Source organism: Phaseolus vulgaris, chromosome 9 (genome assembly GCF_000499845.2).
Source record: "Phaseolus vulgaris cultivar G19833 chromosome 9, P. vulgaris v2.0, whole genome shotgun sequence".
Classification (NCBI taxonomy): Eukaryota; Viridiplantae; Streptophyta; class Magnoliopsida; order Fabales; family Fabaceae; genus Phaseolus; species Phaseolus vulgaris.
The window spans coordinates 26886339-26958427 of record NC_023751.2 but is presented as its reverse complement, the minus strand read 5'-3'; the positions used below and the strand labels follow the sequence as shown (position 1 = coordinate 26958427).

The 72089-nt window shown below is 30.0% G+C and overlaps 4 protein-coding genes and 1 pseudogene across 5 annotated transcripts; 3 read left to right on the top strand and 2 right to left on the bottom strand.

Annotated features, from left to right (window-relative positions):
• Positions 1-3888: 3888 nt before the first annotated feature.
• LOC137822843 (transcription factor bHLH168-like) lies at positions 3889-5290 on the bottom strand. Its single transcript, XM_068627846.1, has 3 exons — positions 4996-5290; positions 4336-4668; positions 3889-4159 (listed from the first exon to the last, which is right to left on the bottom strand). The coding sequence occupies exons 1-3, from the start codon at positions 5140-5142 to the stop codon at positions 4064-4066; spliced, it is 576 nt and encodes a 191-aa protein (XP_068483947.1). The 5' UTR covers positions 5143-5290; the 3' UTR covers positions 3889-4063.
• Positions 5291-35282: 29992 nt separating this feature from the next.
• LOC137821628 (polygalacturonase non-catalytic subunit AroGP2-like) lies at positions 35283-37841 on the bottom strand. The gene is made up of 2 exons (XM_068626309.1): positions 37509-37841; positions 35283-37351 (listed from the first exon to the last, which is right to left on the bottom strand). Exons 1-2 carry the CDS (start codon positions 37557-37559, stop codon positions 35519-35521), a joined length of 1884 nt encoding a protein of 627 aa, XP_068482410.1. The 5' UTR covers positions 37560-37841; the 3' UTR covers positions 35283-35518.
• Positions 37591-48807, top strand: LOC137821629 (E3 ubiquitin-protein ligase SIS3-like; annotated as a pseudogene).
• A 7018-nt stretch (positions 48808-55825) lies between these two features.
• On the top strand, positions 55826-64495 carry LOC137822722 (protein EXECUTER 2, chloroplastic). The gene is made up of 11 exons (XM_068627674.1): positions 55826-56302; positions 56970-57086; positions 57193-57258; positions 58042-58148; positions 58226-58307; positions 58669-59376; positions 61725-61851; positions 61945-62114; positions 62209-62283; positions 63760-63852; positions 63963-64495. Exons 1-11 carry the CDS (start codon positions 56012-56014, stop codon positions 64062-64064), a joined length of 1938 nt encoding a protein of 645 aa, XP_068483775.1. The 5' UTR covers positions 55826-56011; the 3' UTR covers positions 64065-64495.
• A 1927-nt stretch (positions 64496-66422) lies between these two features.
• Positions 66423-68468, top strand: LOC137822723 (CASP-like protein 4A3). Of its 2 annotated transcripts, none has more exons than XM_068627676.1 (3): positions 66423-67187; positions 67403-67538; positions 67998-68468. In XM_068627676.1, the coding sequence occupies exons 1-3, from the start codon at positions 66694-66696 to the stop codon at positions 68103-68105; spliced, it is 738 nt and encodes a 245-aa protein (XP_068483777.1). In that variant the 5' UTR covers positions 66423-66693; the 3' UTR covers positions 68106-68468. The 2 variants fall into 2 exon arrangements, with proteins under 2 accessions (XP_068483777.1, XP_068483776.1); XM_068627675.1 differs by having other exon boundaries at positions 67958-68468.
• Positions 68469-72089: the final 3621 nt, after the last annotated feature.

Below are 72089 nucleotides of genomic sequence, written 5' to 3'. Positions count from 1 at the left end.
TAGAAGAGGAAGACGAAGTTCACAAGGATGCAGTTATGATGAAATATGAATTTAAAATTGGTCAACCAATAATGTTTAGAAGTGCCTAACTAATATTTCAACCTATAAGGTTGAAGACAAAAGGGCCAAGTTTATGGGTTATCAAAGAAATTATAACTAATGGAACTATTGAACTTGAGAGCCCATATTCTAGAAGAAGTAAAATTGTAACTATGAAATTGTTGCAACAAAGGGGTCATCCACCTTGAAAGAAGAAAACATCAAACTATATGACGTTAAATAAGCACTCTAGGGGAGGCAACCCAAGATAAATTTTTATTTCTTTATTATTATTGTTTAATTTTATTTTTTCGCTTTGATACTAATTGATAAAGTTCATGTTTTTTTCAAAAATTGGAATTTTTGTGCGGAGAAGCTCGCCTCAACGAGTTGAGCATTTCAAAATTGTGTTCTCACGAAATCCAATCCCCGTATGGGGGGGAGGGGGGGCAGGTTCAGCCGATGAAGCAGGACCATCTACAATTGTAGATGAGGAATTTAATATAGAGCTTAATGAATTGCTAAGAAGAGAAGATTGAGCATAAAAGCAGAACAAAACACATGGTTTTATCTTTTTGGTTATTTCTTTTTAGTTGTTTAAATTGCTTTTATTTTTTAGTTGTTTAGTTTGCTTCTTTTTTTATTCCTTTCAGTTGTTTAATTTGCTTAAATTTTTATTATTGAATTATTTTTAGTTTTAATTTAATTGTTGAATTGTTTTTCTAGTTTTATTTTTTCTTAAATAACATTATAAGAATTGCAATATTAATTTGAATTGTGAAAATGTATTAATCAAACTTTTTGTGTTTAAAGATTACAACAGAAAAATGAATTAGACACAGGTTGGAAAAGAAAATGTGTTGAATCCATATTCAAATGTTATCCATCTTCCTTTCTTCGTACAAACAGTTTAAGAGATGCTTCTTTAAGGTACGCTCTTCCCCTACTTTATCATCTCTTCTAGAGGGATTTCCTTTATATTGGAAGCAAAATCCCATTGTTAAGTCATTGAGACAACTAAATGATCTGGATGAGAATGAGGTTCATCATTCCTGAACACTAGAAGAAATGTCACATATTTTTTACGTGAACTACCCTTTAAAACTTGAGTATCGAAGAGTATATTTAAAAGTATAAATAGGTAAGAATTAAAATTGTTTTCTTAAAACAAGTATTTTAAGTAATAAATCTGAGAATTTCTAAATACTCATACTCATTTTAAACAATCAAAATTTATTTATTTTATCAGAAAAAATAAATTAAATAAAATTAAGTTGCTCCGACCGTTATATAAAAAAAAATACAACCAGACTAACAATCTGACTATCATGCATTCATGTAAAAAAAACATCTACCAAAGTTGGCTTACTTTTAACCAAATAGTTTTAAAAGTTTTAAAAGATAAACAATAACTCTTTCCAACATCAACATGGTATCTGACAGTCCTCCTCCCATTTGTATAAAAAAGCCTTCGACCAGTTACGTATACCATCAAAATTTAAATGAAGTCAAATATTTGATAAAAGTCGTGTTGTTATATAAATAAGAAATTTTGTGTCTATAACAAATTCTAAATATTACACGTGTTAAGGAGCATGTTGTTTTACATATATGTGTTCCCTATTATTTATACAACTTATATTGATTCAAAATACACATTTCTAATGTTTATAAAGAATTATTTGCAAAACTATCCGATGGATTTTATTGATCGACTTATGGCAAACCACAAATATTATCAAATCCAAAAAAATAATCAGACATAAAAAACAAAATTCCAAAATCAACCTGGAGACATAAAAAATTGGACAACCACAAAGATGATGTTCCATACATAGGAGTCTAAGTTATTATAAGAAGAATTACTGTCTAAGAAGTTTAAACCAAACAAATCTAACTAAAAGTCAACAAATAAAGTATGACTTTATGATTGTTACAAATTTTTATTATTTTAATATATTTCAATTCGGTTATTGAGTTGATTAATACAATTGCAACTTAAAATTATTTTTATTTTTCTAAATATTTTATTTCTAACATAATTTTAATTAATTAATTTTATACTATTAATTTTAAGCTACTATTATTAAAAATGAATAATAATGATTATTAATAAATATTTATAAATTTTTTTTCTAATAAATAAATAAAGTATTATGATTTAGAAAATAACTTTTTGAATCAAATAATTAAAAACACTAAAATATCTCTACTTACTAAATAAAGTTAAATAATTCAAATAGTTAAAAATATTAAACCTATTTATAAAAAGTAATCATATAAAGTATCTATACTTAAAATTTAAATTAAAACTAAAACAATTTTATAACAAAATTAAATAATCATTATTTTAAAAGTCTTGTTGGAAAAAGTTAAATAAAATAATATTATTTAAGATAAAATAATTAAAATATCTATACTTATTAAATAGAATTAAAGAATTGAATTAATTAGAAGTATTAAAATACTTTATTTATTAACGAAAACATAAAAAAATAAATTAATATAAAATATTAATTTAACTATGTTTCAAATTTTTAATTCAAAATACAATATTTTAAAATATTAAAAAAATGTCGAAAGTAATTCTAGAAAAATAATTGAGAAATCCGACCAATTTCATATTCTTCAACTCTTCAAAGATGAGGTTGGAGAAAGTGAGAAATCCGTTTGATAGGAACATAGTATTTAAAAAAACAAAAAAGTGGTGACAAAAAAACCTTCAACAGTTTATCAGAAAATTAAAAATAGATTTTGAGTAAAAAATTGTTTCATGAAAAAGTAAGTATTCTCCGTTGGATGCAGTTTTTTAGTAGGTTTAGGGTTTAGGTGCTGTTCTGTGTTTAGCAGTAGGTTTGTAGGTGCAATTTTATTCTGCTGTAGGTAATTAGTTGCTGTCTTAGCACTGAAGTGTTCTCACTTTAATTAACAGCAAAAATAAAAAAAGTAAGAGACATTTTAAGCTAACAAACATCCTATTGGACAAGATATCCTTCAATTTGATAAAATACAGTGTTTAGAGTTTGTGTCTTGGTGCTTCCCATCCATTCAAAAACTGTCAAGTCTTCTCAAAACAATGATGCTGACCTTGTTCACACATGCATGGAATTAGGTCCAAATTTAGGTTCAGTTCATACACCTGTGCCGCAAAATCTCCGGCGGCGGAACAAATTCAAAGTGATCGTACGCAATTGATTGATGAGAATTCAGAAACAGATCCTAATAATGGTTTATTTCTGTTTCCAACATCTGGTTACACATTCACTTCTTCAAAAAATCATTACTTTCGTTAATTATTGTATCACTTCTTTTCAACTCTGTCACTTTCTTTAAATATCATGGTTATTTATTTTCGTCTTCGAGAACTGTCGGTTTTTGTTGCTGTACTGCTACAAAATTTTGACGAAATTATGAGGGATTTATTAAAAATTACGAATCTGGGTTATTCATTTTCAAGTGATACAATCTTTTTAAGAAAATCGTGTTAAGGTCATTTTAACATAATTTCTCTTATTTTAATGTGTTAAAAATCGTCACACGATTTCTTGAAAAAAAGTTATATCACATTAATATGATTTCTTAAAAAAAGTCATGTCATGACTAATTTTAAATTTGTAATTTAAAAGAAAAAAAACTTTAATGAAATAATTTTCATAAAAAATTTGCATCTTTTTACAGTAAAAGAAATCTTTTTCCTTGTGTCTTTACAGTTTCTAGTTTTTACAATGAATGTGCCAAAAAATCAATATTAGTTTTAATGGATTAAACAGATAATTTTACTGTATATTTCTGTCAAATTTTCTATTTAGTTTACATACAAATACTGAATTGAGAATTCATTACACGGGGTTAAATTATATGATAATTTCTTAAATTTTAATTTACTTAAAAGAAACAAGTAGATACATTTCTCTTTCTTTCTTTTTTTTTATGAAAAGGTAATTCATAGCTTTGAAACTATTAATTTGTGGGCAGGCCACAGAGTACATATTTAGCTAGCTAGGTGGTGAGGAGCTCTCAAGTTTCACATGTCTTCCGGCCACATTTCTAATGGGGCAATAAATTCTTGAAGTCTATCCCTTACCCTTGTGGTCTCCACTCCAACCCTTGATATTTTAACCTGACACCACACAAAACAGATCAAATTTAGAAGTTTGAAAAACAAAGAAGAAAAATTGACCAGGTAATTGAAACAAAACGTTTCTGATGGAAATGGTGTAAAGTGATTAAGAAAGAGAGAGCAATGACAGAGGAAATACATAGTTGATGATGCAATAAAATGATGTAAAATTTTACCTGAGCGTGAACAACGTAAAATATCTTGTCACCGACAGTTGAGAAGCTTGCTGTGACAACTTCAGCACCTTCTTCCTCAAGAACATTGATTACTTCGTACAACATGAATGTCTTGTTCAACCCACTCACCAGCATCACTTCGATGCCGGAACCCAAGTCTCTGAGCTCCAGTACCGGCAACTTGGTGTCAACGTTTTTATCCAACATTTTTCTATCGCTGCTTTGGTTTGACATGGCTTTCTCCTTCTGCCTCTTCAATTTCTCTATTCTCTCTCTCATGTGTTTGATATACCGTGCTGCAAGATCCAGCTGGTCCTGCTGCCCTAGCATCAGCTGAAAACATTCAATACTTCGTTAAACTTCATCTGTTAAGGAAACAGTTAGGAATGTGATTTTGGAAATTTGAGTTCATGTTGATGAACTCAAACGTGTGGTGCGTCATTCATGTCCTAATTTTCACATTTGAATCCTGAATTCCAGACTTCAAACGTGGAATCAAACATGAATGCTCATTTTCACATTCTTAAAGAAAAAATAGTTTTTTTGAAAAAGAAAGTGCTTTTAACTATCCCAATTGACATGAAAAACCACTCAGGGGTGAAGAGTTGAAAGAACAGGGGTGGCAAAAAAGTGAGTGTTTTTTGTTAGTTTTGTGGGTACCTTGGATTTGGGTGGTTTGAGGTTGGGAGGAATAAGAGAACCAAGCTGATGGCAGAGGGATTTCATGTGGATTCTGCGGTTTCTTTCGATGGTTTTGCGATCAAGTTTAGTGGAATCATCGCTGGCGCTTGCTAATCTCCTCTTCATCTTGATCGATTGCGAGGTTATTTTATAAATTGTATGAAACAAATAGGAACCAAAGTAGTGAGTGTAGCTCTGCTACATAAACCGTGGGCTGATTTGTGATTGAGCTAGCTGGTAATGATGAGAGATGAAAGAAGAAAAAATATCAATTGGAGTGTTGAAGAATTTGAGGTGTTTATATAGATGAAAAGGGTGGTCTGTGGTAATCCTAATATTCCATATTAACTAAGTTCTAGAGGGCTGCGGGTTATACACATGTGGAAGTGAAGGGTGGGGACCCTACAGGGTTGTTCATTCTCATTGAATGCAACATGAGGAATAAGGCTAGATCTCTTCTATAATTATTTTTATTATTTACTTATACAGAATTATTTATCCAACTAGAATATGTGTTTTTTTTTATGGTTTCTACACTTTATTTGAATGTAATAAAGCTTTTATGTACACTAGGTAATGAAAACGAAAAGGAATAACAAAGGGATAGAGTGAGTCTAAATTTTTTTTATTAAGAAAAATAATATTTGAACAATTAATAATTATTGATGAAAATAAAAAATGTCAGTGACTTTAAAAAAAGAAATTTCTACAAAAAATTTTATTTTTAATAAAAAAAATCTTCAAAATATTGTTAACTTTTTTTTTCTAACAATATAATTAATCTTTTGACATATTCATCTTAAAAATATAAAAATATTTGTTAGAATACAATATACATGCTAGAACAAAGTTCAACAACTCTTAGTTTTGATTAAGTGTTTGTCACAACAAATTGTAAAAGAATAATGATGTTTCGTCTATAAGACAATGTCTTATGAAAAATAACAGATTATGAAAGTTTTTCGTCTAACAAATAATACATTACCTTGTAGTCTTTCCTTTGTTTTGATAAGTGAAGTCTTCATTAGATGATAAACACACGATCTTTAAAGCTTATGTTGTACCTTAACGAAAATATTTTAGAAGTTTATGTTGTGTTGTTATGGAAGGTTTTTGTCTTTGTTTACCAAGATGATCCATGCAAGCACATGTCAATGTAAGATTATTTTGTTTTAACAATTATCTTGACACAAGCTTATATCAAATCTTGGAATACCGTCATTGTTTTTATTTTGTTTTGAGTGAAAAACTCTTCGACCTAATGGTGATAAGTACTACCAGCTATAAGGATGTTGCTTAAAGAAAACATTAATATTTAATGTATCTCTATCATCATGCTCGCCACACGTTAGAAGATTATTTACTTGAGTTCAAACCTCTTAATGGTCAAAAAAGGATTTGTAAGAGGGGGTGAATTGTACTAGTAAAACACTTTTGAAAAACTTTTTTAAACTTTTTTAAGTTTGTTAGAAATTATGTACTAAATCAACATATTAAACAATTATAGTATGTCATTTTAACAAATTGATTTTCTAAACAATTAATAATATTGAAAATAAAAAATATAACACTGAATAACAATATCCACATAGGAAGAAAGACACGACAAATTTATACTGGTTCACTCTTATTATAGAGTTGTATCTAGTTGTTTAACCATACCAGCTAAGTCTCACACTAGAAACATCAAAATTCATAATATAAGTGATCAAGAACTATCTTATTTCGCCTTGCAAGAAAAGATTCTAAGAAGACCCTATAAAACCCAATTATAATTCTTCAAAACTGAACGCCTCATTCAACAAAACACCTTGTAATCAACCCATAAATAATATAATGAAACAAATTCGTTTGATTCCTATGATTCCATGCAAACCAAAAAGAAATCATGTTTATAACCCCTTTGAGAAATCAAGATGATCTCCAAGACTTGAAAAGAACTCTCAAGAGCACAATTTTGATCTCACAAAATATAACTGTCAGAAGAAAACAAAATTCGCTCTTCTTTTTATTCAAACTTTGTCTTGTAAATGTTTCAAAAATGAGAGTTAAAACACATTTGTCAGTTTTAACATATTAAAACTTCAAAATAATATGTTAATTTCACTTGCTAATGAGATAAACAAATCATATCATTGTTTCAACTTGTTAAGAACAAACTGACAAAACATTATGAGAGCAAAAGTGATTTCAATCTATTAAAACATCGTTTAATAGATTAAAAACACTAAGACAAATTTACTTAAGGTTTTAAGTAATTTCAACATATTAACTCGACTATTCAATGGATTAAGTTATTCAAGACTAATTAGGAACATTTTAACTGATTTAATTATCCTTCTAATCAATTAAAATTATCTCTAAACCGAAAACAAATACTAAAACACTATAACAAAATAAATTTTTACAAAGCCAATCAATTTAATCTCAAAGAAGCAAAAGCATACAACTAAAACACACACACACATCTTACTAAAAAATAGTGTCTTCAATCATCATAAGGATTGAATTCATTAAATATAAGCTTTATCTTCAGCTCAACACTTAATGTATCATCTCTTAAGTAAATCTATTGTCTCACTGCACATAATCAAACAATATTTAACGAAAATTTCAAAAACTCTTAAAACAAAAATTCGACCCTCCCTCCTTATGGCTTTTATTTGTTTTCCCAATATGTAAGGTAAATCTAATGTGTAAAATTAATTTTTCTTACTCATTTATTATTTATTGTTTTTAAGGTGCTTTTTGTACAAAAATCTCAGAGTGGTGTGATCAAGTAATGATATAATCAACATTTTTCGAGTGACGCTTGCATTGAAAATTTTATGGTAAGATAAAAATGAACTTACTCGTGAATATATTGAGTAAAATATATTTGTTTCCCATTTCACTAAGTTGTTTGAGATGTACGTATGCGTTTCAATTTTCTCATTACCTATTAGGTGAATGAGTTGAGGGTCCATAAATCCATACATGTCATGTTTTTCTTTATTTACATATAAAAACACATACCTAAATTACTTAAACCATAATAAATTATATATATAATGAAGATTTTAAATAATTTACATTAATTACACAATAGATATAATTAGCTCTTGGTTATAAAAATTGTAATTTCAAGACATTAGACATTTGTATATATAATGAGATATCATTATTATTGAAAAGAAAATGTCCCCCACATGACACTTTTGTTAGGTTTGTACTTGTGGAAATATATATCAATCTCTATCAATATATAATTGCTTATTCTTTTATACATGAAGTTTTCTTTGATGTTTCTATTGCACATAAAACAATTTGAAATTGATGTAATTATTATACAATTTTGATGTAATATTATAATAGAAATATACTAAAACGTCTAATATTTGTACATAAGACAATATAAGAATCATAATAATATCACTATGATGGACATTTTCCACCATAATATTTTTACCATATGAGAAAAGAGAAATACATATAACATTGTGATTCACCATTCCAATAATTATCAATAGAGAAAGGTATTGTCTTAAATAAAACTCACATGAACTTATCGAATCAATGTAATTCAATAATAATTAAGTTACTTGTTGTTGTGTTACTTAACTAATGTATATCCATTCATCTAAATTAAAAATAAAATGTTGAACATTAACAAGAAAAAATCCATATTTTTATTTATTTTAAAGTTAGAATAAGTTTACAAATTTATTATCACTTAAACCAAATATGCACTGCAATCCATGCTTTTCTTTCTTTATTTTTTCATTCAATCAAATAGATTTGATCTCCCCTCATTTCTTTTATATATTTATCTTTCACTCTCTTCTCTTTATTAATTAGATCATAAGAGTATTAATTGAAAGATGCTATAAAACTATTTAGCTTGAGAATATTATTATTATTATTATTATTATTATATTTTTCCACAAACCTCTCACAGGTATATTAGAGGTTTGACAATTATTGGAAACACCGCGTTGGCTTTGGTGTGGTCCCTTCCTATGTGACATTATGCAGATTTGACAAAAAATAAACAACATTTACTATAATGACTCATTTCAATATCACTGAATACTATGAACATTTACTACTGTGCATCTTTTGACTTGACCCACAACAACACCTACGAAAACCACGCTTTCACCGACCAATCTTAACTTTCATATTTATCTTTTTACCAACAAATTATCAACAATATTAGAACTTGTCCTTTCATTTTTAAATTATATATTATGTTATTCACTTTTATTTCTTCTAAAAAATTAATATACATTGTTCTTGTTTTTAATTTTGATGATATTCTCGTGACCAGGTTCTATATACTACCATGATTATTCTATTTCTTTCACTAGAATTAATGAAAAAATTCATCATATTGAATAAGATGCTGTAGGAGAAACTGCATCTATATTTGAGACTCTTACGTTTAAGATAAGAAAGTTTTTTAGGAGACGTGAAAGTGTGACTTTGGTTGAGTACTAGAAAAACATTTATTATCTACACTTTTTTCTGAAATAAATTATAGCTAGAAAATACTTACACTTTTTTTACTAACGTATATCTTACTTTTTTAAGAAAATACCGACCAAATTTCTTGTGCAAAATTATTTGTTAGAAAGCATTGTTAATATTTGCAGATTTTCCTGCATCAATGATAATTATATGTTAGTTTTTAGGAATAAAAGATATGCAGTAAAAATAATAGAAATTACGAATAATTTGTTACAAATTTGTTGTATATAAATTTCCAGACAATATTACTTTATAATAAGTAGTAAAAAAAAATATTCTTTTCTGTAAATTTTAAGCTTACACATTTTTGTTTTTTTATCAGCAATGAAAAATATTAATAGCACTTATGTTATTTATTTTTATGAATAAAAATTCACAGAAAAAAATATTAGAAATTAGAAATTATATTTTACAAATCTTTTTATAAATATAAATTTGTAGATAATAACATTGTAATAACTGAAAAAATATAACGTTTTCCTTCTTCCTCAATTTGAACTTTAGGTTTCTAGCTCACGTTTTTGGTCTTCCATATCCTCTCTCGCTTTGCGAATCACATTATCGTTGACGACGATTTTCAGAGGGTTAATCTTCAGTTCTCAGTTGCCTAGGTTTTTATCGTTTTGTATTTTACTTTATTTGGTTTTCGTTTTCGTTTTTACTTGCATAAATACATTATCTATATGTATATTTGGCCGTTGGGGGAGACAAGGATGAGCTAGGGACCTCCATTTCTGACTTCTTTCAAATGATTACTTATATGCATACAGCATTTACCATCACGCTCGTTCACGGTCAATGGTGGATTTCTTGAGTTGACAAAAGCAAAGGTAAGATGGTTTTTTTTCTTAGTTTCATATTTCATTTATAAGATGAACTTTTAAGTTTAATTTAACTTTAAAAATTAGTTTATAAAATAGAGTTTTACTCATTTATATATTTTTAATTGATATTATTTTAAGTCGATGTGAAATTTCTAACCCAACCTTTATGGTGAGATAGACAATTTTCTGCGTAAGACTAAAAATTTATGAGTAATCTTATAGCGGCTCACACTACAAGAAAATAATTAGATAATAATCAAATATAGAAACAAAAAATAATTAGTCACTATATTGACTAAATTAGAACTATTATAGAGACTAAAAAATTATTGAAATCTAATATATTAGAAGCTAAAACATAGGTAGCTAATTTAGATACCAATTTAAAAAAATCATTTTATAAATTTTAATTAATGATAGAAACCATTTTAGATGCTAATAAATTTTGTACTTTATAAAATGATCTCCAATTTAGTCAATATAATAACTAATTATTTTGGTCTCTAAAATTAGTTTCTATTTAATGATTTTCTTGTAGTGTCAATAGCAAGTGACACGATAAACCCAACAAACTCTCATTAGGGTAGACTCTAAATGACTCTGATATCATCTTAAGAAGTGAACTTTAAACCTAACACAACCTTACAAAATCATCTCATAAGACGAGGTTCGCACAAACTTATATACTTTGAATTGGCCTTATCTTTAATCATGTGAGATCTCCAACACTATATGCCTATTTTGTTCGCATTCTTTCTAAAATCTTCAGCATACTTCCATTCTATCGTTTACCCATTGTTTCTTTAATACAACCTAAAATTTATGGTGTCGAGTAGTGCTAATGATTTTAAATGGATCATGGACTCTAGTTGTTCGTTTCACTTTACACCTAACTGTCTACAGTTCCAACAATTTGCAAAACTGGAAAGAGAGTTTATTCTCCTTAGTGATAAAAAGTCATGTAAGATAACTAGCATTGAAATAATTAAGTTTCATCTGCATGATGGAATTGAGAGGATGCTTAAAGAAGTTATGTATGTACCTAGCTTGAAACAAAACTTAATATCCCTTTATGACCGTGAAAAGAAGGGGTATGTGTTCAAATGGGAAAGGGGGATGTTGAAGGTGTTTAGGGGGTTCATGGTAGTTATGAAGGGTGTGAGGAAGAATAAGTTGTATGCCTTGGAAGGTGTTATAATCTGTGGGTTAGCCTTTATTGCTGAAAAGATCATCTACTCTAAGAAAAAGTTATGGCACAAACAGGTAGGCCACGTAAGCAAGAAAATGGCTTAGTAGAGTGGGACAAACAAGGCTTGTTTAGGAGTGTCAAAATGGACCAGTTGACAAGAAAATTGGTAAGCTTTTAAGTGGATCATATGTTAATGGGCTTAGAGGTAGTGAATGTTTTATCAATCATAAGATTTATGTTGAACCAAGGTGAAGATTTATGAAGTTTTGGTTCAGTAAAAATCTTGTTCAAAGGTTCCTAGATCGTCTAGAGGTAGTTGACCATTTGGGGCTAAAACGTGTTGTGGTATAAGGCTATTTATCTTGACTAGAGCTTCTAAGTATATCGTCTATTGCATCAACTTAAATTCTAGTGTTAGTTGGCGTTTCCAGCTCCTAACTAAATCACTACACACATGGCTTTTGCAACTATTTGACATGTCATGTTTGGAAGTTAGTTAGACAATTTCATTTCATAATTAAGACCTTGTAATTAACAATCATCTTCAATTTAGTTGAGAGTTCGCTAATGAGGTAGACTTTATGTTGTAATCACATATTCCTTCATAGTGAACTTTTGACCGTGGATGTAGACTAGGTTTCAGTTGAACCCGTAAATTCCTTTGTATGATTCTTCATTTATTTTTCTTATTTACCTTCTATCCATTCTTGTGGTTTCTTTCGCTATCATCTATTGTTTGTGTATGGCAGATTCTTCAGTAAATTTGTGACTTTTTTTACAAATATGTCATATCCATTGGTAGTAGGATTTGTAGGGCGTGACATAAGATTATCCATATGAGTGTGTTGGAAAATATGTTTCATATGCTAATCTTATTGGTGTATGTGTTCACTGTGTTCCTCATGATTTTTCATCAATTGCTCCATCTTTTCACTACAAAAAAAATCAGTATTATCTACGGATTTTTACCCACGGATCTGAGTCCGTAGGTAAATTCAGCATTACCTACGGATATTACCTACGAACAACATTACCTACGAACATTATCCACAGATTCTGAATCCGTAGGTAAATTCAGCATTACTTACCAACTATTACCCACGGATCTTATTACCTACCAACTTTTACCTACGGATCTCTATTACCTACTAACTATTACCCACGAATCTCTATTACCTATAACCTATTATCATAATAATTATATACATATGGAAGTCCATTTCTTGTCAATTGAACTGATTAAAAGGCATAAAAACTCAAATGAACCGTTTAAAATGCCTAACAAATGAATTGCACCGAACAAAAGCAAGAAGAAAGAAGATGAACCGATTAAATTCAGCAAAGAAGAAGATGAACCGAACAAAACAAGAAATAAAGCTAAAGCACCGAATAGAAATGCAAGAAAGGACCTAAGACATGTTTTAAGAGTTCATAAGGACATGGAGATGGAAGAAAAAAGATGGAAAAGAGAGAAGACTTATGTGGTTGAAGATCTTGGTTGATGAACACGCCACTTGAAGTGTGATTGCTCCAAGATAAGTGTGAATTGTCGCCACTTGAGGAACCAAGGCACTCAAGATGAGACTAGGAAGAGGATAAGACAATTCTCACTCACTCAATCACCAATTTGGGAGAGTTTCATTACTTCAAAAATCAATTCTATTATTTGAAGGACCTAAGCCCTCCTTTTATAGGTGGAGAATCGGTCATGAAACTTACAAAGCAAGCTAACCAAAAGTCCCTTGCATGCTACTCACTTCTAGCGCCTAAAGTGAGACATGAAGAGTCACCTTCTAGAAAATTCTAAACTAATGCCTAAAGATGCTTTACAAAAGAGGTATCTAAGGTTTCCCTCTAAGCACCTTCCTAAAAACTGTATATTTAAACATTCTACTTTTTATACAAAAGATACTATAAAAAGAGAAAACATTCTACCACTACTTCCTAATTCTTTAAACTTGCTCCTTGTAAGCTTTTGAGGTAAGCTAATATCTTCTTGAGCATCTTCAACTTCGGCCTCTACCTCTTCTTGATCTTGATTTTCGGCCTCTATCTCTTCTTGATCTTGATCTCCATCAAGAAAGCTCTCTAACACTCAAGTTCCAAACGCTGAAAGTCATGAACACGTTAGAGGATCATGCGTTGGACAATCATTTTACAGGAAAATTTCCAAACTTAATATTTCCAATTTATGTATGTTCAAATGATCATTAATTTTTTTCAAAACTCAGTTTTGATTTCGTCAAATCATATAAATCAAAACGTGGTGTTTTGAACCAAGTATAAAATGATTTACAATGTGAAACGTAAAACAAAGCACAACATCAAATGAATATATCATGTGTTTTAAATGCCTAATAAATGAAAACATTTTCTAAAATGTTTATACAATATTTTTCAATACAGTTGTGCGTTATTAATTAAGATTAAATTTGTATTAGAAAGATTTCAAAAACATAACAAACATATTATATACATTTAAAGGTTTTTCAAAATATGTTTTATAGAATTTATTCTAAAAGAAAATATGTTTATAGCAAAATATTTAATCAATGTATAAACCTACAATATATTGATAATATGGTTTGAATTAATATCTGAGATTGGAAAGTCTCGATAATTCAAAAAATATTAAGAGATTTTGTTTTAGTGATACTCATGCTTTATTATATTGATTGTAATTAATCACTAATATTCACAAAATGTTTCTAAATGTGTTTTAAGAATAGAAAGACACAAAGGAGAACAAATACAAAGTTTTCTTTTAGAGCATCTAACATAAAACGAAGTTGTTGCATAGCGAGATTTGTGCGAAGGATTTAAAGCCTCACGAAGCTATTGCAGACAACTAAGAATATATATAAAGAAATATATTCAAGAGAATTATCAAGTGAGAGAGACACATACAATACATATATCAAAACATTTCTTACATAGCATCTAACGGTAAAGTAATAAAGTGAAGAATGTGGTAGAGAACTTATTCCAAAAATATATAGCAATGTTCACATGAGTCGGATGAAAGGAAACAATTGGAAGATTTTAAAAGAAATATCAAATGAAGATGATGCAAAAATTATCAAAGTAAACATTTCCTAACTCAGCGTCTACTACATTCAAGGAGAAACAACATGACAAAGATAATTGAAGATTCAGTCATGAAGCATTAAAGGGTTAACGTTCACATTAAAGGATTAAAAGGAAACAATTAAAATTGTTTCTACATGCTTGCGCGCGTATTATACAATCAAAGCGAAAGTTTCTATATATAGCATCTGAGGGAAGAAAATGATGAACAGTGCATTACAACGAAGGATATTGTTGGAGATACTAAAAATTACAACATTGAAGTATCAACTTTCACATTTGGACAAATAAAGAAACAATTCAAAATAAATTAAAAGTCCAAGACGCAAAAGAATCAATCAAATTAAAGAGTTCCCATATTGAGCGACTAACGACTATATGAACAAGAGAATAAATCAAAACTTGAATAGTCATAATCAGAAAGCTATATAAAATCCTTGAAGATGAAGAAGACAATACATGATACCAAGCTTACACAACGCGATCATATTCTTAGTGTGAATAGTCTTACTGTGATTGTATTTCATACTTGTTGTTTAGAGCACTTATTATTTGGGAGTGAGCTATATATTGTAAATCCTTCACTATGTGAAGATAACCCTATGGGATTTCATTATTTCTCTTGGTTTAAGAGTGTTTCTCACTTGTTGATAGGTCTTGATCTCAGGGGGATTAAGACTGGTTACCTGGAGAGGTGGAGAATACTTGTATACCGGGAGAGGTGGAGAATACTTCTAATAGTAAAGCTCTTAAGCAAGTTTCTTGAGAGGACTAGACATAACTCAAGTCTTGGGTGAATCAGTATAAATTTTTTAGTATATTTATTTCTCTATCTTTTATCTTTTAGATACTGTATTTGCTTCAATAATTTTTCAAGTACTCAAATTGAGTTTAGGCTCTATTCAAACCCTCCTTCTAGAGCCAATTATACCTTCAGCTTTCATTAAGCTCTCATTCTTCAATTAGTTAACATTAATAATTTGCAGTTTAAAAAGATAAGAGTTGAGAGAGATTTATACAAGGTATTTTTATATTGGTTCATCTAAAAACTCAAACTATTTCTAGTTCTTGATCAAGACAGTCAAGTTTCACTAACATACTAACAATACAAGATACAAGACAAGTATTATTTGGACTTAATCATCTATGGATAAATGATGAGTATTATTTATACTACAATCACTCTTGGCTAAACACAGTATTGTTTGAACACACAACTACTCCTAGTTAAACACAGGTATTATTTGAACATGCATCCACTCCTAGCTATACTTGAGTATTCTTTGGGCTCAACCACTCCATGCTAAACAATTGAGTAAACAAAGGGGTGTTATCTAAAAGATCACAAGGTTCACTCACTAAAAGAGTGTTAAGATCCTAATGGATACAATTTAAGTACACTCTTCTATATTGTTATGGACCCAACCAATGCTCCATCGCACAAAATGAAGGCTTAAGGATTGCTTGGAAAGATAAGGATCTTAAGAGCTTTATGTAATCGTCATCAACCTTTCTTATTCACGACATATTCTATATATATAGATGTTGATGGAAAAAAGATTCATTTGCAAATCCCTTTAAAGTCGTTGTGAGGTCTTGCATCATCTGTCTTATTCATTTTTTGTCTACCCACGCCCAAGCTTGAAGATGCACTAAATGCTCTTCCTGCAACATTAAATACATATATCTCCTTTTACACAACTCTCTGATACATGATATGACTTATCATGCCTAGGTCGGGTAGGTTCTTTCCAAACTCAAATAAAGAATAGGTCTTGGCACACTTAATTGTCTTTTATTATTTTAGTTTAGAAGAATCAAAAGTTATATATTTTTTCACAATAAACCTATTTTAAAAAGTTGTAAATACACTTGTGTTAACTTATTTATTATATAGATCGATTTATAGTTTATGTTGAGAATTTAATTTTTATAAGCAGTGTTGTAAAATTGAGTTGAAAATGGCATATTAACTAAAGATAAAGATATTTCATAGTATATAAGTGGATGCAAATTTCACTTTATAGACCAATTTAGTAGGATTAAATTAAACTAAAAATCTACTTATGCAAGTCATATATCTTAACAAAAGTTTATTGAACTTATCAATCATCTAATTGAGTATAAAATCTTAAAATTCGATTCGTTAAAACTAAATTGAGTATGGGAATTCTATTGGAATTCGATAAACCGAATTTCAAATGAGTGATTACTCACATATAACAGCACTAATCAAAGTTGAGAATTCTATTATTTGAGAATTGAATTCTAATCAATTTTCAACACTCAACACGCATAATTGGATAATGAAAAAGACTATTTTTCTTCTATTATTCAGAGAAAAGGGCCAAAAGCTATGAACTAGTCACCTTTTACATTTAATAAAAGGGATATTCACAAGACAAATAATAATGCATTTGAACAAGATAAACTATTTTTAATTTGAAGTGTCCTAAAATGTTTCTCTTTCCTCGACAAGATAAAACAGATTAGATGTTTAGATACCCTTTACAGCTAAAAAAAACACCTACAATCGAACACCATCGACAATTAGGAAGCAACATTTCTAATATTTAGTTGTCAAAGAAAGTAAAGTTAGTCCAAGATAATAAGCACGTGTGAGTTACTAATATCTTCAATTCTTCAAACTACTTCATGTTCCGGAACATCATGAAAGAGTTAAAAGAAAATGGTGAGGCCACTTTTTCTAGGAATAATAATAATAATAATGAAAATTAAATATATATATATATAAATACACCTCTCCTTATCTATAGTATATTTTTTGCTTTTTTGTCTTCTTTTACATTAGATCATATATCTTATAAATTTATATAATTTTTCTGTATCAAGATGCAAATAAGTTTGTATATATGATTTTAGGAGCATGAAGCATTTTGCTATCAAGAAAGACAAGCCTACTTGAAGTGTCCATTTTCTAAATCATGAGAAATAGAAAGATAAAAGTTTCTCCAATGGCAAACTTTCAATATTTTATGGGTAAAAGAGAATTTCAGAGGTAGAATTGTCTGAAAAGGCCCCATACGTGTAAATTCAACCGTGTGAACCCTAAAAAGTAATGCACCCTAGGTTTAGGGTTCATCATTTCAAATAGGATTATGATGGCCCCAATAGTAATAAAATTCAATGAAGATATATTATTGGATCCAGGGTTGACAAAAATTATTAATAAAATAATATTTTTTCCAAAAGATATTTAAATTGTATTATTTTAAAATTTAATCATCTAAAATGGCTTTTCAAGTTCAGGTATACTATATTTTAACTTGTTTAGTACTTCATCGACAACTTAAACATTTAAATTTAAAATAATTTGTTTAGTTATTAACTACGAGTTATAATACTGCCTTTTTAGAGTGGGGACTCTCTACGTTTCCTAAAATTTTAAAAGGAAAACATCATTGTGCAATGTTTCATTTCAAACTTCTGATTTATATTTTTTTTTGTCTAATTTATAAATTTTAGAAACTAAAACTTATTTTAGGCTGTTTCTATTAATATTTTTAATATAATCTCCTTTAGAAAACTATGATCCAAAACATTAACAAATTAATAAACAAATTAAACTGTTTTGAATATAGTTTTTAGGAAATATTAAGATATTTTTTTTATTGACTGAAATTTAAAGATAATTAAAATCTTAAGAGATAAGATCTCTCAAAATTTTATTATTTTTTATATTTTTTAACTAAGAACTCAAATATGAATAAATATATCTAATTTACATTAATTTCATGATTGTTCCAAGCTACTGAATTATTAGCAGTATAGCAATATTCCTATTCATCGTCGTTTTTTTTTATCAACAAAGAATATAATATAATAAAAAAATACTTCAAGAGTATCTCAACCCGTATATAGAACCACGATACTCAAACCAACAAAGTTACATGTTTCTAAAACAGACAAAAGACAAAAGCACTCATTCAGAGTCAATGAGCCAAAAGCCTACATAAGTGGTCTAATGAAACTATTGCTTAAGGTCCCCCACAATACCACAATTCAGCACTCATTATGACACTTTTACGGTAAAACCAAGTATAATAATAATAAAAAAGATTGTGACAGCATCTAAGGAATTAAATCCAAAGCTCATCTATCTACTACCTACGAATGCCCTTCCACTAACACTTCTGCCCTCCCTTCCTCACCATCATGATGCTCCCAATTTGTTCCAAGCTTCTTTGGCCATATTAACATCTCAATTCTAGCTTAGTGTCTCCCTTCCACATACTAGTTTACTAATATGCAATGTCTTGGCATTGTTCTTCTTCCATGAACCAGCAACGGTCTTAAGCGTTCAATACCTTACTTGGCCACCTGCAGAAATCATTTGAAAGTGTTCTATTCCTTACTTCAAGTTTTATCTCATTAAATATTAATTAACTAATCATATAATCATATCATATTGTAAAATCGATAAGTTTGCACCCACTTGTATATTATAAAATTTTATTATCTTTAGTCGATGTAAGGGCTTTTAACACATTTGCTAACACTGAAACTTATCAACTCGTAGGTGTGACTATATAATGGATGATCCAATAGCGGTCCAATAACATATGACTTGATAAAGCCTAACAAACTTATTAAGAAGTCAACTTTAATAAGCTTGACAAACGCTCACTAAGATAGGTTCTAAATGTCTTTGATGTCATAGACTTTAAGTCTAACTCAACTTTATAAAACCGGTTCATAAGGTGAAGTTTACACCCACTTGTATATTATGAAATATTCTTATCTCTAAATGAGATCTCCCACAAATCATATAATTATATGATGTTATTTAGAATATGATATTGTAGAGAGTGAGGTGATCCCCTTAATTAGGATCTTGGCTTTTAATTTTAGCGAATCATTCTCTTCTAATTTCATTTAGGCTTTTTTGGATTTATGATGTTTACTCTTCTTTAATTGACAAAGAAATGTACATGTAAAAACATTTACATGTGTAACTCAACAAAAATAAGTGGGTTTGATAATAAAAGTGCAATCAATAAATATTTAAAAATGTAAATATATATTAATAGCATTTTAAGGGTTTTTTTCTTTACAACGGTGTAGATGAATTTCATCCTTGGTCTTTATTAGTCTTTCATTTTGTAATTATACATTGTTTATATTACTAATCTGAAACGTAAATCACATTATTTCATTACCAAACACTAGAATTAGAAGTAAAAAGTTTGGAAATATTATTGGTAAGGATTTTGAAAATAACCTTCGAGTAAAAATAGTATATTTTAAATGACACCTGAATATTTTATTATTATCAAAAGAGTATATAAATAGAAAATTCAGTTATTCAAGTTTCATTTTAAAAGAACCATCTCTTTATAAGTATCTTTTTTCTTTTCTCTGTCTTCTCTCTAAGATTTTAACCTCCTCACTCATCATATCAACGATTGGAGTCCGTCATTGGACTCCTGGCAAAGAACTCTACAAGACTGCCCGATCAAAATCTCAAATTGAGTATGTTTATTTTTTACTCCTTTTCCTTTGAGTTAGTTTTGATCTAGTTAGGTTTGTCATTAGTTTAGGCTTGCATGTGATGCTTTTATCTTCAGAATTATTCTCTGTTAACTCAAAGTCCTAGTGATACAGTTAGATCTTTTATCAGGACTTTGTGATGTATGGTAAGCTACCCTTGAACAATTTTAGGATTTGGAGCTCTTAGTGAGCATTTGCTCTCAAGTTCAGGTAAGTTCAACTAGAACCCTAGGTTAGAAGATATGTATGTGGGAATGACGTGGTCACTAGTTCCAAAGTTTTGTTTGATGATTGATACTTTCTAAGTAATATACGGTATTGTTTGAAATCAAATGTCAATATGTTGATTTTGATATTAATGATTTATTGTAGATGTTTTTGTTTGAATCTGAAAAATGGGCTGATTTGTGTAGTTGATATAGTGTAAGTTAATCTTGAAGTGAATGAGATATTGAATTTGTTCTTGTTTCTCTGAATGATTTAAATTGGGTTAGATATAATGATGATATATAGATTGATAAAGTGAATTAAAGAGAGTACTCCTACCATGTTGAATAAGATATATGTGCTTTGAATTGCTAAATTGGGTTGTATATGTATGATGAAATTAGGTCGAAATCATGTATTTTGGTAGAATTATCCAAATTTTTATGCATAACTCGCTCAGGCAAGATAATTCTAGCTCAAGCGAGAATAGAGTGGAAAATGGGTTGCTCTCGGGTCCATTCTCGATCAAACAAGAAGGAATCTTGCTCCGACGAGACCCATTTTCGTCCAAGCGATAGGGAATCTCGCTTAAGCGAAAATGAGATGAATGTTGGAGTGCTCTGATAAGTGTCATATTTCAGAAATATTTTATATTAAAAGATAGACACTTATGGAGTTTTATTGACAAAATAACTATAATTTAACCCCTAATTTAGGAATTTAAACATTTTTACATATTTTGTGATTATAAGATGAATAAGAAGGATTTATTCCAAAATTTGTGTTAATTTCAAGATTTTAGGGTATAATGGAGATGAAAGGGCCAAAGGAGAATGGACAAGATGAAAAGGGAAAGTTGGAACATTGAAAACTCGTCCAAACCCGCCCAAGCAAGATCACTCTAGGGGAACTCACCCAAACAAGTTCATTCCAGTGAAGTTGGACTTTTTCTCGTCAAACTCGCTCAAGCGAGTAATAACTCGGTTAGGCAAGATGTCACTTATCCCAAGCCTAACTAGGTTAAATAGGAAGTGTGAGGCATAACTAGACATCTTTGGGAGAATACAAAGAGATAGATAGTCGTAGAGGAGGCAGCTGTCAAGGAGAAACATCTTGGATCTTCTTTTCTTGCTTTTCATGTTTGTCATGCTTGTAATGGCCAACATGAATGGCTAATTCTTTCCTTCGGGATTGAGAGTAATATGTTCAAACTCTTATGTATTGAGATGATATTTATCTATAATATTCAGTTCTTGATTGATGATTGGTATATTATCATTTTATTCCCAAAGTTTGAATTATTCATGATTTTGATCCTTAGATTTGACTTGACTGAAAAGTACTTCTAACGATTTAACCTAAATGATAATGCTTAACATATTTGAATGCTAGGAATATATTTGAAATGTTAATTGCTACATGCGAGGAATCGATATTTAGGAGACTCTCTTAATAATTTTGTATGCGAGGAATCGATATGAATGATTTTTATATGTGCATCTAGAACAATTGCAATAAAATAGTTATCAAGTTTTTGACGCCGTTGTCGGGGAACCGTGTTAATTTTAGAGTATGAATTCTTAAATATTGTGAATATTTTAATTGTTTATTATTATTTTATTTTTTATTGTATTTTCATATTTGTTTTAAATTTTATAATTTTATTTTTATTGCTTGTTACTCCTTGTGTTAATCCTTGAGTGAGTTGTCTTATATGATATTAAGAGGACAAGTTTACAAAGACCAATTACAGTTTGAATCAGAGATTGAAAAGGCAGCTTGAAAGAACAAGATTAAGAAGAGAAAAGGAAAAAAAGGAGAAATGAAAGAAGAATCTTTAACTACTTCTCCCGTTCCCATTGAAATTTTTCAGGAAGAAAGCATTATAGCTTAAGAGCAACCACCACCGCCTAGAATAACACTTGGAGATTATGCTATGCAGTAAGGACCAAGGCATTTTTCTAGTATTGCAATACTTGCTATCACTAAGACCTTGGAGATGAAACCTGCATTCTTCAGGTTGATCAGTACCCATCAATTTACAACAATGGACCATAAGGATCCATATACACATTTGTCTACATTCTATGAATTGGTTGGGAACAATAGGTTTTCAATTAGGTGATATTGAAATTGTTATTTGCATTTGTTTCCTTTCTCAGTGACAGTTTGGAATAAAAAATATTATGCTACCAAAAACATTGGTGTCTCTTCTTGTTCTTGAATTCTCTCTATAGTAATCTTCTGGTTACACTCTTCTAGACTTCTTCGTAAGTATTGACCTAACCCACTAAGAATTCAAACACCAAATTTCATCTATCAACCACTACCAATACTTCATTTCTCCATATTTTTCATTGTATCTCCTACTCCATTCAAGATAAACCAATTCAAAACAACTTGAAGAAACTAGAGCCATGCAATGAAGCTAGAATTGCATCAAGTCAAACCTTTAATTGATTCGAATAAACAATTAGACTAGCTCACAACACATTTTGTCATCATCTTCCGTCAAACTTTACATGTCTTCTTCATCAAATACACCATTGCACATATACTTGCATTTACAATTTTTCGTGCACAAACACAACTAATACAATAGATGATAACCAAAAACCATTAATATCGGCAATTTACTGTATATGGACATAACAAACGTGTGTTTACCGGCTTTTTGTAAGTGCACTCTATTAGTTTCTTTTTACACCTTCCATTTGGTTTCCCTCCAAACCCAACTGATACACTTACCCAAATCCTGAAATTTGAAATTTCAATGTTGTGTTCTAGATAAATCTAACATTATTAATGTTTATCGTGTAATTCAGAATTTATTTATAAATTATAGAATGTAATATATATATTTGCATAGTTCAAACCATTATATATTGTGGATTTATAATTATATAATGCATTTTGTCATCCGTAAGTTTAAATTATTTTAGATTTTACATTTGTAGCTTTAAATTATCTTATACATTTTATCATTCCTTTACAATGTGTTGTTTCTTACAGATTATGCATTCCCAAATTTAACTAATATGGTTACAAATTGTACATACCAGTACTAACCTTTTGAATTGTACAAATGTAACTACATTTAATATATTTTTTTATTTAATAATGTGTTTCCACTTTGCCCAAATAATAATGTATTTTCATAAGTATGTTGTGAATTTATAATTATGTTACGTTTTTTACTTTCCATAAGTTTAATTATAATTTCATATTTAAACTCATAAGCTTAAACTATCTTACGGATAATATCATTTTTCTAGTCAGATATTTCTTTCGGATTATGAAATTTTTTATTTGACTAGTATAGGTATAGATTAAACAACCCAGATTTTAACTATCAACCTTATGAATTATATAATCCAAAACTATTATTAATATATTTTTTATTCTAAAAAATATTTTCAAAATCATAGTTATTATAAATTGAAAGGGACAAAGTAATAATTTTAAATAAATAGGAGTGCAGATAATAAATCATGGCAATCCAAGAAAAATAATACCTTTTATATTTTTGTAACAACAACTTCAATAAAAAAAAACACTTTGTGATGTAAATTAACAATATTCTTCATACACCATCAAATTTTATTGTAACATGTATTTTCTTCAAGCACAACACACGTATTTCATTAAAAAATTCCAATTTTTATGAAAAAAATTGTTATGCAAATAAATTTCCTATTAAAATAGAATAATAAATTAAAATAATTTTTCAAATAAAATTTAACGAACAAAAAAAGAGGCCGGTGCTTACCAACGGTCTTATACTAGTTTCTAATAAATATCATGACGTTGTTAGTTATGGTAGATGAACATTCCTCCAACTCGTCCCGCATCTAATGAATTTGAAATTTTAGAATTGTTGTTTATTTTTAAATTAGAAATATGAAATTAAAAAATACATTTAAAAGAAGGAAATTTAAAATAAATTTTGTACGTTTTATAAATGAAATTTTGGAATAAAATTAAAATTTTATTCCAAAAAATAAATCTCAAATCCAAATAATATATTATGAGAAAAAATATTCTAAAAAATAACATTCCAAAAAACTGTTCTAAAAAACTAATTCAAAGCTATTTCAGAATCTACATCCAAAGGGTATTTCAGAATATTAAATCTAACATACATTTTGACCTACAATCCTACATTTATTTAAAAAATTTTAAAAAATTACCATTTCCTATGAGTTTCTAATTTAGGTTGATTCTCACTGTACCTCAAATTTGTAACTAACGCATTATTGTGAAATGTCTTTTCTTAATGATTTAAAAAAAATTATTTTCTGAATATTCATATTCGTAAATCAAATTACAAAGTTTTAGATATACAAATTCAAAACGAATATGTCACTTATGGATTTGATCATCTGGAAATTTATCTGGGCAACATAAATAACTTTTTAGATTTTGAGATTTGTAAACAAACATAAACAAGTTTTTGGATCCCAATCTTCAACATCATTTACGGTAAACTATTCCGACATAGAAATTCATAACTCATAACTCATTTTTGGATATTGTCATCTAGAAACTTAAATGAGAAAATGACCTTTCAAATGTCTAAATTCAGAATATATAGCAATCACTTCTTAATTTCTACTTCTGTAAACAAACATGAAATGAAGGATAATATTGAATTTTAAGTTTTATGTTGGGTAGTGTATGGTGTAGGAAGAAATTACCTGGAATTTATTGTGTGCTCCCACAACTCATATTTTATGCAATGCAGCTTCCAGGCCCACTGGATGGACACACAATAAATGGCTATTTCCCCTGTAATATCAAAAAGTACGCTGATACGACGATACGTTGACACTTCTAAATATTTTCACTTCCATTCTATAATTCATTTTTTTATTTTCATATTTAATAACTTCTTTTATAATTTATTTAAATAAATTAATTTAATATATTATTATTATTATTATTTACAGTTGTTAAAAGAATGTCAAATCAAAAGAGTAGTTTCAAACATCTTTTTTCTATAAAAAATAACCTTGGTACTTTTCTTATAAAATAACTACTCCTCTTATTACACTTTATAATCAATTCAAATTTATATTCTGAAATTCATATTTAAGAATATCTATTTTTTTCAATATATTTTAAATTAAATAATTCAGAATAATTATATTTTAAATTATAAATTTAGAACTATATTCTAAATTGTGTGAAAATTGTGTAATTTATAATATTATTTCAAATTAAATAATCTAAAATCATATTTTAATTGTATAATTATATTTTATACTGTATAATTATATTTCAAATTATACAATATTAATTTAAACTACATAATTCAAAAACATATTTAACATTATATAATTATGTTTAAAATTATATAATTTAAATTATTTTAAATTATGTAATCTAAAATATAATTTACATATATTATGATAACAACACATTGATATTTTTATATAAGTTAAAAGAAGAAAATTGTTAGGTTGAAGGAGAAATAGTTCATAATCATCCAATGAAGTGGGTCCAAAGAAAAAAGAAACAGGAGGGACCAGAAGAAAACGTATTGAAGTTTGTATTTCAAATGCATCTTCTAATGTTGTTTTATTGTATGTTAGATCTCAATCTCACTCCTTGCTTATCATCTCTAAACATAAAACTATAAGATTCTCAAGTTAATTAAGGAAACTCAAAACTAAAATTATTTTAAAATGTACTTTTCTGTAAAATAAAATTCGATTTTATATAAAAAAAAATCGTCTCAAATATAACTAAAATCAATTTCAATTTATTAATGTGGATATTTCAATTTATTAATGTGGATATCAGAGGGATTTAAGTTACTTATTATTATTTTTAATCTAATGAATAACTCATTTTTAATACAGTTATTTTATGTTCTATGTTTATATTTTATTCTTTTTAATCTAACAATAAAAAACTAATTACTTATTAATATAAATAGATTAAAAATAAAGAATAAGGATGGATTAAAAAAATGTAGAACAAAATAATCTTTAATTGTGGGTTTTAAGACCATATTCATAATAAAAAAAGGATACTCTCCCTTCCCTTCGTAAATTAATATATCATATTATTAATGCAGACCTTATATATATATATATATATATATATATATTATTTATCAATTAGTTTAACGAAATAATTTCATAAGAAAATTCTAGTTTAATAATTAGGTCAGTAAGTTTTAGTTAAAACCTATTTTTGGATTTTTAGTTTTTTTTCAACCTTTTAACAAAACACGTAAGCTAATTTTACTGAGCATATCTTCATATCAGTTCTTGAGATAAAATAATAGAAGAAAAAAAAAACAGTCAAAACATGAAAAAGACAAACACAAAACAAAACAGCAAAAGCTAAGGAGAAAAAGAACCCGCATTGAACTAAAGTGAAGAGAAACAAAAACTGATGATAGTTAAAATTGATATTGATTTAAAGTAATCTATATTTTTATTATTATTAAAAAATAGTATTAAAAAAGTACATTTTTAACGTAATTTACTTTTAAATATAAAAAATTTAAATTTTATTTTCGCTAAATTTTCACTAACTAATATAATTTGTAAGTATTTGAGAGAAGTGAAGAGACATTTTTATCTTATTGTAAATATTTTGTCGGTTTATGCGATAAATTACGGTGAGTAATGTTTTGAAAGTTTTTATTTTTTTTATAAAACTTCATGTTAAGTTTCATTATAAAATTTATATTAGGTATCATTTAAATTTTGAACAAAGAAATATTAGATTTTATACTAGCTTAATCGAACAACTATATTTCAAGAATAATAAAAAATAATACACAAGAAAATATTGAATTAGCTATTAACAAATTGTGCAGTAGGGTTAATAGCAAGGATCAATAAGTCTTGGATAAATGAAAGAGAGAGAAAAGCTAAAATAGCATAGTTTAATTAAGATAAAGTTTACATTAAGTTTTTTAAAAAAACAAACAAATAAAAATAAAAAAATTAGTGTAAGTTTAATAAATATAAAGTACATCCTAGATATTTTGAAAAAATAATGTATTGCATTCATTATTCATTAAACAAGTAAGCATAAAAAATAAAAATAATAAAATATTAAGACTGTCAAAATTTACTTCATGCTAACATTTAAAAAGAAAATACTAAAAAAAGTGTAGGTGTAATAAACGGAAAGTCCACACTAAATTTTAAAAAATAAAATTAATAAATGTCTATATTAAATACAAAAAATAATAATAATAATAATAATAATAATAAAATATTAAAATTATGAAAGTTTAGCTCATGTTAAATATATTTTTAAATTAAATTTAAATTCATAATAAGTATATAAAGATTTTGTTGACTAAATTATTTAGTTTGTCGCGTTTAACCTTCACGTGTTTATTATTGGAAAAATATATAAAATTGGGTGGAGGATAAAAAATATAAAAAAATTAAATTTTGTATTAGTGGGATATTTTATGAGATTAGTGTGTTTTTGAAAAAATAATAGCTTCTAAATTTTAATTAAATTTTATTCCAACTTTGAAGAGGCAGATGACTACGTCCCACGGTCACCTACTCCTCATATTCAATCAAGTGACACTCCTTCTAACACTCCCTCAAACACTCATTTTATGCCTTCTACAGGCACATCCTCATATCGAGGATATAAAAGAAAAGGGTCCACCATGGACAGAATTGATAAACATTTTGCTTTGTTGAATACAAATCTTTAGCAATGTGTTCCGTCAATGAAGGATTGAAATCAGAATGCCTTTGAGTTGGTTGACATTGCTCGTGCACAAGCAACCGCAACACAAGATATAGCCGCGGAAATTAGACAAAGAAATGACTTATATGTTGAGCATGTACACCATCATCATCACCATGCATCATACCACTACTCTGAGTCTGATATTTGGGCAATATTGGAGGAGCTTAACATTTAGGAAGAGCAGGTCATGGATCAATGCTAAGAGTTTTTATGTGAACATCTAGGAAGAGTTAAGCAACTATTTGGGATGTCATACGAGCATTGCATGACAAAGTTGTTTGCATTTATGACTAGGCGTTGATTTCATATCTCTGCTTCCGCATTACCTTCATGTCTTTCAATTACATGTTGTCCTTTTATTTCATTTGACTTCTTGTATAATTTGTCTGTGTATGTTTCTTATTGGACAATTATGATAAGAACTTTTAGTATTCTAGTTGAGGACTGTTAGTATTGTGTTTTCATTGGACATGTAATATTTTCTTTATGAAGTTGTACTATTGTGTTTGATAACACCTTCTATTCTGTTTATGATATTATGTTAACTTTCATTTACTTATAATTCAGTTTGATATTTGATGTCGTGAACATTTTTTTTATATATTGTAGTCATTGCATTATACATGGCATCACCATCCCAGAAACACCACAAAACCCATAAGGGTAAAACTCGAGCAAAAGATCTTGTCGTTCCTCCTCCCCTAGCAACGGGGATTGAAGAAGTTCTTGATTACTCAAGATACTTTAGTACAAAAAATCAAATGTTGGTGTTTAAAAAAATGTTTCACGGAAGACCAATCTTATCACCAAAAAGCTATGCATTCTCCATTTTTTGCTGCTCCAGCATTTGAATTCCAAAACCTTCTGAATTTCCAAGGTTTATAACCTTTCCTTAGAATGAAACTTCCGTATTATGAGGAGTTGGTAAGAGTATTTTATATAAATGTAAAGATCACACCTATTGGTCACCTCGCCATTGAGATTTGCGGAAGGCGGATACACATTAATCAATCGGATTGGATGAACATTGCCAATCTCAGGGATGACGATGTTAAGTTAACCCCTGGGACGATCCCTGAGGAAGTGAATTTTGATCGAGCATTAGCATTATCGTCCATGATTCGTGAAGATGTTCAAGGTTAAAATGTAAGAAATGTTAGTAGTCTGGAAATGAATGACCAACTATTACATTACACATGGGTGCATATCTTGTGCCCTCGTAGAAGCAACTTCGCACAACTATTGAATGAAGATATTTTCATGTTGTGGTTAATAAAAAATAATGTAATGATTAATTGACCTCATTACATCATGCAACACATGATCAAATATCGGGATAACAATATGCTTCTGCCATATGAAATTTCGATAACACGGATCTTACAGGTGTATGGCTTCGACTTGTCAAATGAGCAAGCAATAATGCTAGGATGGAATCATTACTTTGGAAAAAAAAAGTATGACGAAATTAAATATATTCCAGGTTAATGGTGTATGGCAACTTGGTAGGCCTCACCAGGCAGGCAAAGAAGATGATGAAGAGGATCAATTGGCACACGAAGATGTTCAAGATGGTCAACCCGAGCCCACAATCCCTAATCAAACCGAATTGTTAACCCAAATTTTGACCAAGATAGAAAACATGAATATTTGGTTTGACAGGATGGACCAAATTGAGGATACTCTGAGACATTCGATGTCATCAAGGATATTGATTGTCTTATCATTATGTTATTGTCATTATTATTTTTATTTCTATTTTTCATGTTGAACATTAATAAATTTTTATTGTTACTGTTATTTTTGTCGTTGAACATTGACAAATTGTTATTTAATAGTAAGGTTTTATGGTATTTTTCATGGTACTTATTTAGATAATGATATTGTTTTCAATGCAACTTTTATAACATTTTATTTCTATTATGCATAAATCAAATTTGGGCTCCATAACCTAATACGGAAGTTCAAGAGCATTGGTTAAGTGACCTTCAATGTCTGCGTATCACAACACATCGTCGTCTAGTTGTACCGGGTGTGGTGTGCAAAAACGTGGTACTTTTACCCATGCTACTGGGAGCACAAGTGCCCTTGTTGCTCCTATTTGTGATTGTGGAGAGTTTGTTGTTTTGAGAACAACAACAACAGAAGAACGATTTTAGGATTGCCCCAAGTACAAGGTAAAATTTATTGAATTAACAGATTACAGTGACATGGTCCTATCCTGTAATTTTTTCAAATGGTGCATTGAAGACGTTATCGATGAAAAATATGCAATTATTGTCAGACAACTGAGGATTAAAATGTTATTAATGGGGATGTGTCTTCCTTTTCTAATTAACATTATTATGTTCTTCATTTTTACATAATTTCAAAATTACAAACAAATTCAGATATCTTTATCTCGTTCCGGATCAAATGTAATGTGATTATCATGTGATTATTATTGACTCTTAAAAGTATTGTTAAAAATCTAGCACATATTTATATATTTTAACAAATAATTAATATTCATGCTATGTTTTAAATATCCATTTACTTTTTAAAATATATTAATTTTGTTAATCTATACCGGGGATTCCCCTCTTAACTGCTCTTAATTTTTTTCCTATTTTATCCTTATATTAATATTTAATTTTATTATTGTATTATGGTCATTGTGTCATTTCTTATTCCCCTCTTAACTGCTCTTAATTTTTTTCTCATTTTATCTTTATATTAATATTTAATTTTATTATTGTATTATGATGGCATTTCTTATTTTTTTCTACAATATTTGGTATACGTAGTGGGGCGATTTTGAATTGAAAGAGATTTGGAAAAGCGGTTTTGAATTGAAAGAGACATGGAGGAACAATTATGAATTGAAAGAGAAGTGGAGAAGTGGTTATGAATCGGAAGAGAGGTGGAGGAGTGGTTATGAATTGAAAGAGATAATTTATTTTGAAAATTAATTGCATAATGAGAGGAAGTGTCCGTTTTTATGAGAGAAATAAATATTAGGAAATGTGAGTAGTGGTCAAACGTGAACAATTTTATTATTACTGAGCGGTTACCACTTTCTTTAGTAGTTTTCACCCTCACCATTTACATCTACTTTCTTACGAAAAAGTAGTTTTCACCAGTTATATTCACTTCCTTATAAGGAGTAGTTTTCACCAGTTTCATCCAAAGAAAAAAAAATGGTCATAAATTTTGACACATTTTGAACCCTCTTCCTTCACGCTTCATGTTCTTCTCCTACTCTCACCCGTCTTAGTCCCTCTTCAATCACCACTGTACAACAACAACAACCACTATTGCTTCCTCCTTCTCACACTTCCCAAAGCGTTCGAAGTAGAGACGCGTCTCATTGTTATAGGATTTGAATATTTTTGTTTCTATTGCTTTCTTAATTTTTTTTTATATTTTTGTATGAATCCTAAGCCCAGCTTTGCAGGCAAAGTTTTTATGTCTACTGATGCTTGGATCTATTAGATATTACATAAGTTGGAAGTTTGGTAATTTGTATTTAGTTTATTATTTTATTTTTTTCAACTTCTTTGTCATGGAAGACGTGGATTCAATTGATATGGTGATAGATTCTATAACTTTCAACATACAACCATTTGCATTATGTTTTGACATTTTTTGCTGGTCCATTTCTTTTAAACCTTAATTTTAATCTTGATAACCTTACAAAGTTTGACATTACACCCAAGTTAAATAAAAAATTAATATAAAATTTATACCTATATATAAAGGGGATTCCCCTCTTAACTTCTCTTAATTTTTTTTCTTATTTTATCCTTATATTAATATTTAATTTTATTATTGTATTATGGTCATTGTGTCATTTCTTATTCCCCTCTTAACTGCTCTTAATTTTTTTTCCCATTTTATCCTTATATTAATATTTAATTTTATTATTGTATTATGGTCATTGTGACAATATTTGGTATACGTAGTGGGGCAGTTTTGAATTGAAAGAGAGGTGGAAAAGCGGTTTTGAATTGAAAGAGATGTGGATGAACAATTATGAATTGTAAGAGAGGTGGAGGAGTGGTTATGTATTGAAAGAGATAATTTATTTTGAAAATTAACTGCATCAGAGAGTGTCTGTTGTATGAGAGATAAATAAATTTAATAAAATATTTAAATGGAGCAAATAAATAAATTTAATAAAATATTTAAATGGAGCAACCGTTGGAATTGAAAGAGATAATTTATTTTGAAAATTAATTGCATAATGAGAGGAGTCTCTGTTTTATGGGAGAGAAATAAATATTAAGAAATGTGAGTAGTGGCCAAACGTGAACAATTTACTCTCAAAAGTAGTAATCAAATTGTTCACGTTTGGCCCCATTACTCACATTTCTTAATATTTATTTCTCTTTCATCAAACAGACACTCCTCTCATTATGCAATTAATTTTCAAAATAAATGATCTCTTTCAATTCCAACGATTGGTTCATTTATTTCAAATATTTTATTAAATTTATTTCTCTCTCATACAACAGACACTCTCTCATTTCAAAATAAATTATCTCTTTCAATTCATAACCACTCCTCCATCTCTCTTTCCATTCATAATTGTTCCTCCACATCTCTTTCAATTCAAAATCGCTTTTCCACCTCTCTTTCAATTCAAAACCGTCCCACTACGTATACCAAATATTGTAGAAAAAATAAGAAAAGACACAATGACCATAATACAATAATAAAATTAAATATTAATATAAGGATAAAATGAGGAAAAAATTAAGAGCAGTTAAGAGGGGAATAAGAAATGACACAATGACCATAATACAATAATAAAATTAAATATTAATATAAGGATAAAATAGGAAAAAAAAATTAAGAGCAGTTAAGAGGGGAATCCCCTTTATATATAGGTATAGATTTTATATTAATTTTTTATTTAACTTGGTGTAATGTCGAACTTTGTAAGGTTATCAAGATTAAAATTAAGGTTTGAAAAAAATGAACCAGCAAACAATGTCAAAACATAATGCAAATGGTTGTATGTTGGAAGTTGTAGAATCTATCACCATATCAATTAAATCCACGTCTTCCATGACAAAGAAGTTGAAAAAAATAAAATAATAAACTAAATACAAATTACCAAACTTCCAACTTATGTAATATCTAATAGATCAAAGCATCAGTAGACATAAAAACTTTGCCTGCAAAGCTGGGCTTAGGATTCATACAAAAATATAAAAAAAATTAAGAAAGCAATAGAAACAAAAATGTTCAAATCCTATAACAATGAGACGCGTCTCTACTTCGAACGCTTTGGGAAGTGTGAGAAGGAGGAAGCAATGGTGGTTGTTGTTGTACAGTGGTGATTGAAGAGGGACTAAGACGGGCGAGGGTAGGAGAAGAACATGAAGCGTGAAGGAAGAAGGTTCAAAATGTATCAAAATTTATGAACATTTTTTTCTTTGGATGAAACTGGTGAAAACTACTCCTTATAAGGAAGTGAATATAACGGATGAAAACTACATTTTCGTAAGAAAGTAGATGTAAATGGTGACGGTGAGAACTACTAAAGAAAGTGGTAATCGCTCAATAATAATAAAATTGTTCACGTTTGGTCACTACTCACATTTCCTAATATTTATTTATCTCTCATAAAACGGACACTTCCTCTCATTATGCAATTAATTTTAATTATTTCTTTCAATTCAAAACGGTTGCTCCATTTATTTCAAATATTTTATTAAATTTATTTCTCTCACATACAACAGACCCTCTCTAATTAATTTTCAAAATAAATTATTTCTTTCAATTCATAACCACTCCTCCACCTCTCTTCAATTCATAACCGCTCCTCCACCTTTCTTTCAATTCATAATTGTTCCTCCACGTCTCTTTCAATTTAAAACCGATTTTCCACCTCTCTTTCAATTCAAAATCGCCTCACTACGTATACCAAATATTGTAGAAAAAAATAAGAAATGACATCATAATACAATAATAAAATTAAATATTAATATAAAGATAAAATGAGAAAAAAAATTAAGAACAGTTAAGAGAGGAATAAGAAATGACACAATGACCATAATACAATAATAAAATTAAATATTAATATAAGGATAAAATAGGAAAAAAAATTAAAAGCAGTTAAGAGGGGAATCCCCTTTATAGATAGGTATAGATATAACATAACATAATTTAAAATAATTTAAAGAATCATAAATAATATTAAAATTATCTAAATAAATTAACTTAAGTAACAAAATTAATTTAAAGTAATAAAAGAAAAAATAATAAATTATACTTAAATTTAAAATTATATATAATTATTTCTTTGAATTTTACATTTTTTTTATTTATAAATGAAACTTTAAATTATTTTAATTAACTAAAATATGCACAAAAAAAAACATTACTTATTCTTTTTTATATATAATGTTAAATTTGTAATCTCACAATTTACACTATTTAAAATAATTAAAATATTCTTATAATCATCACATCATATTTCAATAAACTTTTTTCACAAATCTACTCTAACATACTATAATCCAAACAACCTTAACTTTTTTATATTTTTTCTTAAATTTTCACACTTCCGCTACCCCAAATCTTTCACTTTCTACTCCCCCATTCAAATAGTGATGAAGCCATGGCATAGTTTCCCACTTTCTCTAGATATAGACCATTCTCTAAAAGGGTTATAGGGCTATGCAAGAGGTTATGGTGGGTCCTCATTGTCTGATATTGTCCCCTGCCTAAGTCATGCCACAAAGTGTCTACACCCACTCACCTATCATAAGCTATGGATCATGCCTTTGAGACTTTGATGGTCCATTTCTTTGCTTCCACTTAAAGCTGGAATATGTGCATGCTATTTTTTACTCTCACTTTAGACCGCACAATCACTCCACCCCCAACATGCGCACTTCACCATCTCTCATTCCCCTACAGTGATTTCACTGACACACCAAGTGAGCCATGGAATTAGGAACAAACGTAATTGGCATGGCTCATTAGCCAAGGAAGCATAGTCTCCATAACTATCAAAAACCATGCCTCCATCCCATCACACACCAGAACACCCAAGAATATGCTTCTCAGTGGCTCATTGCCCAAACATTTCTTAACATTCGTGTTACACATATTCCCTTGTCCTTCACTGTCACCTGAATGCATCAGCTTCAGCCTTCACGTCTTTTAACATTTCAATAATTCAAAACTAAAACATCCACAAAACGAACACAAACCATGATGATAACATTAATAGCATTAACCATCACACAAGCATTTAAAATTTCCAACTAGGCACAAAAAATGATAATAAAAAGCACGAGTACTACTGATGAATTATAAATAGAGAAAAAAAGGACACGCAATGTGGCTTCACAATATTTAAATATTCATCTTTTGAATAATGATATAGGGTAAGGGTACTAGTAGTAACCGAAAAAACCAAAGTAGAGATTCTTCCTCTTCATGTGGTCCAGGTCATGTCGTTCTCGAAAATCCAGTGGCACACCTCAATTTTGCCAGGGCCTGACCCCAATGCCAAGAATGCCCCATGTTCTGGGCCCCATGATGACGTGTCAAGGTGACAGATGGCAACACCATGATTCATGTTCTCCTTCGTCTCCACGTTGAGAATATCAGCTTCATACACTCTCACTTGGGGTACACTGTGGCAATAATACAGCAAGTAAGGGTACAAACTCTGATGACACGAAACTGATTTGGTTACTTTTCCACCGTCCACTGGGTAGACCTTACCAATCATCACACTCGATCCTGAACCGTTCACGTTCTCCGTGCTCCTCACCACAACACTGGGACCCAGCACCGATGCCGCAAACTCTATCATTTCTTCTGCAGACGCAACGCACCGTTTCGTCTCGCCCCGACTCGGCGCCCTCTCGCATTCCCTCAACGCGTTCACTATCACGCGCTCTGTCCCAGACCCCTCCCGCGCCTCGAACAATTCCCTCATTTCGTCAATCCTTGAAGACGAGAACGGTAATTTCGAGGCAATTGCCAGGGGTAAAAACGACCTTGCGGGCATTTTATCCCTAATGTCAGGCATCACAATCACGTTCCCTTCCTTCATTATCGACTCTCTAAAGAATTTACCTGGCTCCACCCGCTTATTTACAACTCTGCCACTAGTTGCGCTGAAATTCCGATACTCCGAAAACGACGCGTCGTTTTTGTTGTACACTTTAAACGCGCGGCCCAACCCATAAGATTTAAACCCGAACGAGCTCTTCCCCGTCGCGCCCTTTCCGTACTCCACGAAACTGTCGTTTCCGACGTTAAACGACATGCCGTAGTTCGTGAACTTGGCGGTGCCGGACTTCGACCTCGCTGCGTAGCTTTGGAACGTGTCGTCGCCGACATTGGCGCGGTTCCGGTAACTGATAAAATTATCGGCGGCGGATCCTCTCGATCCAGCGCTGTATGTTTTGAAAACGTTCCGCGGATTGTTACCGTTGAAGCTGTAGGACTTGAAGGAGTCATTGGTTGCTCCGGTGCTGAAGTCGCCGTAATTGTTGAACTCCGATTGCAGAATGTTGGCGTCGCTGGCGTAATTCGTGAACTCGCTAGTTCCGCCGCGAACGCGTTTTCCGTAGCTCATGAAGGATTGCGCACCGGAGTTTGTTTCGTTGCCGTAGCTGGCGAACGAGAGTTTATGATTGGAGGAGCCGGAGTCGTAGGTGGTGAAACCGAGGTTGGGAACGTTCACCGTTTTGTCGTAGTTGTTGAAGTCGCTGGAGGATTGAGCCGCGGCAGAACCGTAGCTGGTGAAGTTCGTATTCGCAACATTACCGTTATCGGCATAGTTCTTGAACTGTTCGCCGCGGCGCGTCGAGGAGTCGCTGTATCTCCGAAACGCGTCGTTGTTCGCGTTTAGGCCGTTGGAGTAGTTTTTGAAAGAATCGACTCCGTCGACTCGAGAGGTGCCGTAGTTGGCGAAGTGTTTGTTGTTGTAAACGGCGAAGTTGGCGTCGTCATTTTTGCGCTGGAGTGTGGGCGTGTTTGGTGTGTCGTCGAAGGAACAGTATAAGTTCGGTGAGGAGCAGAGAGAGTGGTGAAGCTTCGGATTGTAGGGTTTGGGTTTTTCGTTTAAAAGTTTGTTGAGAATACCATAGTGTTGTGGGGTAAGAGGTGAAGCTTTGGCTAGAAGGAAGTGAGGGATTGGAACCTTACTAGTGACTCGAGTGTTCCAATAGCGAATGAGTGAGGCTTTGGGACTGAATGGGTTTATGCGTTCGCGTGTTTGGGGCAGAGGTGTGTCCTTACTTGCTAGAGAAACCTGCATTTGTGGAACAAAACTTACACACCATTAAATTATGACACCAATGGAACTCACCGAAACAAAACAATGCAATGCAATGTGGTATAATATTGTTATTGTTGTTATGCAATTTATAAAGGTAAACTCGTGTGTGTTTTGTTGTGTTGGATCTTACATGGAAAGATGAGAGCGACAAGAAGAAGCAGAAGAAGAAGTGGATGTTCATTTTGAAGGTGTGAGACCGTGTTGCGTGGGCAATGGAGAGGAACTAGACAGTGATATAGAAGAAGAAAAATAGAGGGGCCATTGATCGGCTGGAGCCGGGGGACAATAAATTTGTGGTCTCCTCAGACATAGTTTGCTTTTCTGTGCGCCAACATGGTATCAATGACTAGGTACGATGCTTTTTCTTCTTTTCGTTTCCTTTTTTCTTTTCTTTATTTTATGCAGCCTTGAAGATAAGTATGGGTAAGTTTATATTTTGTTATATTTATACTAAACAGGTACTTTTATTTGCTTGTCTTTTCTGGTATTACTCCTTAGATAGTTAAATAGCGTGGCATGGTTTGAGTTGCAGGTGAAGGTGTTATGTTGCACTAGATAGGTTGGAGATAGTTAGTGGACCACAAATGGTTCTTCTAGCACAGTGAACCATGATGAGTTTATAGTATAGTAATGGTCAAGTGGACGTATTGAATGGATTAGGTAAAGTTACATAATAGATAAACCAGACAATTAGTCTAACTGTTGAATCTGAGCTCGGGTTCTGTAGATGCTTCCCTTTTGACTTTAGTTGTTCATCAACCCAGTAGTGGGCCTTCCTTTCCTTTACTCAATTCACAACTACTTTTTATCATTATTAATTTCATGGATTCATTATTTTATTAAAAGCTCTGAATCTACACAAGTACCATTTATCCTAAAATTGTGCTGGCCACAGAGAATTAATTTTGGCATCTATGTTTAGTTAGGAGTGAATTTATGTTTAAAAAGTTAAGGATTAATTTTGAGAGTCTTGTGTGAAAGTTAATAAAAATAAATATTTATTCCTACAGAATAAAATTTGATGAGTTAGTCTTGTGTTTCCTTGAGGTTGAAGCTATATGATGAGCTTTACAAAGATGAAGATGGTGTTGATTGGATATAATGATTGGGAAAAAAATTCTTTGACAACACACACTTAAAACATATATTTAACACTACATTATAATAATATAATAATATTTAAAATTAAAAAGTAAATTAAATGTAATTAAATATTATGTTATTAGTTTATAAAGTGAATGTTTTTTTTTTTACTTTTTGTGGGATTAACATATCATCACTTTAGTGATTGTGAAGTTGTGGTGAATGAAATTGAAGTAAGAAGAGGGACATGGCATGCAAGGAATGTGATGTTTAAGTGAGTGAAGGTAAAAGATAAACTATATTAATACGAGATTCCTTTTATGGACTCTTCTATTGTTGCAACTAAGTAGATTAGATTATTATAAAGGTATTTAGGATTAGTTTTAGTATCTCAATATTTTGTCCATTGGGTCTGGCAGATTGTGTTTGTGTCTTAGAGTGAGTGAGTCAAGCTAGGTAGGTTCGTCAACTTTAGAATAAAGTGTTGATCCGGGTTCATATTTCAGTAAAATTATTATTATTTTTAATTATAATCTGATGGAAGATTCTCAAGCTCTCATTACTACCGAATTTGTGAACATATTTTTCCTCAAATTCTTGTAAAAAATAAATAAAATCAATACTTATTTCTACAAAATAGATTATAGTAAATATAATGTTTAATGACCTCTCTATTATATAAGTGTTTCGGTTTTAGTCATATTTTTATTTTTGTTTTCTTTATTTATTTTAAGCGTTAACTTTCTTAATCTTAACTGTGTCATGATTTTTATGTTTTTAAAAGTGTCACTTCAACACGTGCATTAGCATGACTAAAAAAATAATATTTATAAGAATTAAAATAAAAATATTTTTTTAAATTAAAACAGAAGTGATATATTTTTGGGTACTAGAATAAAATATGAAATATTAATAGCGATTGAAAACAAAAAAAATATTTATTTCTAAAGATTAAAAACAAAAAAATGACGTATTTAAAAGAATAAAATAAAAAATAATACCTATTTCCAAACATATATTTAAGTATTATGCTAAAATTGATTAATTAATTTAATTAAATAAATAAAAATAATAAATTTGATTAATACTAATATTTTTATACTAAAACTTAGTTACTCCTTTTTAAGCATGATATCGTGATTTAATAAGAAAACAACATTATTTTCTGCAATTTGCACTATTTTTAAGAATAAAATTTAATTTAATATGAAATTAATAATAATAAAACGTACTTACCCCAAAGTGAAATATAAAAATAGCCCTAGTACTATGTGCCTGACATATAGGATCGCACATGCTGAAATGAATGCACATATTTCGGTCAATGTGAGGTATTGGACTCTAGTTCGTTACATTTTCGCAAACTTTAACTTAAACGGTAAATAAAATATATTACTGTATTAGAAAAATAATATTGTAAGAAAATATCAAATTATTATCTTAATGTATTATTATTGCATAAAAAAACTACATTACCCACCACTTAGAAACCATTATTTGTTGTTTTTAATATAGTTATTATTAAAGTTAATAATTAGGAAGTTTATTAGATCAATTGTTGAAAAGCTTTGCTATTTTAACCCATCTTTCATGGTCTTACTATTTTTTTTCTTAAATTATTTAGTATTTAATTATAAAACGTATAAAATTATTTAATGAAAAGTATATATTTTACAATCACCAGAATATGAATTTAAAATTTTATTTATAATTATTAGATGATATGAATATTTTAGTTTGTCAGATATAATTACATCGGTTAACTTGTATCAAGTTTTTCTTTTTGTTTTTTTTTATATATATTCTATAAATATTGTACTCAATTATCTGAATAGGTGTGTAACAATTATCTTATTAATAAAACATAGTTTTTTTTTATTAACATATGGGTTTTGGTCTAATTTCCTTATATTTTTGTATTTTTTGTATTTTTTTTTAATAATATTTTTTTTTTATGTAATGGCAGATGATTGTTGTTACTTGAGGTGTCAGCTTAGTTGATATATCAAGTTGCATAGTGATGCCTAACACGAAAACTTTATAAAAAAAATATAGTTTTTTTTTTGTTTTTTTTATATATTATTTCTTTCTCTAAATGAAATATATAAAATTGATATGATATGAGAGCTTTTACAAGTTTTGGACCAATTTTGTTGCTACTCCTTATTCTTTCACCACGATAAGACCATCCAAATGGAGAAACAATTCTCATTTTTGTGCAATAAAGTTGCCTCTTAGAATAGCATCCTATTAGGTGTAAATATATTTTTTAAGCTAAGCATAAATTAGACGACACTATTGATAGGTACAAAGCTCATTTTGTTGTCTAGAGATATACTCAAACTAAAGATATTGATTATTTTGAGACTTTCTCTCCAATAGTTAAAATTATTACGTACCATTGAGTTTATTCTATCTTTAGCAAGAGCTAAGAGATGAATGTTTCATCAACTAAATGTGAATAATGTCTTTCTTTGTGATGACCTTGATGAAAAAATTTGCATGACTCATCCCACTGACCTTAGTCCTTCTCATTAAGGACAAATGTGTAAACTAAGAAAAATCTTTATATAAATTAAAGCAGACAAGTAAGAAATGGTACTCAAAACTAACTGAGAGTGTAATACAACTTGATTATGTTCAAAGTGCAGTTGATCATTATTTTTTTTTATTTTTTTTATGTGTTCCATAAATAGAGTACTCAATTATTTTAATAAATATATAATAATTATCTGATTAATAAAACATAACTCTTTTTTAAATACTTTTCTTTTTTTATTGTTATTTATATAAATGAGATATATAAAAGTGATATCTTAATCCACCACTAAACGGTTGTTGATAAAGAAAACCACTAAACGAAACTTGATGAGTTTTAATAAAAGGTAGAGAATGTACTCTAATAAATAAATAAATATATATATATATATATATATTTATTGGAGAAGTCGTAAATAAACATTGTTTTGCACTGCGAAGTACTAAAATAATTGAGTTTAACTAAACTTTCATTCTAAAAAATGATAGTTTTGACTCGTGAGATGCACAAAACATATAATGTAGATATTTTTATTTTTATTTAAAATATTTATAAAATTGTATGGAAAAAGATAAGTTTATAGTCTTTTTAATTATGTTATATTAAATACGGTACATATACACAAAATTATGGTTGCAGATTATGGTTGCAGATCAATATAATAGTCATTGAATAAATTGTAATTTTACATATAAGAAAACTATTAAATAAAAACTAATTTTATAGAATAAAATAATTAGTAACTATTTAAGTATATTAAAGACTATTTTATAAACTAAAAAAATTATTAGTATCTAAATTAATTTTTATTATTAATTAAAATTTATAAAATAATTTTTAAATTGATATCTAACTCTTATCTATTACTTATTATTTTATATTCTAAATTATTCTTTATTAATCTTTCGAAAACCAATTTAGAATCTAAAATATTAGTAACTAAATCTAAAAATTATTTTTTATTTTTTTATTAATAATAGAAATCACTTTAGATATCAATAATTTTTTAGTTTCTAAATCAATATCTAATTTAGTTAATTTAGTAATAGTTTTTTTTTTCTAAATTTGATTGAATTTTCTTGTTTGTAATGTTGATTTTGATTTTCAAATTTCAAATCTACGATTTGTTTTCTTCATTTTTTTTTGTATTGTTAGAAAACCCATAATTTTAGTTTAATTGTGAGTTCTACATAGGTTTTATTATATATATATATATATATATATATATATATATATTTATTGAGTGATAAAATTATTTCTTGATGGTACCCTAAATGAATATATTAAGCTTAGTTAATTAATCCAACATAAAAGAAATAAGTGTAAGAAAACTTGTAAACTTTTTAAAATATAAGGATCAAAATTGGAAGAAAGAAATTAGGGTGATAAAAATTGCGAATCAAGAGTATTTGGAAACCTTTAGCAAACTTTATTAACTTTTTTTAATCAAATCAATTATGAGAGTGAAGTTCCTTCACTGAAATTAATGCTCACATTCTTTTACACTTATAGTAGAAAAAACAGAAGCAATTCCACTTTTTAAGAAAGAAAAAAAGAGTATGTAAGGAGAAATATCAAATTTCTTAATAATTTTATTTTGGTTGGATATTTAATACTCAATTCAGATTTTCACTATAATTTCAATGTTGCAAAAAGCACCATGCACACACAAAGAACTTAAAACATTTTATATCAAGTAATGTTTTCAATAATAGCTTAGCTTCAAACATTTACTATTTATTTTTTAAAAAACATAATTGTTGTAATTAATTAAAGTAGTAATTAATTGTTTAAAATGTTTTCTGTCATTTCTAGATTTATCACTCCTAAGCTCTTAATAATGTTAATTTTAATATGAAGTTTTGTTGGTGGAACTCCAACCATTACAAAAAAGAAAACTTTCACACAAATGACCAATTTTCGTAAATATATAAACACCCGTTTTTAAATGATTGAAAAACAATGTCAAATTATACTTTTAACACTAATTTTATCTTTATTCATTATATATATATATATATATATATTTATATCATAATTTTTATTTGTTTATCTTTCATATTATTGATATAATATCCAATTACAATTTTTTTTGTCTGTTTCCTTTGACTTCGTCATTTCTGAAATTTATTTTTCTTTTTTTTTATTTTTATTATAAAAAATTGTAGAAATCAAATCCAATTTCTTGTGGATAATTAACCAATAAAACAATGAGTACAGTTCAGTTAAGATCTACATTACACACTTTCTCTCCATTGTTGCTTCTTCTTCTTCTTTGATGTTTAATTTCATGAAGAATCTCAATCCAATTTTACCCTATCGTAATTTCAATACTCATGCATCGCTCACATTCACGTAACCACGATTGTTGGATGCAACACTGTTTCATTTTTATAGGGTTTTTCCTTCACCAACCATGGCAATTACAGGAGTTAGTTTCAAATGGTTTGTCTCAATCCTTCTTTCTTCATCATCTTCTTTTTATCATCCAATTGTGTCTCAATTTTAACAAAAGCAAATCGATTGCACGCAGGTTTGATGGGTTTTTCCTGTCTGTGCTCTTCACCAACATGTATCCTTTAAACTCCCCCTTTTATTCATTCCTCCTTGTTTTCGAATGATTGATTGTTTTCGAATGATTGATTAATTCTTCTATGTTCTTAATTATTGTCAGAAACAATTAACACAAATAATGTTTTTGCAACTTTTTTTGGTCACTATGTTTTCTTTAACAATTTTGATTCATAGAGCTATTGTGGTAATTAATTGGAAGTTATACCAATCTTGTACATGCCCTTTGCATATATGGACTGTGGTGAGGTTCTTTATTATCAATGCTAATTTTATTTTTTAATTTCTTGATAAGCTGTATTTTTTAACTTACAAGTTATGGTTTTATTTATTTGATGTGATGATTCAGGTTGATTACACTGTTGTTTTCACTTTCCGACTTTTGATGTTCATTGATAATGGACTTGCTTCAGGAATGGGTTTGTAAGACCTTATACTCTTTCAACTTTTAATGTTTTTATTTTCTTGGACTACTTTCAAATTGAATAAAGAAGTTAGTGTAATAAATTGATCATATATACAAGAAGTTGTTTGGTATTTTCATGTTGTAAGTGACATCATTGTACATGTCTTAATCACAACATTACCTTATAAATTGTTGGTGATATAGTTTGTATAATACTAATGTTATGTTTTTTAGTTCAATATGTATATTAAATATTACTTATTGCACCATTATAAAGTTGTTGAAGTAGTGTAGCCATTTGCTAAAATTACATTTTACAACACCAATAACATGTTAGGATAGAAGTATATTGTGATATTGGATAAAAAGTTAGTGTAATAAATTGATCATATATACAAGAAGTTGTTTGGTATTTTCATGTTGTAAGTGACTTCCTTGTACAAGTCTTAATCACAACATTACCTTATAAATTGTTGGTGATATAGTCTATGTAATACTAATGTTATGTTGTTGAGTTCAATATGGATATTAAATATTACTTATTGCACCATTATAAAGTTGTTGAAGTAGTGTAGCCATTTGATAAAATTACATTTCACAACACCAATAACATATTAGGATAGAAGTATATTGTGATATTGGATAAGTTTTTTTTTTTTTTAAATAGAGTCCTCTCAACTTGATTTTATGAAAATTTATTATATATATAAAAATTTATGTATTCCATTTTTTTTGAGTTTTACATGAGTAGGTTCAAATTTAAAATCAACACTCCAAAGTTTAGGAAGTACAATTTCATGATTTGGTATAGATGGATTGAGTCAATTGTAGACTCAGATGGATTTTGTACAAAATTTCTGATACATCTTTTTTAGTACCTCAAATAATCCTATTTAATATATTATTTATTATCGATTAAAAAAAATTGACTATAAAATATGAACACTCAAATTCAACCTCATTCATGTCACAACTAACTTAATTTTGTTCAACAAAATTTCATGAAATAGTTATAGTATTTTAGTAATTTAAAAATCCTATTACTAGTTCAATTGCTTATATTTTTCTTATTTGGTTGTGTTTTTAGAGATTTTGGATGGCCACAGAGATGTGCTTATTTTTATGGAAGAGTGATTGTACTTTCAATCCTTGCATTCCTTTTCTATCCATTTCTTTGGGCTTGGACAATAATTGGTACCTTATGGTTTAGCAACACTAAAACTTGTGTATGTTTTTCCTCTATTTTTAATCCTTAATGCTACATTTTGATTTTGCAAACATGTTTAAGATGCTTACTCCAAAGGTTATGTACAGTTGTCTAGAGGGGGTCAAAAATGGAGCTTCCTTATTTGGTTAGTTTTTAGCTATTGTGGACTTCTTTGTATTGCTTGTGTGGCACTAGGGAAGGTTAGTGTTTCTCTGTTATTATTCATTACATGTTTTCATGACTTGTTTTCATTTTTCATGGTACATATTTTATTTTTCTTTTTTGCATGCAATGTTTTTCTCCTTTATGATAACCTATCAACTATTTTGTTTTTTTTTTCTCTACTTTTGTTTTTTTTTTCACTTTTGTTTCTTTGAATTATGTGTAGTGGTTGAAACGAAGACAAATACATGTGTTAAATGCTACAGAGAGTATCCATATATCTGCATTTGGGGTAAATTTTATCTTTATTGTGTTTTTATATTAGAGTATGGTTAATAAAACATGAAAACTCCATCCCTTAAGGGAACTATTCTCCTAATTGACATATTGAATCACATCAGAATAATTTCCTTTCCTCTTTTTTCCTTTGAAAGGAGTGAACAATAAATGATTCTACTATTTTTGTTTTTCTTGAATTTTCATTTATGTTAAATTTGTTTTTGTTAATGTTCAAAACAATTAGAAATATAGTATTTTAGTGGAAATATGATGAGTCTACGAAGCATTCGTCTCATTTAGTCTTTTCTTTATTTTGAAATCATAATGACATTTTATTCTTATGAACTTAATTATGTTTAAAATGATGAACCCACAATTGATGAATTTGTTTGTTAAATAGTTTTTTTCTCTCAAATTTATTATTGGTTATCTTGCTAGTTATCTTTATTAACATTTTATTAAGCATAACATCATATTGTGTTGTAACAATGTTATAAAATTTGAGGTATATAAACTTTTATTACAAATCTCATTATTTCATACAACTCAATATTATCTTTTACAATTTTTGTGGGATTACCTTCAAACTATGAAGTAAATATGGTGTTGTACTATATTCTTTCTAAAGGCTTGAAAGAATACTTTTATTTTAATGGTGTATTGTCATTTCAACAAAGTTGTATTTACAGTGTCCATATAAATCCTTAGCAATGTAAGAGTTGTTTGATTCATTTTCATGATTTTATTTTCAATTGATAACTTGATTTATCATCTTTACAATTACTACATTGTTATTTTTTTTCATTTTGTTAAGAATTTATGAAGAGAATAGAAAAAGGAAACAATGTGAAAATGAAAATTATGGTATCATAAGTTGGGTCCGAATAGTTTTTAGACTCTTGTGAATGAGAATATAAAGTCAATGGGGAAACAATCTTAAATAATAGTAAACATTCAATATAACAATCCCATTATTTTCTCCTCATATTATTATAATAGTTGAAATAATAGAAATTGACCTTAAATAAAAAATTCATTTAATATTAAAAAAGTCAGAAAACAAAACCAGATACAAAAGGGTAAAGAGAACATATAAAGTATAAAAATGACACTTATGATTGAAAAAAGACAAAACAACTCGACCAACAACTATTGTTTATGACTAAACTAAATACTCTAGTTGAGAGACATCATTCTTGACTATTAAAAATACAAACTAACTAAACACCCCTTAAATGTTCTCCTAAACTTACACTATAGGATTGATAACAATTATTGTTATTTATTGCTAGATTCTAATTGAAATGATCCAAGTACCTTGATTGGGTATTTGAAGCTGCAAGTCAAGAATCAAGGAGCATGACCCAAAATGTTACATTTCATCGTGGATGTTACCTAAATCAAACCCAGGTTATTTTAGCTTATACTTCTAAATGTCTTGAACACAAGTTAAGAATATTGTGAAACATAAATATGTAATTAAATGTCAAGCTAAAAAATGCTTTATCATGACAAGCACACTAGTTAACAAAATTTGTAACTTGATTTTTTTATGAATTATTCATGTCACTAGTTGCCTTGTTTTTTTTTTAATAATGCACTAGGATTATTTGTGCATCATGTTTATGTCTTATTTGAATATCCTTTTAAAATATATACTTTTTGTATATTTATTTTTAGTTTGATTACTGATAGATATTTTTTTTTTCTATACAGAAAGACGCAATTGAATCTTCAATTCAAGAACTTGCAACATTTACGATAAATGTGGTTCCTACTAATTGCAATGAATGCCTCATCTGCTTAGAAGAGTTTTGTGTAGGAAATCAGGTATACGTTTTGTTCCATATGAATACCTATGTGGCCTTATTCTATAATAGAAAAAAAATATTCTTAATATGTTTCATATTTAAATATGAGTTATTTTTATTAAGTACCTAACAAAAAATTCTTTCTAACAAATTAAACATTTTGGTTTAAGTCCTTGTTGCTAGCTGTACAAGTTTTATTATTTATTTTAAGTTGTTGCATGTGTCATATATATATTAACTCTATTGCATTACCTATATTAACATTATATGTCATCATTTGATGCAAAACATATCAATTGCTACCAAAATATTTAGGGAACAAAAGAGAAATCTAAAACTATTCAAGGGACCTAAATAAATACAAATAAGGTTATTTAGGTACTTAAATCAAATGTTTAATTTATTAAATATCCAATATAAAGGAAAATATATCTAGCTCTAAACAAGTTGATTAAATATTGAAGATTTCAAATATATTTAAGTATTGATTTAAGGGTTATATCTGTTTTTTTTCATGTACTTTCACATGAAATTAATTTTCGTTTTTAGTCCAAATTTTTAGGTCTCCTTAGTACTTGTAAGGAAATTATTAGAAAGAGTCATTGTCAATTTGTTTTTATGTGACAAACGGATTTTTAGTGTGGATTATGATGTTAAAATATTTCATGCTGACTTATGTCATAAATGTTATAATGTTATAATATTATAATAATCGTTTGTTACATAAAAAAAACACTAGTAAAAAATATTTTAATAATTTACTTACTATAAGTATTCAAGAATTCTAAAATTTAAACTATGGACAAAAACCAATTTCGTATTGTAGTATAAAAACAAAACATGTATTTAACCTTGATTTAATCATTTATGAAGAATCACATCTTTAATTTATGACTAACTCTAGTGAAGTGTGCATGTCATATTTTTAATATATAACAAAATTGAGATGCAATATATAATATTATACGATAAATTTAAAATAATTTTTGACTTATGTGGTGTAGGTTCGTGGCTTGCCCTGTTCTCACAATTTCCATGTTGAATGTATAGATGTGTGGCTTCGGCTTAATGTGAGTTGTCCTCGATGTCGTTGCTCAGTATTTCCTAATCTTGATCTTAATGCTCTATCAGATATCCCTTACGAGTTTCAACAGTCTTTTGAGACTATCATGGCAAATATACACGAGACAGATCAAACTTCTACTTAAAGTTACGTCTTCTGATTATAGGACCTTATTTGCCTTGTATGATTTTTAAACTAAAGGCCTTTTCGTGAGACAAAATAATGCTTTGGAAAATTATAAAAATGGTGTTGGAGTTAGAGTTTATGTCAATCGGAATTCATGTCACTTCTATAGGACATGTGCTTATTACTCTTTCATTTACACATGATTCAAGAGATGCTTGCATATTTCTTCTCAGCTTTTATTGTATAACATGTTTGTGAGAAGTTCTAATGTATATATCATTAACTAGACATTGCATGAAAGTTTTAATTGTGATTTACTTTATAACACACAAAAATTATCCATTCACAACTTTTTTTTTGGCATATTTAATATATATACCATTTTACTTATCTAAAAATTGTATGCTTTTTCCTATATTTGTTTTTACTCTTTGGTTATAAATTCCTTCAGATTTTCATGAAAATAAGAAATATGTATTTGTTTTTCTCTAGTTGACATTTCATGTGTAGTATTTATACATATTAAAGACTTATAATTATGAGTGTTTAACTTCGTACAATTTTTAACAAAACGAATCAAATAACTCCTTTTTCCATCCATCCTAAAAGCTTTAATGTTGGGAACTATGACATTAAAATGATAACAACTTATATTTGTATGAAAACATCATATGTCTATAGTGAAAATAAAGGTCTAAACAAATAGTTTTTCAACCATCATTGATAAAGGTGTTGAGATTTCAATGATGGTTTGGAATTGTCCTTATATCTTCACATACCATGATTATCGTAGTTCCAAACTATTATTGTGTGTGATATACAATGAAGGTTCTCAAACCAACCATTGTCGTATACATTAACAACTTATATTTTTATTAAACTTTATAGTCATGTTTAAATAGTGGATGTTATAAAGATCCACTTTAGAGTTTACAACTCTATTATAGTTTTTTTTAACGATGTCTCAGAGGGTTAAGAGAGAGATATATATTTAAATTTCTCCCAGCCTCAACTTCTAAGCGATGTGAGGTTATTGTGTGTACTGGAACAAGTTTTCCATTTCCTAAGTTGAGGGTTAAGGGAATGAAGGTTCGCTTTTGAACCATTTTTCCATTTCCACATATGACATAAATGTTCCAACCTTAAGTTCGTTGAGATAACGTTGTTAGGACCAATCACTACATTTGAGTATTGTCCACTTTGATACTCAAAGCTCTGTCACGAGTTTGTCCTTAAAAGGCATCTCGAAGGGTTAATGGAGGAATGTGTATTTAAATTTCACATGGTCTTGACTCCTAAGTGATGTGGAACTATTGGGTAAAGCTAGAATGAGGGCTATAAAATATTCTTGTCGGAAAGGAGCACAACTTTCACAAGGTGGAAAAAATGGTATTCCTATGAAGTCAAGTTTATACCTCCAAGAATTAATCGTTGAGTTATTAATGAAGTTCGAGGAGAGGTCACCTGTAGAAGATTTCTCGATGCTCAAATCAGTAAGAGCTACACAAATTATAAAATATACGAGTATAAAAGTGAATAAGAGAATTGAATGAGTACTTCTCATAGGATTGATCTGTATTTGTAGGCTCATGTACCTAGGCTGAAATATTCCAAAAGATATTTAAAATAAATAAAGATATAATTGATTACTGAATATTTGTCATTCAATCAAATATAACAACATATATACATACATATATATAACAATATATATATATATATATATATATATATATATATCCACACACATATATGATTTATATAGTGCATTCGATTTGATTGAATTTTATATTATTATGCTCCAATACATATCTGTATATCTCATATATAGGTAAGTATATAAGTCTCCAAGCTCAAAATCCATAAATGAGGTTCAAGTAGATCGATTTGAGGAATGAACAAGTTTAATGTTCTACTCGAGTATTTAATTTTGAAGTTGTATTTTCACAACAATCTTTTAGAGTTGTTGTTTTGTGACCTTTCATGGAGCTGAATTTGTTCATTTCTTATTTAGCTAAGGATGTCGTCAATGGATAATTAGTTGATGACTAAAACTTGCAATGTTATATTATGAATGTAACATACATTTATTAGCCATTACCTTTGATTCAATTTTGAACGTCTTTAAGGACCTAATTGACTTGGTTGAGTTTTATAAACAAAATGATTTTGACTCAAATCAATGTGTTTCGCAAGTGTTCATTGAATTATTTAATATGATGATATTTTATTTATTATGGGTTAGATTACTTTGAAATGGTCGCTTATTTTCAAATGATTTGTCGGATTGTATTAATTTGATGTGATGATAATTTATTTTCAAACAACTTCGAGTTACCGTGATCGTCGTTTATTTTCAAACGAATTTGTACTATTTTGATTCAATGTAATGGTTGTTTATTTTCAAACAACTTTAGATTACTGTGATGGTCATTTATTTTCAAACAACTTCAAATTACTGTGATAGTAATTTATTTTCAAATGACTTTGGATTACTGTGATGGTCATTAATTTTCAAATGACTTCATACTACTTTGATCTTATGTGATTATCATATATTTTCAAATATCTTCGAATTAGTGTGATAGTCGTTTATTTTTAATTGAGTTCCTACTACTTTGATTTAATGTGATGGTCATTTATTTTCAAATAAATTTGTATTATTGTGATGGTCGTTTATTTTCAAACGAATTCACATTACTTTGGTCCGATGTTGGTCCCACAAGAGCTTCAAATTCTTATCAAATTTGTTTTACATGTCAGATATTGAATTTTGGAGATTCTCCTCATATGTTTGAAGGAGAGTCTTTATATGTGATTTAACAGTTCTAATGGTTTATGGGTCCATCTCAAGATGTGATGATGACGATGTGATAGTTTTGTTTCTGGTAAGTACCATAAGACTTATGGTACTCTAGGAATAACTTTACCCAAACTAATATTCTACATAGATATTTGAGTTGTAAAGGCGCATCCAGTTTGGTTGGATTTTATATTATTATGTTGTGACAATCTCTGTATATCTTAGATACGAGTAGGTATAGTAGGGAAAGACAAATATTCTTTATATATTTATGGTATGCTATTCATGGAAACTGCATGAGAAACATTCCTAGTTTATTAGTAAAAGTAGCAAAGTAATAGACAAGCAAAAAAAATTCGTTGTTAGGTAAAGGAAGGCTTATAGGTATCTTGCATGAAATAAAAATTTCAAAAAGTTACTGTAGTTGTATTTTAATTTTTGTAAATCTTCATAGGTATATGTAGATATGTGCATATATAGGTAAATAGATTAATAAACACACAAAAAATTTAGGTGTGAGGGAAATGTTTAATTTTTTCTATAAAATATGTAATTGATTAGTTTTGACTGGTTGTAAGGTTCCATATTGTATTATCGTTTTTGGCTCAAATATGGTCCTAGTTATTTTATTTTTAGGTTTATATTCTAAATATAACATAATTAGGATTTTTATGTAAGTTTGTTGTTAAGGGTTTTGGCATCCCTTATGTTAAGGGTTTTTATATAATGCATGTCAATCCAAGCGTAAGAAAAAGGAGTCAGAAGCTTCTGAAAGACCTTCCACTCATCAGGATCATCTCTGAGTTGTGGACTATTAGACAGTCCCATTAAGCAACCACAAGAGAAAGCAATTACTATACCCTCTGCTGATGTGATTGTCTTTCTTGAGGTGATTATCCTTCAAATAAAAGACATACCAATTCTCCTAAATATTAAAAGGCGAAAACTCCCTTTAATGAAAGCACAAACACTACAAAAAAAACGTTGTATACGATGGCAGTGATTTTCGTATGAACTAGCGTTTATGAATTGGTCATAGAATTGGTCGTCACAAAGTTTAATATGACGGTCTTACGCTACTCATCGCAACACCTGCCACTTTAATACTTTGTTTAAAGTGATGATTTTTATATGTAATTAGTGTTAGTTATACCTGTTGCAATTTAATTCATTGAAAAGGATTTCACCACCTCTTTTCAACTAACCTAATTTTAATTGTAAATAAATAGAATTTAACAATTACTTTTTTATAATCTGGTTTGCATAATTCAACTAAATATAATATATTTTTGTAATAAATAAAATTAAATACTGTATAAAGTTATAAGTATCCATTCATTGCATTGAAAATTAAAACACATAATTGTTCAAAAGTTTATACATAATTGAAAATTAAAACACAAATAATTATTGATACATAATTTAAAATTAAAACACACATATTTGTTCATCTCTAAACAATTTTGCTTCCAACACTTGATCATATTACTTGATTAGGTGGTGAAACACCACTTCCAATATCTTATGCCTAAAATAAATAATTTTAAGTTAATATTTTTCAATGTTTATAATTATAAAATAAAAGACACCAATAAATATTTTAATATATTAATGCCTGATTAAATATATTAAGAAGAAGAATATAATAAAAAAATAAATCCTACAATCTAATACTTTAGTGTAATATCTATAATGAATTTACAATGAAAATATATTGGATAATGATACCTCAATTTTTTCGCTAGCCATGTATTTTAACTCGGGACCACAATCAAACATCATTCCATACTTGATCATATATAATAACCTTCAGACAATTAAAACAAAATTCAAAACAATGAATAATAAAAGTAATAATATCCCCATTTTCAAATTGCTAGCAACAGACATGATACAAATAATTTACGTACAACAAAAAACTGTAAGAGAGAAAGTAAATATTGTTTAAAGATGTAAAAAGAATATAAGTTAAAATTATTAATGGTAGCCATTTCAATGTTTCTACGTTGGAAACCGTGGTCTTAAGGCTAACAACTAAATTTGATTTTAGGATAGCCATTTACAAAATGAGCAGCACCTAGTTCATGGCCACTAACCTTGATGCAACATTTGTACTTCGTCACTCATAGACTTCCACTTCTCACCAACTTCCTAGCATATAATTTCCCAACAACGAATACAAAACCAATGAATACTAACCCCAATTCAATTGGTTAAAGCAAAGACGAACTTAAACAAACTTAGCATTCCCTTTTAACATCCTTTGAATAAGGATTAGCTTCCTTGAACATTTTTCTAAAATCATCCCTGCAACAGATGGTTGCCTCAATCAGACACTCAAGCAAACAAACCACGGAATAGTTAATAGCACAACCACTTAAAAACAAAACAATCCTTACAAGAAGACAAAGAAGGTCGTGACCTTCTTAGGCATGTTAGGATCCAGACCTTTTAACACAAATCATGAAAAAAAAGGAGGAATCAGATAACTCACTTCTCTAACTTCTTAGCTTCGGCAGCCTGTTCCACAACCTGCAATTGTGAATAACGAAAAAAAAAACAAACTCACAATAAATTCACCGAAGAACAAAAACAATTGAGACAAAATAAATACCAAGGTTTATTTTAATTTTCGCCTCAAGGCTGCAATTGTGAATGTCGACGAGTACAACGGGCACATTCTTCCTGCAATGGTCACTGCAAAGAAACTGAAAATAAAACACACATCAACAAACAAAAATAACAAAACCGAAAGTAGAAGATAGTCCACAATTAAGAACCACAATAGATTTCACTAATGAAGAACCAACACAAGTCAAAGGTAATCCAACAATAGATTTTGAAGACAAGGTTATAGAGAAATAAACACTATAAGAAAATCATAAAATAAAAAACTAATTTTAGAAAAAAAATAGAATTTTATTTTTAAATTAATTTCTATTATTGTTAAATAGTTTTTAAATTAGTATGTAATTAGTTACCACAGTTTTAACTACCAATTATTTAGATTCTAAATGTTGATGAGAACTCTAGCAACCATGAGAAGTTTTCCTATGTCCATGTTCAAATTCTTCGAGGTCAAGCCACAAATAGCCACAACTTGGTAAAAAAAGGTAAAGTCTTGATTAATCACTAATTAATTTGTTTAATTTTGATCACTTTAGTGGATTTTATAATTTTACCAAATTTTAACTTTTTTCAATTAGAAAAATAATAACATTTTTAAAAAAATCAACTACTTTACAAATTATCATAATAATATAATAATATATATTAAAAATTTGGAGAATGGATGGAGGGAAGAAAAGGTGTATCTGTGTTGGACACACGTATCGGACACCAACACTTATATGACATTCGTAGGACACGTATCGGTGAAGTGTCCAATTCAAAAAATATTTGTTAGATTTATGACAATTTTAGCATGAGTCTAACACAATTTTTAAAAAGAGAAATACATTAATTTTCTAAAAACTCAAACTTAATAGTATAAAATTTGATTATAATTATAAAAATAAGAAACAAATCTTTTTGAACCAGCCATGAAAAACATTTTTCTCTTTATGTTAAAAAAACTAAAACATACTTAGTACACATAAATCTTTATTGTCAATTTATATAATTCATAATTATATAATATATAAATTTGTGTCTCCGTGTCCTACATTTTAGAGATTATATATATCTTTGTATTAGTTTTCGTATCCGTATCAGTATCTGTGCTACATAGGAAATACGTACAAAAATTTACAACTATCATAAACACATGAATGTATTTTTATTATATTAAAATAATATAATTTTCAAAAATTAAAATTAAAAGATCGAATCATTATTTTATATGTTTATTTTAAGTTGACGGAAATACATAAACTTTCTTATCTATTTTAGATAATCTAATTTTAAAAGTTATAAAATGAAATATATTATTATTTATGTGATTATTTTTAAATTGAAGAATTACATCATTACTTTTAGATAAAAAAGTGTATAGTTCTATATTATTTAATATAATTATTTATTTTAATAAAAAATAAAATTGTTTGATTAACAATATAAAAAAATTATTTTTAAAATTATATCATTTTTATATTAATATAATAGAATTTCGATATACATAGCTTTGCAAGAATAATATTAAAATAATATATAGTTTTAAGAATATTTTTTTATTAAAAAGTAAAATTATCTAACTAAAAATATAATAATATAAATAAATAAATCAGCTTAATACAAAAAATTTGAGAGGTAGTTATTTAGGTAACTAATATTAAAATAAAAAAGGCTTCTTCACCTTGACTCAAATTTTGATTTTTGAGATTTCACCGTGATAAAATAAAAAATGTACTGATAGATGCAGAATGGTATAAAATTGCCCAATTTGGTTCTCATTCTTTGCTAAATCAGCACAAACACAATGATAATCATTTAAAAAATTGAGTGAGTGTGGCGAATGAATAAAAACAAAACCATGCTGTATAAAAACAAAACCAAAAACTTATCTCCACCCACTCGCTACCCGCCGCAGCAACTGGTATCCACTTTCTTCCAACTCCACCTTTCTTCCTCCTCAAAAACCAAACATGGTGGCGGCTGGCGTGTCTCAGGCCATCTCCATCTCCATCTCCACCGCCACCAGAACCCCCTCTTTCTTCGAATCTCGCGCCAAAAAACCATCCTCTTCTTTTTTGGGCCTGTTCCACTCTCCCCAGCCCAATCTCTCCCTCTCCGCCAGAAGGAACCGCTACAACACCACCCACTGTTGCCGCTGCACCCTCAATTCCGACGACACCTACCTCAATTGGGATTGGAACCGATGGTGCCGCTATTTCTCTGAAATCGAACAGGCCGAGAATTTTGCCTCTGTCCTTAAGGTACATCGTAAAATAATATATTTATTCTTTTGCCGAATTATCGTGTTCAGTCTCAATAACCTCTCATGTAGGAAAATAATTAAATTTAACTTCTCGCATAAGTTAAAATTTCCGTATGCATAATCAGTTAATTGTTTAATTAATCATTTGGATTCTATGCCTGTTGAATTTATAAGCAGCTGGAAACTGCTCGTTTTTAATCTGTACATGGAAACCGGTTAAAAATTGTGTGTATGAGGAATACAACAGTTAAAAAGTTGCGTAGGTGCTAAAGCCCGTAGTCCTATATAGAGACTAAAACATAAGGGTTATGTTGGCATTGAGTTAATTTATCGGCTTTCTCATTTAGTTTAAGAGTCTGTTTGGATGGATTGTTTTTCATAAGCACTTTTAGAAGAAAAAAAGTAAAAAGGAAAAATGAAATAAAGTTCTCTATAAACTAAAATTAGTTTACACATAAGCTGATTTATAATAGTTCTCTCATATTAAGTTCTCCAAAATTAGACTTTTACCATATACATATGCTAGCTTTATTTTAGGAAGAAACCCATTTCACTTTTTTCTTCTCTTAAAAAGTGTTCACGGATAAATTTACCCAAATTAACCCTTAATCTAAGCTGATTTTAATGAATTGGTGATGATGCTTACGGTACCTGTGTTTGTGTAGTTTCAACTTGATGATGCTGTTGAGAAGGAGGACTTTGAAGAGGCCATTAAGTTGAAGAGGGCTCTATTGGAAGCAACGTCCAAGGACACTGTTGCTGAAATTATGGATCAGTTGAAGGCAAGAGCAGCATAATTGTCTTAATTAGTTGAGTTTTTATTTTTTATTTTTTTACATATGGTGTGGTTGTTACTCGAAGTTAATCAGTGGTTGTGTTATGCTGCAGAGTGCTATAGATGATGAACGATATCATGATGCTTCAAGATTATGTAAATGCACTGGAAGTGGACTGGTATCTTTCTTGATTGCTCAACTTTGTGCTAGCCATTGTTTGATAGTGTTACTTTTTACAGTGTTTTAGTATTCATTTTACATATTTGGAGCTTGATTTTAAGAACTAAAGCCCGGAAAATAGAGCTCTTGGATGAGGAACTTACTTTTATGTTGATGAGAAGTGAAAATTAGTTTGGTCTAAAACTATCTTAGTAGTTCCTAGAAGATGTAGCTTCACTCTCTTAACAAAATTTCAACATGGCTCTGCCAACTAGCCTTCATCCATTGTAGAAGACAAATAAAATATCCACTGCTTGGAGCAACAATGTACAATATTTATTTCTCACATTGAGTTTATTAGATACTCATGCCACATTTAAGTTACCATCACAAATAACTCATGGTCTGGAATGGGTGAATATAAGAATGTAGAAGAATGTTTTGGAAAAGAAATTGGGAGTTATGAGGATTTAAAGTTTGCCCTCTTCAAGGTGTAAACAGAAAAAGTGGTATGTTTGGAAGATATTGGGTATACTTGTAACTACGACAAGGTTTTATAAAGGTTATATACATTGTAATAGGAAAGAAAGTCAACATTATGAAAATTTAAAACAGATGGTGTACCAGATTAGAAAGAAGTTAGTTTTAATAAACTTGTGCAGTTGTCTGGGAAGATAAAGACAACCCATCTAGGAAAAAAAGCAGTTGTCATTTGTGATTTTTGTTACTGATTGATGATCTCGGCAAGCTTTTCTGAATCACAACTCCCTTGTTTGATAACCATTTTTACCTTTATGTGCAGGTGGGCTGGTGGGTAGGCTACTCAAAAACCTCAGATGACCCCTTTGGTAGAATTATACATATAAGTCCTGGTATGGGTAAATTCATTGGCAAGAGTTTCAGTCCAAGGTATGAATGCTCTATATATTATATTTTACCCTGTAGTTTTTTTATTGGGGAGCAGTGCTTATTTCTCTTTAATACAGACAGTTAATGACAGCATCTACTGGAACTCCAATTTTTGAAATTTATGTGGTAAAAAATGCTGATGACACGTATCATATGCAGGTAATATTCAAATTTTCCATCTAAATGATCCTTGTTTATTAGGCTTACTAATGTGCTTGAGGGAAACGAAGTCTTAGTTCAAATGTTGATTCATGGATAGCTTTTATTGTTTCATTATTAATGTCCACATATTTATCAGTAAAAGGCTTAATTTTGGGGTACTAATGCAAATATTTAGTAAGCAAACTGAATATAAAATGAATTATAGAATGGGAACATCATTTGTGGTTTTGCTCAAGTGTATGATTTTCAGTTGGTTTGTCTTCACTGAGTCTTTGTCCATATTATCTACCTGATTGAGTAGTTTGGTTATTTAGAGTGTTTGTATTGCTTATGATGGCATATTGGCAAAACCCAACAGGTAGTGTATTTGCGACAAGCCAAAGGAAAGTCAAAGAGAAACCCTCAATCTATATCTGCTAAAGGCCCGTCCAAACCTGAGGTGGATAATGTATCTTCAGTTGAGGTGAAGGAAGATGAAGAGAAGGTTGAGAGAAATGATGAGAAGGTTGAGAGAAATGATGAGAAAAACAGTAATATCGAGGCAGTAACTGAAGAGGGCATTAAAAGTGTCATAAATTTTCTTAAAGAAAAAATTCCAGGATTAAAAATCAAAGTTATGAATGTTAATGTTGAAGAGGAATCAGCAGAGAACAATGATTCTATTCAGCAATTGATGGAGGAAGATAGTAATAAAACTGGCTCTGGTGAGAATCACCAAGAGGAAGTTGATAACCTCGATGAACCTGATGGGGTCACTCTAGACAGAGATGGAGATGCCACAGAAGAAGAAAAGGATTTGGAAATGAAGCTTTTTATTGGTGGGGTTGTACACAACAATGAGGATACTCCTGTCAAGGATGAATTTATACGTCTTCCAGCTGTAATAAAAAATATGGAAAAGGATTCTTTTGTCTTCAATTTTGCTAGCAAAAATCTAGACTATGGCATCAAAGAAGATAAAGCTTCCAATATCAAGGTGGCTGCTTTAGCAGCGCAAGGAGTCTCGGAGCTTATGCCTCCTGATGTTGCTAATGCATTTTGGAGTTCCGACAAAGTCTCTTCCAAGGTGAGACTGTGATATTTAATCATTTTAAACAAAAGTCATGCATTTCTTTGGAGTTCTGTTAACTCATTCAGTAGGAATTAAGGAACACCTGTTATGATTATTACTGTAATGCTAAGGTTTTCATTGGTGATAAAATCCTGTATGGAAAATATGAGACTATATTATTGATGAAAGATGACTCAGAAGTACAAAATAAGAAAGAGATAATGCTCCCAGAAATGGAGGAAACTCCAATCCCCAAGCCTAAGCTTGAAGATGGAAAACTTATACATAATTTCCCCTGACATAACCCCATCCTTTACATTGGTTCTGTCATCCTTGTTCTCTTGTTTTTAACTTGCAACACTTCTTACCGAACTAATTCACACTTTGCAGCCTTTTTGTCTATGATAGTACTGTTAGAAATATAAGAAATATGTAAAGATTCGTGGTTATTGTTCACTGTCACCTATTTTTTGTGTTGTGTAGTCTATACACAACTTTCAACATCTCTTCAACTTTTCTCTTTTTCAACATGGTATTGAGTAGTACCATTCTTTATAAATTGATTTGTCACTATTCCGTTGCTAAGTTCCTTAAAAAGAAAGTGAAACTCCAATTAGTCACCTCTTACTCTTTGTCTCTTATTTCTAGCATGACTGTCAGTATTCTATTGTGTCCTAGTTTTGTTTGCTACTTTGATTTGTGGTTATTGTTCCTGTCACTGACCTTTTTGTTTTGTAGTCCATACACAACTATCAACATCTCTTCCATCCATCTTTCTTTCTTTGAACATGACATCAGAGCAATACCATTTTTCATGACCTATTTTGTCACTATTCTGTTCCTAAATTCCTTAAAAAGAATGTGAAACTCCAATTAGTCATCTCTTTCACTTTGTCTCTTATTCCAGCATGACTGTCAATTTTTCATAGTGTCCTAATTTGGTTTGGTACTCTAAATTTTGGTTGTTGTTCACCATCACCGACCTTTTTCTTTAGTAGTTTGTACATAGCTTTCAGCTTCTCCTTCATCTATTTTTTTCTTTTAACATGGGATCAAAGCAATACTATCTTCTGTGACTCATTTTGTCACTATTTTGCTTCTAAGTTCCATTAAACAAAAAAAGTGCAACTCCAATTAGTAACCTCTTCTGCTTTTTCTCATATTTCCAGCATGACAGTCAATCTTCCATTGAGTCCACATTTGCCTTGCTACTCTGATTTGTGGTGGACATTCATCATAACCAACTTTTCCGTTGACTCATCCCAAATTTGTTCCTGATGCACTTGTTCTAGCTTTGTCCCAATCGTAGATGCAGTGGCCACAACTTTTCACCCGATACATTTGCCCTGGCTTTTCCCCAAATGCATTAGCCCTGGCTTTCTCCTAAATGCATTTACCCCAATCTTGTTCCAGATGCACTGACCCTGTGTCCCAGAGCACTAACTGTCTCATATGCACTGATCCTGTGTCCCAGAGCACTAGCCTAGTCTGTATCCTAAAGTAAACTTTCAACTTTAAATTTTTTGATTAGTTTGAAGGTTCCAACTGGTTTTGAGAACGACCAACATGATTTGCTTGGCTCGAATTTTTTTTTTCAGGCCAATGATCATTCAAGCTCTGTCTAAGCTATTTCCTCCCCAGCACCCCTGAGTTGGTTTTCCAACTATTGTTTTTTGTGGAATTCATTTTATATGTTTTGCAGAGAAGTGAATTATTTTCCATTAACAAGCTAAAGCTTAGTAAGCTGGAGATTGTGGGGGAGTGTTAGAAATATAAGAAATATCTAAAGATGTTATCTTAGAATATTTTAGAGTATCTTAGATAATCTCGATTTATTCGTTTCTTATAATTTTGTTTTTTTTTTTCTAATTAAGTTGAATCATTGTAGTTATAAGAATGTTATTAGAATCAGATGTATTAAAAACTGTGCATGCAGACAATGCTTTTTCTTTTCCAAGGCGTAGAGAAATTGTGTTAGGCTGGCTGCACACCTGTTCTTTTATTTATTGATTGATTTTCAATAAAATAGCGTAAACTCATCTGACAAAATTACCACTCACCTAATAACAGTAATTGATTTCGGTTATTTACAATTGCAACAACTACATATTAATTGGCTAAGCATATGGTCACAATCTACATCAATATCACTGTTGATTATTGTAATCTAGCCAACCTTAGTATAGGTGAGAGTTCAATGAATATTCTGACATAAATGATAACAGTATAACAGTCAAATAATGGTAATATCAGTTCCCATGAAAATTGATCTTTAACTACTTGTGTGACCCATTGAATTTTTTTTAACTATCACCTGATTTACTGTGGTTTACCTTCAAAGAACTGACTGATGCTTCATCTAGATCTCCAAAAGCATGCGTGATATTGTCAGAGTTGCTATGAGTCAAGCACATAAAAGAACTAGATTATCTGGGGATACATATTTTAACCGGATTATCTGTTCAAGAGGGGATTCTGATCCTTTTGATGGTGAGGTTGCTTATCCTTTTGTGCAAATGATATTTTTTGTATGGAATTTAGGTAAAGCAGAACTAAAAATTGATTGTGCCGGTCAAAATGCAGGGCTCTATGTTGGTGCATTTGGCCCTTATGGCATGGAAATAGTTCATTTGAGGCGAAAATTTGGACATTGGAATGAAGTGAACAGTGAAAATAACACTTCAGACGTTGGATTCTTTGAATATGTGGAGGCTGTGAAGTTAACTGGGGATCTTAATGTTCCTGCTGGCCAGGTTTATACATTTTTAATTTCTTGATCCTATTATCATAGTGAACTTCTATCAAGTTTATGTGTGAGCATGACAAGAAATGATTTTTTTGGTGCAGGTGACATTCCGTGCTAAAATTGGCAGAGGCAATCGCAACACCAATCGTGGGATGTATCCTGATGATTTAGGAGTGGTAAGGCTCTATTTTAATGGATGTATTGGGTGTTGGGCGCTCATTATACTTAATTTCGAAATTAACTTTAGCCCATCATGCTTTAGACCTTTTCTCCAACAATCTTTTACACTATAACCTCAAACCTGTTGTGAGAAATCTGGTATCTTATTAGAAAGATTATGGGATATCTCCCGGCAATGCAGAGTTTAATTCGCAGAACTTTGAGGGTTACACCTCCCAATACCCAAAGGCTTAAATTCTCTCACAATTGACAAGATGACATCCCTCATCCCTCTTCATATTTATATACAGCTACTAGTCTACTAGACATAAACCCGCCTTCAATGGACCTAATCAGTTGCAGGCCTTCGACATACCCCCTTGTATTTCTTAGACTAACATTAATTACTAATGGGGAATATGTAGCAATTCTCCCCCTAAGCAGTATTCACCTTGTCCTCAATAGCTATTGGTTGCTGCAAACAAGGTTTCATTTTGTTCTTAACTAGTTGAAGCATGATTATCAAGCCAATTCCATCCTGCTGCTGAAAATAACCGTCACTCCAATCAGGTCAAACAAACATGTCTATGCCCACATGCTCTAGTGCTCTGTTTTATGCAGTACTTTTATTGTATTGGATAGAAATGAAAAGAGTACTTGTTAGGGATCCGAAAATAGAAAGAAGAGAATAACAAGATGGATGAGATAATTCTAATATTATTACTAATACAGTAGGGTGGGTTAACGATGCTACTGCCACAGAACAAGCTCCTTCAAGTAAAAAACTATTCCTTCTTCTTAACAGATTTCTCTCCTCTCTACGTCTTATTTATCTCCCTTGTATTGTCCCTACCCCTCTCACTCCTTAACTGACTCTGTTACATCTTCTGCCACTGCAGCACTTCTCTTCACACCCTTTTATCTCCTTTCATACCCTCCAAACGTTGGGCTTACTGCCATTGTCTAACTCCACATTCCTTGTCCTATCAGTACTCAAACAAATGCGACACTCACCCTCACTTTTTATTGAATGTCTTTTGAATTTTGTTTGTTTCCTTGACTTGCATTGTTATCTAGTAATATAGTTTGATCGATCAATGATCTTTTATTGTTAATTATGAATATGTCATGAATTTTGACTATTTTTTTAAAAATTTGAGCATTTATATGTATATTGTATGAATTAGTTAATCTATATATAAAAATTCTGAATAGTAGCCTTTGCTGGGAGAGGCAAAGGCTACTCATAGCTATCTCTACACCAAGAAAAGGTGACATCTAGTGTACTCCCAAAAGAATTAAATATTTTGCTTTAATTTCTTGGAGGTTGCTTGCTTTCTATATGTACTTGATGTTTTTGAGGCTCTTATAGTTTTTATTGGTTTCATCTTTCTTTGCTTGGGTTTTCTTTTTCAGTTTGTGTTATTTTGTTCAGTTTGTGATGTTCATGAAACATGCAACTAATCTTAAATACTGCACTTATTTCCAAATAGGTTGCTAGTTATAAAGGGCAGGGGAGAATAGCTGACTATGGTTTTCGAAATCCAAAATGGGTCGATGGGGAACTGCTCCAACTTAATGGCAAGGTAAATTAGTCAGAGGCGTTGGATTTTTCTCATGATCAATAATCTTCGTTAGTAAAACTCTGGTAGAATTTCTGTTGACATTTTTCCTGTTCTGCTGTTGTCATATTTAGGGCATGGGACCATACATGAAAGGTGCAGACCTTGGTTTCCTTTATGTAGTACCTGAGCAAAGTTTTTTAGTGTTGTTCCACCGGTTGAAACTACCCGAGTGAGCTATGGTTGATGCTACCCTACTCCTTTATAATTTATTATTTGATGCGGGGTGGAACATGAAGAATTCTGACACTAGCACGAGATTACATGTTACACTTTTTTCAGTGGTAGTTTACCCGACAGGCAGGCACTTGTTTATTTTCTAGCCCTTCTTTGAGTTCATTTTTTATTGTTCCTTTTACCAATCTCTTTGCTATATGTCATCTTGTGTATATAAATTTTGCTGACTAATATAATGGTATGCTAGGAACTCTGGAAATACCGCAAGGGGTCTTTTATGTGCAAAATGTGGATTATGTCTGTGTGTGCCTACTTTCTGGTTTGGTCTTCTCGTTTGTGGAAGTCCAACATAGTCTGCTTGTATGAAAGGGAGCAAATAATAATTAAATTAGAACTTCTTCCCTGTGGTAATTATCCACAGATTTTGTTACACCATTTCCTCTTGAAAGAAAGGAAATAATAATTATAAACTTTATGCTACCCTTATCAAGAAGAATTATGGTCAAGGTGTTGGCAGCACAACAGATGCCTCAAGCTAGATTCCTGAATAAACCTATAGTGCTTTTCAAGACGTGTGAAGAGATAAAAAGGTGTCTTGTGAGAAAGCAAGTGCTCCATCATGTAGCAGGTTGCTTTCAGTGGATGTATTTTTAGTTATTTTTTTGGACCTTAGAAGTTTTGCATAGGAATAAGTTGCATTAAAATGCGCAGTGGGAACCTTTCCAGTGGAAGCTGAGTTAAAGTAAGACGATATTGTTTTTGTTTCTTATAATTAATACACTAAAGTGAGTTCACTCGAACGAAATCAGATTACTTTTCTCCATCTTAAAAGGTTTGTTTAGATTTTAATCGGGCCCGCTTCGATTTTCTTCGTTCATTCACTATAACCCGGACGACTTAAATAGAGCACCAAGAAAATAACTCATAAAATCGTTCTTGTCATATTTAATATTCGTAAGCAGGGACTCCTGTGCATGTTTTAATTTATTTTGGTGAGGTTTATGAAGTATTTTAGGTTGAATAATCGGTGAAAGAAATATTCTTACCTGTAAATATTGATGCTGCCTCATGGTTAAATTCATGTTTAATTTTCTTGAACAAGATTGAAACGAAGAGAATGATTCAAGTTGTTCCTCTTTTCTATCTTTTCGGTTAGTCAGTCTGCATTTCTATTTCTTTTTAAGCAAACTCCTTATTCTCCTTTCCTCCACAAAGTTCAGATTCAGATGTTATCTGTAGAAGACACTCTGACGCTCATGTCAGATTTAGTATTTGACACTCGATATTTTGAATACTGTATAATGACGAATCTAGTTCTTGGATTGTGTCTATTTATATTACTGTGATGGGTATTTCTTATTCGGCAAGGTTAGAGAGCTGAGTCAGGTTTAGAAATGTATTACCTAGTTCTTGATTGTTGATTAGTCTTACTAATTTTGCTTAAGCGTAATTGACTTTGTAGTGTTAGTCGACATAATGATTGAGTACTTAGTCATAATTTTGATCGTACAGGTCCTATCAATACAGTTAAATTTTGATTTTAAGTTTGTTAGACTCGGGTCTCGAGTCTAAAGTTTAGTGGTCAAGGTTAAGTTCCTGTTTTAAGTTTTAGGTTCAGTGAACTGTATAACATCATGGTTAAGTTTTGATTTTAAACTTTTAAGACTCGGCCTGAGGTTTTGGGAGGCTATGTAACGTTAGGGATCGGTTTTAATGTATATAACAATATTTTGGATTGAATAATTTGATCTCGAAAATACCATTGTTATGCTGCCATTAGTGTCTTGTCTTCTAAACATTTAAGGTAATTTAAAGTAAAGCGTTCTAAAGGTGGTTTAGACGTTTAATAATGAATAAAAATTTAAAGTAGGACTAGATAGAAGAGCTGGGTTGGGAAAAGACAGAAAAAAAAAACTAGACTGAAACCCTTTTCTTATTGGCAATCTTTCTTGAGTGGAACAATTACAAAGAAGTTGATTTTAGGACAAATCTTACAGTAATTAGAATACCTAAAATATTATCAAGGGTCCACCAAAATATAAACATTGAGCATCACTCACAGTCACATAAATAATGGATAACTAACCCAATCTTTTCATCTGTAACATCATACTTTTTTCAATTCATCAGTAATTAATCTTCGTATTTTCTAAAAATATATGATAAAAATGAAGACAATATGGTAATAAATGAAAAGTTTGCAAGAGTTATAAAGTACTATTTGTTATTATTAACCAGTAACTTAAGACACAACTTAATAAAATTTAATTAAAAAAATAAAAGGTGTGATATAATAATTACAAATACAATAAAAATTTTGCTTGGTTAAAAAGGCAACAATTATAGCTTTTCCTTTTGGACTAACACAGTCAGTTAAGCACTAGAGAGAGGGAAGTAATCGAGGTGGCACGTCTTGCACTAAGAAACAACGACGAAAAACTAAAACATGCTTCTTTTTCTTTTCCTCACTTTCTTTCATTTTCCCACCACCCAAACCAACCTTTTTCCTTTTTCATTGCACTACACTTTATTTTCTCACTCGTCGTCTTTCTTTTATAATCTTCGCTTCACCAAACCAATGCGAACGGAAAACGCAGAATCGCAACTCACGAGGATCGCACCGCCGCCATGAAAAAATCGCTCTCCAAGGGCTCCGAGTCGTCCAATCAGCTCGACTCGCCGGTCCAATTCCACTCTCCGATGCGGTGGGATGGGACCGGTCCGCCGGTGTTTTCGGAATACCCTTCGCCGGAAAACTCGACGGTAAAGCAGGCCGACCACTCTATGGCCATCGTCACCGTCGGAAAGCTCAAGCAGCTCGTTCCGGACAAGCGCACGGAGCACCGGAAGCCGCCCGAAAATCCGCCGCCACCGGCGAGGGTGTTCAATGGCACGATGACGGAGGAGACGCAGCATCCGGCGGCTAAGGCGGCTCCTGTGAGTGTTGGAGGCGAGAGGAGATCGAGTTCGTCGAGGTGGACTACGGAGGAGACGGTATGCAAGGCGGCCCTAGGGTTCCGGCTGAGCGAGATGGTAGTGTGTCTGATTTCGTTTTCTGTTATGGCAGCGGATAAGACGCAAGGTTGGAGCGGGGACTCCTTTGATCGCTATAGAGAATATAGGTACTGAAATCATTATTATCATTTTTATGATTATCAATTTTAGGTATTATTATTTTGTTAATTAATTTCTGAAGTTTGTTTTGTTAAAATTAGGTTAAGGTTTATTATACTTTGTGGATAAAATGATAAATGAATGTTTGCATGAATGGTTGGTGATTGTTAAAATATGGAAGTTATATTATAGGAATGTGGTGATGAAAATTGATTTGTGGCAGGTACTGTTTATCTGTGAATGTCATTGGATTTGCATACTCAGCGTTGCAAGCATGTGATCTGGCATGTCAACTTGCCACGGGGAAACACTTAATCAATCACCACCTTCGCAACCACTTTGATTTCTTCATGGATCAGGCATGTCCTACCACTCTGTTTCTGTTCCTATCTTTTACTTTCCTTATTTTCTGTCAGAGAATTGAGCATGTTCTGTCTTCCCAATATTTGCTATTAAATAGTCAGATTAGTACATTACTGCTTGAATCAAGGCAAGTTATGTTGTGTCGTAGTAATTTTGATTTCAAGTTGGAATATTCAGTGATCTGGAGTTTAAGTTTGGATATACTGTTGAATTAAATACTTAAGAATTTTTTTTATCATTAATAGAGATTCTACTGATTCAAATAAGGTTCTCTCTTGTAAAGATTACATATTGTCCTAAAAAGAAGATTGTTTCAGCTTTCTGTTTGTTAATGTGGAGATTTTGCACTAGAGCAAGAGCCAAAGCCTTTTTGTGGCTGAAAATCATAACATTTTTGTGATGAATTGATGAGTAGGTTCTGGCTTATCTTCTGATATCAGCATCATCATCTGCAGCCACACGGGTTGACGATTGGATATCGAATTGGGGGAAAGATGAGTTCACCGAAATGGCCACTGCTTCAATTGGAATGTCCTTCCTCGCTTTTGTTGCCTTTGCTGTGAGTTCACTCATCTCTGGTTACACCCTATGCAACCGCAGCTCCATGTGAACCTCACACTTCCTACTTCTCACAACTTCTCTTCTGCCCTGATGGAATAGATTAATACGTGTTTGAAACTGATTTGATACATGATTTATCATCACATCCAAGAACCCAAAAACTTGGAGGCAAGAACCAATTGAAAACCACATGTACTTTGCTTCCAAACATGTTGTAAAGAAATTGTTGATGCCCTAGAGTTTTCACTGTACGACGGACTTATGTATATACACAGTTTCAGTATATTGTTAGCGTTGCAAATGGGAGGCTGGAGAACAGATTTTCCTTGTATGATTTCCATTGAAATACACCTTTTTAAATCTCACCAGCCAGTAGTCACTAGTTATGTTAACCATAGAAAAAGAATAAATATGAACGGGATCTGGGGAAATTTTTATGAACAAATGGTTTAACATAGTGACAATAATACATTCTACTTTCCTCTGTTTTATTTCTCTGGAGATTGTTCATTTACCCCTTTGGCCATTATTACCACAACATGAGAGGAAGAAAATAAACAAGAAAGAAAAACTTGGATGTAAAGGTCCTGATTGTCCTGGAAAACGCCAGCACCAAGTGATAATTGATAAGGAGATTTGGAAATATTAGTTATTTAGTTCATGAAAAATATGGGGAGGTTAAGTTACTGCTTAAAAAATGAAAATTGTGACGTAAGTCTTCAAAAGTTTAGTTCATAGGTCAAATTGATCTCTACATTAACAGGCATGATTTAACTTAATATGATGTTGACGTGGCGTATTAGTATAATATAAGTATCTTGTAACAGTATTTTTTTTTATCAAAATAATCCTTTAAATAGTGGCTTGGGATTTTCTGGCATGGTGGAGCAATACCTTTGATGATTTAGGGACAACGGCACTGGTCAGAAAGGCAAGAAGCATAGAAGAATTTTACGGTGAAGGTATCATAAAGGAAAAAATGTTACTGGAGAAAAACATCGTTTTGTTTTATATTAAAGAGATTATATTTAGTGCATGGTTAAGCAATTGAATTAGTTTATTTTCATGATTTCTTTTTTGTTTCTAAAATCTTGAAAAAACTTAATCATTTTCCATAATTATGTTTTTCACATGCTTTACCAGGATTCAACTAGGCTTAGTACTCGATCTAATTATGTTTTTTAGGGATTTTCTAAATAACAACATTTAAAGGAAGTGCAGATTGATCCTTGTAGGGGTGGAGGAAGTAACAGCTTGATTCCAGATGCAATGAGAGCTATGGTTATTTATTTTCTTTTGGGCCTTTGAATTGAACAATATTAGAAAAAAGCTTTGGGTTTGTAACGGGTTATTACTTTTGACTTTTTCTTCCTACACCTCCATATGTTCTTCTGCCACCTCATACAAAACATGAAAATATCTTTTTATCTTTCTTGTGTCATTCTTATATTTCGAATTATATAATTCAGAAGTTAATCTCGAATTTGGAAATAGCTTACGGATTATGTAATCCAGAATATATTTTTAAAAAATGGTATTCCATATTATATAATCTCCGGATTATGTAATATGGACACGCATTTGAAAAAAGGTTTCTGAATTACATAATACAGAAGCTAATTTAAACTTTCAGATTATGTAATCCAGAAATTAATCATACATCTGAAAAAAGGCTTCTGAATTATATAATCTTGAAGCTAATTACAAATTTGGAAAAAGGACATATGGATTATGTAATCTAGAATATTGGAACATTTTTGAAATATCAACAAATTTATGGAGGTGGGAGAAGAAGAAACAATCATTACTTTCTACATTCTATTTTTTTTCCGTTAAAATACCTATTTATCCCTTTATGATTTATAACTCTTTCAAGCTCCAAACACTCCATTGTTGTGCTACCCTCCACTGTTACACTTTAGCTCCTGCTTTGTACACTGTATCTGATAAAATATTGTTAGAGATCAAAGTTTTGTAGTGCTTGAAGTTAGTTAGTTTTGTAGGTAACTATTTTGAGTTTTTCTTCTCGAGCACCAATGAGATTTTCACTGGGTTTTAGTTATTGCCTTCAAGTTTGTAGATTAAACAATGTGAAATAGAAAACTACTTTATTTAGTGTAGTTACGAATGGTATAATCACAAAGTTCAATGATTGCAATCCAAATTATGTATTCCGTAAACTAGTTTATGAAATCAATTACATACTTCTAGTCAATCATAAAGTTGAAATTTGTATTTAAATATTGTCTAATTTTAATTTATTTTTAAATTTTTATTACACTATGTAAATTGAACACTAATTAGGAAAAAATAATCATGTGCTAATTATGTGTTTGAAACGTGTAATGGTGATTGTGTTTGAACTATAATATATAATCAACTTTGAAAACATAAAACATCATATAAAGTTTATATATTGATTAATATAGGCTAAATTTTTTATATCATGTCAACAATGGATTGTTCTAAAACTTTTACAACAAATTATATAAGTAAACTATGTTATTTAACAAATATGCCAAGTGACTTATTAATATATTTGTGTAGATGTTTGGTAAGCGCAATGGCCTACTTGAATGAGTTTGTGCGGTAGCATTTAAGATTGAATTTGACATTATCATATTGAGGCATGGTACAACAAATGAGCAACTAGGAAGAAAAACATATATATGTTTTGATTGTAAAAAATAGGAGTTACAAAATTGATTTAAAACTCATTATAACAACCAAGGAAGTGTCATTGTCCATTTAAATTGCTTGATAAACTAGTGTGTAATGATGGAAAATATACGTTTTGTTTGGTTGTGAAAGAGGTGAGGAATATAGGAGTTACAAAAATTATTTACAACTCATTATAACAAATAAGGAAATGTGATTTTTTTTTTAAAAACATGGTAAACTAGTGTGTAATGATGGAAGGTGGATTGTGAAATTTCTATGTGAATATCATAATTATGAACTGGTCAATAGACTACTAGGTCATCCATATGTTGATACATTAAAACCTAATGAGTAGTCCATGCTTCTTGACATGACTAAAGTTTAGTGAATCCCAAAAATATTTCACTAACTTTGAAGGATAACAACCAAGATAATATCACAATTATATATCAAGCTTATAATGTAAGGTAAATATATATTGTAGGTCACAAAGATGACCAAGAACTTTAGTGATGTTGTTAAAGTGTGATATGTATATTCACTAGAATAGGTTACCTCATGAGTTGTTACAAATATTTTTTGGATACACACCGATTTAGAGAAATTACTTAATTCATTTAGCATTATTTTGTTGATGGACAATATCATACAAAACCAATAGGTATATGATGTCTTTACTTAAGATTGTTGGTGTGACATCCATAAAGTTGTTTTCTATATGAATTTTGTCATGTTAGCAAGTGAATTAGAAAAAGTCTTTACTTGAACTTTCAAAGGACTTAGAGTGTTGCTTTTTAGAGAAGATGTACTCCTCCAAGTCTTTGTCACCAATAAATATTTTTCTTTAGTAAATAAAATTAATAATATTTTTTTTTGTAAAATTTCTAACCTTTTGTGTTAGAATTAAATGGTTGAGTTCAAGATGGGAAAAACGAACTTTTACAAATTTTTGAAAGAAGAGAATGAATTGTTTATCAATCTTTGACCAAGGATAGAAATTTTGTAGTAATGATATACAAAGTTAAATAAAATATAAAAAAATTCAAGATAAGAATCAAGATATCAATTAGGGAGGCTCATCTTAACCCCTCGAAATTAGAGAGTGTACATGAGTAGTTCCTTAATATAGGAGATGTAGGTGGATGAGTCAAACTACCTCATGTGCTTTTTGAAAGTGACATGTGGTAGTTAGAAGCTTCAAAAGACACTTATACTTTCTAGAACTCGTCCAATGTCTCTCATGTTTAACATATGAAATTCCTACTTCTCTCAAGTTCATCTAAAGACTAAGAAACTACTCAAGTACAAGTCCTATAATCTCATCC

What these genes read in the sequence shown, in the direction of transcription:
- LOC137822843 (XM_068627846.1), bottom strand. Translation starts at nt 5,142, where the DNA reads ATGAAGAGGAGATTAGCAAGCGCCAGCGATGATTCCACTAAACTTGAT. An exon ending in TCAAACCACCCAAATCCAAG is followed by an intron (nt 4,669 to 4,995) that starts GTACCCACAAAA and finishes GAATGTTTTCAG; the next exon opens with CTGATGCTAGGGCAGCAGGA. An exon ending in TTTACGTTGTTCACGCTCAG is followed by an intron (nt 4,160 to 4,335) that starts GTAAAATTTTAC and finishes GTGTGGTGTCAG; the next exon opens with GTTAAAATATCAAGGGTTGG.
- LOC137821628 (XM_068626309.1), bottom strand. Translation starts at nt 37,559, where the DNA reads ATGAACATCCACTTCTTCTTCTGCTTCTTCTTGTCGCTCTCATCTTTC. An exon ending in TGTCGCTCTCATCTTTCCAT is followed by an intron (nt 37,352 to 37,508) that starts GTAAGATCCAAC and finishes CCACAAATGCAG; the next exon opens with GTTTCTCTAGCAAGTAAGGA.
- LOC137822722 (XM_068627674.1), top strand. Translation starts at nt 56,012, where the DNA reads ATGGTGGCGGCTGGCGTGTCTCAGGCCATCTCCATCTCCATCTCCACC. An exon ending in AAATTATGGATCAGTTGAAG is followed by an intron (nt 57,087 to 57,192) that starts GCAAGAGCAGCA and finishes GTTATGCTGCAG; the next exon opens with AGTGCTATAGATGATGAACG. An exon ending in ATCCTGATGATTTAGGAGTG is followed by an intron (nt 62,284 to 63,759) that starts GTAAGGCTCTAT and finishes ATTTCCAAATAG; the next exon opens with GTTGCTAGTTATAAAGGGCA.
- LOC137822723 (XM_068627675.1), top strand. Translation starts at nt 66,694, where the DNA reads ATGAAAAAATCGCTCTCCAAGGGCTCCGAGTCGTCCAATCAGCTCGAC. An exon ending in GATCGCTATAGAGAATATAG is followed by an intron (nt 67,188 to 67,402) that starts GTACTGAAATCA and finishes GATTTGTGGCAG; the next exon opens with GTACTGTTTATCTGTGAATG. An exon ending in TTGATTTCTTCATGGATCAG is followed by an intron (nt 67,539 to 67,957) that starts GCATGTCCTACC and finishes ATTGATGAGTAG; the next exon opens with GTTCTGGCTTATCTTCTGAT.